Source organism: Budorcas taxicolor, chromosome X (genome assembly GCF_023091745.1).
Source record: "Budorcas taxicolor isolate Tak-1 chromosome X, Takin1.1, whole genome shotgun sequence".
In the NCBI taxonomy this organism is placed as follows: domain Eukaryota; kingdom Metazoa; phylum Chordata; class Mammalia; order Artiodactyla; family Bovidae; genus Budorcas; species Budorcas taxicolor.
In genome coordinates this window covers 81,274,094-81,345,507 of record NC_068935.1, presented here as the reverse complement: position 1 = coordinate 81,345,507, position 71,414 = coordinate 81,274,094, and the positions used below count along the sequence as shown (strand labels likewise).

Here is a 71,414-nt window from a genome sequence, read left to right as displayed (position 1 = left end):
CACCCTGGGTGTGGAGAAAGGGGTGGCTGGAGGCAATGTCACCTAGGAGACTTTTACTATGGTCTAGGGAAGGGATGGTGGTGTCAGACTAGGGCAGAGTCAGTGAGAATGGAGAGTAGGGCAAAGATGGGGAAACTATCATGGAAGTGACTGCAACCTCATTTGGCAAATGGTTGATTGAAGAGGATGAGGGGAAGGGAAAATTTCAAGGGGGTTTCCAAATTTGCTGCTGCTAAGCCCCGTCTTCCCCTTCCTAGACTTGTGCATTTGGATTGAGGGTGAGAGGTGGGGCTAAAATATTTCACCCTGTCCATTTTAACTCATCATTTCAACCTATAGAGAGCTCTTCAAAGCTTGAGTCACTGTAATCCTAAGGATCTATTAGTCTTCAGAGAAGGCAGTGGCACCCCATTCCAGCACTCTTGCCTGGAAAATCCCATGAACAGAGGAGCCTGGTGGGCTGCAGCCCATGGGGTCACTAAGAGTCGGACACGACTGAGCGACTTCACCTTCACTTTTCACTTTTATGCATTGGAGAAAGAAATGGCAACCCACTCCAGTGTTCTTGCCTGGAGAATCCCAGGGACGGGGGAGCCTGGTGAGCTGCTGTCTAAGGGGTCATACAGAGTCGGACATGACTGAAGTGACTTAGCAGCAGCAGCAGTATTAGTCCTCAGAGTTTCACATAATTTGCAAATTCTCAAGAGCTGAGTGCTTGTGCTTCATTCCATTCTTTACTAGCTGTGCGATTTGGGGCAAGCTACTTAACTTTTCTAAAGCCACAGTTTCCTTATCAGTATTGTGAAGATAATGACAGCATTTACCATATAGGGTTGATGTGAGGATTGAATGAATTAATTCATGCAAAGGGCTTACTGCCTGTCACACTGTAAACACTTGATAAATGCTATTATCATTATTGTTGAATGCTTTTTACTTAGTACTTATATTGCACCTGGCTGTGCCAGCTGCCCTACAGGAAGTAGAGAAAAATTAGGTCAGGTTTCTGGGAGAGAAATGCAGTTACTGGCCAGAATCCTAGAGCCTCAGGCATATAATAGAGAGAAGTTCAGAGTGCTGTGGGAGCAAGGGAGAGAAGAGGAAGTAATTGAATCCAGTGAGGTGGGGTAATGGTAAGCATGGTTAGTTGAATCAAGTTGTCCATCTGACCAAAGGTCAGTTGGCTTGGTGGAGCCTTGAAAGTTGTCTGGCAGGAAATTCTGTGCAGAAAGGATTCTGAACTGGAACTAGAGAAATCAAGGAGTCAAGAAGCTGACCCTGGGAGTTGAATCTGAAAAAAGGAAAAGAGAAGCTAAGAGTGAATATTTAAAATTCTGCTGCAGAGGTCTCCAGAATAGCTTAGGATCCACTTCCAACCTCCATGAGGCCAGACCATCCTAAGGTTCTATCTTTTCAAGTTCCATATTTCTTTCCTTATTGTTCTGTATGTGAAATCTCCACTAACTGAGGGCTTCCCTGGTGGCTCAGACTGTAAAGAACCCACCTGCAATGCTGGAGATCTGGGTTTGATCCCTGGGGGATCCCCAGGGGATCAGGAAGATCCTCTGGAGAAGGGAATGGTTACCCACTCCAGTATTCTTACCTGGAAAATTCCATTAACAGAGTAGCCTGGTGGGCTAAAGTCCATGGGGTTGCAAAGAGTCAGGCACAACTGAGTGACTAAGCGCACATGCACAAGTGGATCACAGCTTTTTTTGAGTTGTTGGGTATTTTTTTCGTTTTCTTTTTTTTCCTATATTTAATTTTTTATTTCAACTTTGTAATAGCAATATCTAAGAGTTTGTAATCCTTAAAACTCTTCTCTTGAGGATAAAATATTAAGAGCAAGGAGTAAACTTTAATTTTAGGAATCTCAGTAAAGAATTAATTTGTGACTTTCACCTCATCTTTTTTAAATTTTTATTTCAATATCAAACTCTCAAAAATTAATGGAATGAATATACAGGGAAGTAGAAGGATATAGTAGACCTGAAAATCACTGTGAACCAATTCAACATAATTAAGATTTATGCAATTTTCACACAACAGTAGGATACAAATTCTATTCAAGTTCCCACAGACTGTAAACTAGGAGACACTGGAACATATCCAGGGCCATAAAACAAAGTGCAAAAATTTCATGGTCTAAAAGTATTCAAATCATAGTCTGTTCTCTTATCACTGTGGAATTATGTTAGAAATCAATATTAAAAGATATATGAAAATATCCCACATATTTTCAAGTGCAATATGACATTTACCAAGAGAGATATTTGACTTAGCCATTGAGGGTCTCAATAAAATTAGAAGAATGAAAAAACACAAAGAGTAATTGCAGAGAAGAAAGCATTTAAATGAGAAATTAATATCAAAGATACTTTAAAAATATTATGTATTTGGAAATTAAATATCAACTTTTAAATGATGGATGTACCTAAGAAGCCATAACAAGGAAATAAAAATATTTATAACAGAATGAAAATCAAAAATTTTCCAAGTTTACCAAAATTTGTTGCATGCAGCTGAGGTTGCTCAATGCAACTGAGCACAATGTGGAATCTTGAATAAGATATGAAAATAAATAATGAACACTAGCATAAAACTTTGTGAAATTTGAACAAAATCTGTACTTTAGTTAATAATACTATATTACCTGTTAATTTCTTGTGTTTTTTTACAATATAATATTTCTTTATATTTTAAGAATCAAATTAAAAGTTTCAAGTCTCATTCAAATTTTTAAAAAATCACTGAGATAATAAACTTTCTAGTCTTTTAGCAGTAATATTAGAAGCCAAATTATTAGATGCCAATATTAGATGCCAGATTATTAGATGCCAATATTAGATGCCACTCAAAGTTTTGAGTGAATATAAATTTGAAATCTAGCATTCTATTCATACTAAGTCAAACAAGTGGCATCAAAATGTCATAAATTTTTTAGCTAGGCAAAAATCCATAAGTTTTCTAACATATATATTATATTATGCATACTATCTATATATGTGTGTGTACAAAGGCTTTTCTACTATGCTTGATAAAGGCTTGAGAAATAACAACAATAAAGAGATAGAGAAATTGGAAAACATAAACTAAATGAAATGGGAACACTGAATATGAAATACAAAAATTGTAACAAACTATATAAAAGTAAAAAAAATCATATACTCCAGTTGTTTTTAAACATGGATGCTCATTAGAGACACATTTGGTACTATGGAGGGAAAAAAGCAATATCTGGGCATTTGTATTTTTCAAAAGTCCAAGATAATTTTGATATATATCTGGATTGTTAAGTGATTACAGATTTTTCTATTAAGTGGTAGTTTTAGTGATATAGAATTTTATTATTTTCTGTTAACCAATCATAATCAATGGTATTAAGTGAATAATAGTTACATAATCACAATAGTAAAAGATGTTTATCAGTTTTTACAATCAGTAGACAGACAAAAAAGAAAAGATAATTACAATCACAAGCCATAATGGAAACATGATTAACCAAACAATATAAAATAATTTCATAAAATTTGGGGGTTAAGTAAAGTGTTGTAAGTGGAAGTGCATACATGAACGTGTTTTTTTAATCTGCCCAGCCAGTTGATGTCTTCTGGTTGATGCACTTAATCCATTTACATTTAAGGTAATTATCAATATGTATGATCCTATTACCATTTTCTTAATTGTTTTGGGTTTATTTTCTGTAGGTCTTTTCCTTCTCTTGTGTTTCCTGCCTAGAGAAGGTCCTTTAGCATTTGTTGTGAAGCTGGTTTGGTGGTGCTGAATTCCCTTAACTTTTGCTTGTCTTTGAAGCTTTCGATTTCTCCATCAAATTTGAATGAGAAACCTGCTGGGTAGAGTATTCCTGGTTGTAGGTTCTTCCCTTTCATTGCTTTAAATATATGGTGCTATTTCCTTCTGGCTTGTAGAGTTTCTGTTGAGAAATCAGCTGATAACATTATGAGAGTTCTCTTGTATGTTATTTGCTGCTTTTCTATTGCTGCTTTTCATATTTTGTATTTGTCTTTGGTTTTTGTTAGCTTGATTACTATGTCTCAGTGTGTTCCTCCTTGGGTTTATCCTTCCTGGGACTCTCTGCACTTCCTGGACTTGATTGACCATTTCCTTTCCCATGTTGGGGAAATTTTCAGCTACTTCTCTTCAAATATTTTCTCGAGTCCTTTCTCTCTTTCTTCTCTCTCTCTCTGCTGCTGCTGCTGCTAAGTCATATCAGTCGTGTCCAACTCTCTGTGACCCCATAGAAGGCAGCCCACCAGGCTCCTCTGACCCTGGGATTCTCCAGGCAAGAATACTGGATTGGGTTGCCATTTCCCTCTCCAATGCATGTGTGCATGCTAAGTCGCTTCAGTCGTGTCCTACTCTGTGCGACTCTATGGACAGCAGCCCACCAGGCTCCTCTGTCCACTGGATTCTCTAGGCAAGAATACTGGAGTGGGTAGCCATTTCCTTCTCCACTCCTGTCTCTCTCTGGACCCCTATAATGTGAATGTTGGTGGGTTTAATGTTGTCCCAGAGGTCTCTTAGGCAGTCTTCATTTTTTTCCCATTCTTTTTTCTATAGTCTATTCTGTGACAGTGATTTCCACCTTTTGGTCTTCTAGGTCACTTATCTGTTCTTCTGCCTCAGTTGTTCTGCTATTAATTCCTTCTAGTGTATTGTTCATCTCTGTTTGTTTGTTCTTTAGTTCTTCTAGGTCTTTGGTAAACATTTCCTGAATCTTCTCTCTTCTTTTTCAGAGATTCTGGATTATCTTCACTATCACTCTTCCAAATTCTTTTCTCTGGAAAGTTGCCTATCTACACTTCATTTAGTTGTCTTTCTGGGGTTTTATCTTGTCACTTCATCTGGGACAAAACTCTGCTTTTTCATTCTGATTAACTTTCTGTGACATGGTTTTCATTCTGGCAACTGCATGATTGTGGTTCTTGCTTCTTTTATCTGCCCTCTGGTGGATGAGGCTAAGAGGCTTGTGTAAGCTTCCTGATGGGAGGGACCAGAAGAAAAAACTGAATCTTGCCCTGGTGGGCAGAGTCACGCTCAGTAAAACTTTAACCCAATTACCTGCTTATGGGTAGGGTTGCTCTTCCTCCCTGTTAGTTATTTGGCCTGAGGTGACCCAGCCCTGGGGTCGACAGGATCTATGGTAGAGTTAATGGTGACCTCCAGGAGGGCTTACTCCACGGGACACCTTCCAGGACACTGCTGCCAGTGCCCCCGTCCCTGTGGTGAGCCACTGCTGACCCACACTTCCACAGGAGACCCTCCAACACTAGCAGGTAGGTCTGGTTCAGTAGGGTTACTGCTCCTTTCTTCTGCATCTTGGTGCACACTAGATTTTGTTTTTACCCTCCAAGAATAGAGTCTTTGTTTGCCCCAATCCTGCAGAAGTCCTGCAATCAAATACTGCTGGCCTTCAAAGTCAGATTCATTGAGGATTCCTAATCCCTTTGCTGGATTCCCAGGCTTGGAAGCCTGGTGTGGGGCTCAGAACTTTCACAAGAGTGGGAGAACTTCTTTGGTATTATTGTTCTTCAGTTTGCAGATTGCCTACCCAGCAGGTATGGGATTTGAATTGATTGTGATTGCACCCTTCTACCATCTTGTTGCAGCTTCTTCTTTGTCTTTGGACACAGGGTATCTTTTTTGGTGGGTTCTAGTGTCCTCCTGTCAATGGTTGTTCAACAGCTAGTTGCAGTTTTGGTGCTCTTGCAGGAGGAAATCACAGCTTCTTTTCTAAAAAAATATTCTAAGCGTTGATTCCTTAAAAAGAACAACTTTATTGAGATATAATTCACATATAATTTATCCATTTAAAGCATAAAATTCACTATTATTTAGTATATGTGTAACCACTATCACAGTCAACTTTTGAGCATCTCTTCACCTCAAAAAGATATCCTATACATGTTAGCAGGCATTCCCCTTCCCTGCTGTCTCCAACTCTTGGAAACCACTAATCAATTTTCTGTGTCTTTGGATTTGCCTACTGTGGACCTTTCATATAATTGGGATCATACTATACATGGCTTTGTATGACTGGCTTCTTTCACTTAATGTGATACTTTCAAGACGTATCCATGTTGTAGCATGTATTAGCACTTCATTTCGTTTTATTGTGGAATAAATTTTCACTGTACAGATATAGCACATTTAATTTATCTGTTCATCGGTTGGTAGATATTTGGGTTGTGTATACCTTTTGGCTGTTTTGATTAATGCTGCTGTGAGCATTCATGAACAAGTTTTTGTGTGTGCTGCTGCTGCTAAGTCACTTCAGTTGTGTCCGACTCTGTGAGACCCCATAGACAGCAGACCACCAGGCTCCCCCATCCCTGGAATTCTCCAGGCAAGAACACTGGAGTGGGTTGCCATTTCCTCCTCCAATGCATGAAAGAGAAAAGTGAAAGTGAAGTTGCTCAGTCGTGTCCAGCTCTTAGCGAATCCATGGGCTGCAGCCTACCAGGCAAGAGTACTGGAGTGAGGTGCCATTGCTGTCTCCGAGTTTCTCTGTGTATCTATGTTTTAACTTCTTTTGGGTATATGCCTAGAATTGGAATTGCTGGGTCATATGATGTGTGTGTGTGTGTGTGTGTGTGTGTGTGTGTGTGTGTACTCAGTCATGCCTGACTCTTTATAGCTCTATGTTTAACCATGTGAGGAACTGTCAAACTGTTTTCAAAGAGGACACACCACTCCAGTAGTGTATAAGAGTTCTGATTTCTCCACACACTTGGCAACACTTGTTATTATATAGCTTTTTGTTTATAGTGATCCTACTAGATGTGAAGCGGACATTTCATTGGTTTTGATATGCATTCCCCTGAGAACCTTTTCATGTACTTATTTGTCAGGGAACGTTTAATTTTAAGGAATCTTATATGTTGTGTTTTGTTTTTCAAGGGCCTTTTGTTTTTATCAGTTCCTGGAAAACAGGAACGAGCAGAGTTGTACCTAGTTCTCAGGACTGAGGTCATGAGATGGAATGCATATGTGGATTTTTTTCAGTAACCTTTTCAGTTCAGTTCAGTTCAGTCACTCAGTCGTGTCTGACTCTTTGCGACCCCGTGAATTGCAGCACACCAGGCCTCCCTGTCCATCACCAACTTCCAGAGTTCACCCAAACCCACGTCCATTGAGTCGATAATGCCATCCAGCCATCTCAACCTCTGTCATCCCCTTTTCCTCCTGCCCCCAATCCTTCCCAGCATCAGAGTCTTTTCCAATGAGTCAACTCTTCGCATGAGGTGGCCAAAGTACTGGAGTTTCCTTTTACTTTTTTATAAAACTACTTAGTCATGTTCTTATTTCTAATACATGGATTGTCTTCTGGCCCTGTGACAATTGTTATTCTCCTAGTTACTGTTGTTATGGCCCTATGACTATTGTTATTCCCTTAGTTACTGTTGTTATGTGTCTGGTTTTGGTGTTTTTTACTCAACTTTATTTTTCTGCCTAAAGCTTCCGTGTATAACAATATATAAGCACACACCGCCATGATTAAAGTACCCTTGTTCCATTAGAGACTTGGGTCCCCCGCGTCCTTCTTTTCTTCCCCTTCTTTTCGTCGACTCCTGTCCCCAGGTTCCAGTCTGTCAAAAAGACCATAACAAGTGGGGCCTGAACAGGAGGAGTGTAAACCTTATACATACTCTGAAAATTACAAAATTTTGTTGGAAGAGATTAAAGATCCTTTTATTAGTTATTCTTAAATATTTTATTCTTTTTGCTGCTGTTATAAATGCAATTGTTTTCTTAATTTAGTTTTTAGATTGTTCATTGCAAGTATACAGAAATACCATTTATCTTTGTATATCCATCTTATATTTTACCTTACTGAATTTGTTTATTAATTCTAACAGGTATTTAGTGGATTTATTAGGATGATCTATGTATAAGATCTTGTCATCTGTGAATAAAAATAGGTTTATTCTTCTTTCCATTTTGGATGCCTTTTATTGCTTTTTTGCTGCCCAATTACCCAGGCTGGAACCTTTAGTACCATGCTGAACAGAAGTGGTAAGAACAGATATCTTTGTCTTGTAACTGATCTTATGGATGTTAGATGTGAGTATATCTTGCTGTTGTTTAGTTGCTAAGTTGTGTTCAGCTCTTTTGTGACCCCCTGGCCTGTAGCCCACCAAGTTCCTCTGTCCATGGGATTTCCCAGGCAAGAATACTGGAGTGGGTTGCCATTTCCTTTTCCAAGGGATCTTTTCAACAGGGGGATTGAATCCATGCCTCCTGCACTGGTAGGTGGGTATATCTTATATGTCTTCTATATAGTTAAGAAATTTATTTTGTATTCCTAATTCATTGAGTTGTTGTCATGAAAGGGTGTTATATTTTGTCAAATGGTTTTTTCTGTACCCACTGAAATGACCTTGATTTTCATTTTTTATTCTATTGATGTGGTATATTAATTGTTTTTCAGATTTTAAACCATCCTTGCTTTTCTGTGATAAATCACACTTGGCCATGGAGTATAAATCATTTTATGTTGCTGAATTTGATTTGTTAGTATTTTCTTTTATGGCTTAACCTATGGTCTGTCCCGGAGAAAGTTCCATATGCTTTTGGAAAGAATGTATATTCTATTGTTGGATGGAATGTTCTATAGACGTCTGTTTTCTAATATCTTGTTGAGGATTTTTGCATCTTTATTTCTATGAGATGCTAGTCTTAAGGTTTCTTTTCCTGAGATATCTTTGTCTTATTTTAGTATCAGGGTAATACTGGCCTCAAAGAGTGAGTTGGGAAATTGGGAAATATTGCTTCCTCTTCTATTTTTTGGAAGAGTGTCTGAAGAAGTGGTATTAGTTCTGTTTTGAATGTTTGTGTGATTCACCAATGGATCCATCTGTGCTGATACTTTCTTTGTAGCATTTTTTTTCAATACCAATTCAATTCATATTATAGATACATTCTTACTATCTATTTCTTATTTAATCAGTTTTGGTGGTCTGTATCTTTCTAGGAATTTTTCCATTTCATCTGAATTATCTAATTTATTGACACAATCATTCATAGTATTCCTTTTTGTACTTCTGTAATCTCTGTATTAATGTCCTCTCTTTTAGTTTCTGATTTAGTAATTTGAGTCATCTATGTTTTTTTTTTCTTTGTGAATATAACTTTGCCAATTTTTTTAATCATTTCAAAGATTCAGCTTTTGGTTTCATTGATTTTCTGTATTTTCTACTCTATTTGATTAATTTGCACTTCATTGCTTCTTTCCTTCTGGTTGTTTTACATTTAGTTTGTTTTTTTTTCCCCCCAGAGCTTTAAGGTGGATAGTAGGTTGTTGATTTGGAATATTTCCTCTTTTATTTATAGCTATAAATTTCCCCCAAAATCACTGCTTTAGCCACTTCTTAACTTTTGCAGTGTTTTTTCTTCATCTTCAGTATTTTTTAATTTTTTCTTTGATATTTTTTCTTTGACCAAGTGGTTATTTAGGAGGTTTTATTTTTTTTTATTTCCACATATTGGTTAGTTCCCAAAATATCTTTCCATTTTGATTTCTTAATTCAGTGCATTGTGGTAAGTGAAAATAATTTCTGTGATTTCTATTCTTTAAAATGTGCTGAGGTTTGTTCTATGGCCTACTAAATAGTCTATCACAGAAACTGTTCCAGGTGCACTTGAGAAGAATATATATTTTCATAAAAAATCGTGGAAGCTTATAAATGGTAGAATGACATACTGAAAGTGTTGACAGAAAAAATGTCACCTCAAAATTCTCCAAGCCAGGCTTTAGCAATACATGAACTGTGAACTTCCAGATGTTCAAGCTGGTTTTAGAAAAGGCAGAGGAACCAGAGATCAAATTGCCAACATCTGCTGGATCATGGAAAAGGCAAGACAGTTCCAGAAAAACATCTACTTCTGATTTACTAACTATGCCACAGCCTTTGACCGTGTGGATCATGACAAACTGTGGAATATTCATTAAGAGATGGGAATACCAGACCACCTGACCTGCCTCTTGAGAAATCTGTATGCAGGTCAGGAAGCAACAGTTAGAACTGGACATGGAACAACAGACTGGTTCCAAATAGGAAAAGGAGTACGTCAAGGCTGTATATTGTCACCCTGCTTATTTAACTTATATGCAGAGTACATCAAGAGAAACGCTGGACTGGAAGAAACACAAGCTGGAATCAAGATTGCCGGGAGAAATATCAATAACCTCAGATATGCAGATGACACCACCCTTATGGCAGAAAGTGAAGAGGAACTAAAAAATCTCTTGATTAAAGTGAAAGAGGAGAGCGAAAAAGTTGGCTTAAAGCTCAACATTCAGAAAACGAAGATCATGGCATCTGGTCCCATCACTTCATGGCAAATAGATGGGGAAACAGAAACAGTGTCAGACTTTATTTTTTGGGGCTCCAAAATCACTGCAGATGGTGATTGCAGCCATGAAATTAAAAGATGCTTACTCCTTGGAAGAAAGGTTATGACCAACCCAGATAGTACATTCAAAAGCAGAGACATTACTTGGCCGACTAAGGTCCGTCTAGTCAAGGCTATGGTTTTTCCTGTGGTCATGTATGGATGTGAGAGTTGGACTGTGAAGATGGCTGAGCACTAAAGAATTGATGCTTTCGAACTGTGGTGATGGAGAAGACTCTTGAGAGTCCCTTGGACTGCAAGGAGATCCAACCAGTCCATTCGGAAGGAGATCAGCCCTGGGATTTCTTTGGAAGGAATGATGCAAAAGCTGAAGCTCCAGTACTTTGGCCACCTCATGCGAAGAGTTGACTCATTGGAAAAGACTCTGATGCTGGGAGGGATTGGGAGCAGGAGGAGAAGGGGACGACCGAGGATGAGATGGCTGGATGGCATCATGGACTCGATGGACGTGAGTCTGAGTGAACTCCGGGAGATGGTGATAGACAGGGAGGCCTGGCGTGCTGCTATTCATGGGGTCGCAAAGAGTCGGACACGACTGAGCGACTGAACTGAACTGAAGAATTTTATACTCAACAAAACTATTAAAAAATGAAGGAGAAATTAAGACATTCCCAGATAAACAAATGCTGAGGAAGTTTGTCACTGATAGACCTGTATTACGAGAAATGCTAATGGTAGTAATTCAGGCTGAAATAAAAGAACATTAGATAGTAAGTCAAAGCCATATATAGTAATAAGAACAAAGCTGCATAGGTAAACATAAAAGCCAGTGTTATTGATTTCTGGTTCATAAATCCTTTTTTTCATATACAATTTAAAAGAAAAACACATAAAACAATCATTACAAATCTGTGTTAATAGGTATACAATGTATAAACATGTTCTTTGTGAAAATAACATTATAAGCAAGACGGGCTGGATCTGCATAACAGCGATGTTTTTGTACACTAATAAGCTGGTATTACTTCAAACTAGTTGGTACAAACTTAAGATGTTAATTTATTTATTCTTTAGTCAGTTTTGGTAGTTTGCATGTATCTAAAAATTCATCTATTTCATCTAGGTTATCTAATTTGTTGGCATACAATGTTTCATAGTATTTTCCTGAAAGTTTTTTTTTTTTTTTCTGTAAGGTATAACAGCAATGTCCCCACTTTCACTTATGATTTTAGAAATCTATGTCTTCCTCTCCTTCTTTCTCTCTCCCTCTCTTTGGTAAGTATAGATAAATGTTAGTCAGTTTTCATGATTTTTAAAAAGAAACAGCTTTTGGTTTCATTGACTGTCTATTATGTTTTTGTTTTCTATTTTATTTTCCTCAGTTCTAATCTTTGTTATTTATTCCTTTCTGATAGTTTTTGTTTAATTTGCTTTTCTTTTTTTTACTTCCTTAAGGTATGACAATAAGTTGTTTATTTACAGCTATAAAATTCCATCTGAGCATGGCTTTCATTTCATCTTATAAGTTTTGGTATATTGTGTTTTCATTTTAATTTGTATCAGAGTACTTTTTTGTCAGGGAACATTTAACAGGAGGATTCCTGCATGCTGTTTTCTATTTCTCAAGGATTCTCTGTTCCTTATCAGTTCCTGTTCCAAGAATGAGTAAAGCTGCACACAGTTCTCAGGACTGAGATCATAAGATGAGACATGCAATGACTCTTTTCAGTGTCAGCGACCTTGTATGTATTAGACTATCCATATTGTGGCTATTGATAAAATTTCATCCTGTGTAATAGCTGAGTAATCATCTTACTAAATGTAAGCTTACTATAAGCCTACCTTTCTGCTAATAAAGCACCCTTACTCCATCAGAGCTTAGGTCCCCATGTCTTTCTTTCTTTCTTTCTCTCTCTCTCTCTCTTTCTCTTTTTCACTTTCTTTTGGTTGACTCCGGACTACCAGGTTCTGGTCCATTAAAGGACCCCAACACTTTATCATTTCCTTTCTGATTTTTGTCTCTTTCACTCATTGGCTATTTAATGTATGGATTTATTTCCACATATTTGGAATTTTCCAGTTCTCCTAATGTTATTGATTTCTAGTTTCATTTCTTTGTGTTCAGAGCATATCTTTTGTATGGTTTCAAACTTTTTTGTACTTATTAAGACCCGATTTGTGGCCTAACATATGTTCTATTATGGAGAATGTCCTATATGCAATTGGAAGAAAAATATGCATTCTGCTGTTGCTGAATTCTATGGAGACTTCTGCATATGTCTGTTAAGTCTGGTTGGTTTATAGTGTTATTAAATTCTCTATCTTCTTAATGATCTTCTATCTAATCTTTCTCTCCATTATTAAAAGTAAGATATTGAAATCTCCAACTATTAGTATAGAATTGTTTATTCCTCCCTTTGATTCTGTTAATTTTTGCTTCGTATCTATGGGAATCTGGTTGGGTGCATGTGTTCATAATTGTTATATCTTATTGAAAATGTGATTAGAGCAATAACAAGTAATGAGATTGTATCAGTAATTTAAAAATTTCCAGGCAAGAAAATGTCAGGATCAATTCTGCCAAACATCTAAAAATAAGTTAACACTAATTCTCAGAATCTTCCCAAAGAAGATGAGAGAACACTTTGTAAGTCATTCTGTGAGGTCACCATTACCCTGATACTAAAGGTAGACCAGTATGTCACATTAAAAGAAAGCCATAGATCAATATTATTTATGGATATATATCCCAAATTTCTCAACACAGTACCAGCACACTGAAATCAGCAGTATATTAGAAGTATTATAGACCAAGATCGAGTGATTTATGCCAAGTGTGCAAGGATGTTTCACCATATAAAAGGCAATCAATATGATAAATTATATTAATGGAACAAAGGAAAAAATCCACACGGTTATCTCAATTGGTGCTGAGAAAGAATTTGACAAAATCCAGCACCCTTTCATGACAAAGAAAAAAAAAAACCTTAACATACATACTCAGAATATCTATATATCAGGTATATATAGAATATTCCATCCAAAAGCAGCAACTACACATCAGTGAAAGTTCACATAGAACATTCTTCAAGATTTTGTCACGTTAAGCCAAAAAACAAGTCTAAGTAAATTAAAGAAGGTGAAAATCATGTCAAGCATCTATTCTCACCAGAAAACTATAAGGCTAAAAATCAACTACAAGAAAAAAGTGTATAAAACATAAAAGCAGGGAGACTAAAAAATACAATGCTAAACAATCAATGAATCACTGAAGAAATCAAAAAAGAAATTAAACAATACCTGGAGACGAAGGAAACCAAAAATACAACAATTAAAAAATCTATGGGACACAGCAAAAGTAGTTCCAAGAACAAAGTTTTTAGCAATACAAGCCTATGTCAGTAATCAAGAGAAATCACATATCAACAACCTAACTTTACACTTAAAGAAACTAAAGAAATCAAAATATGTATAGAAACAAATGAAAGTGAAAACACGACACCCCAATACCTATGGGATTCAGTAAAAGCAGTGCTAAAGGGAAGGTTCAGAGCAATACAAGCTAACCTCAAGAAACAAGAGAAAAATCAAATAAATAACCCAACTTTACACCAAAACCAACTAGAAAAGAAGAAATTAAGAACCCCAGGGTTAGTAGAAGGAAAGGAATCATAAAAAGTAGGGCAGAAATAAATGAAAAAGAAACAAAGGAAACTATAGTAAAAATCAACAAAACTAAAAGCTGGTTCTTTGAGAAGATAAATAAAATAGACAAACTATTAGCCAGACTCATCAAGAAAAAAAGGGATAAGAATCAAATCAACAAAATTAGAAATGAAAATGGAGAAATCACAACAGATAACACAAAAATACAAAGGATCATAAGAGACTACTATCAGCAACTATATGACAATAAAATGGACAAATTCTTAGAAAAGTATAACCTTCCAAAACTGAACCAGGAAGAAATAGAAAGTCTTAACAGACACATCACGAGCATGGAAATCAAAACTGTAATCAAAAATTTCCAACAAACAAAAGCCCAGGGCCAGATGGCTTCACAGGTGAGTTCTACCAAAAATTTAGAGAAGAGCTAACACCTATCCTACTCAAACTCTTCCAGAAAATTGCAGAGCAAGGTAAACTTCCAAACTCATTCTATGAGGCCACCATCACCCTAATACCAAAACCTGACAAAGATGCCACAAAAAGAAAACTACAGGCCAATATCACTGATGAACATTGATGCAAAAATCCTCAACTAAATTCTAGCAAACAGAATTTGACAGCATATTAAAAAGATCACACATCATGACCAAGTGGGCTTTATCCCAAGGATGCAAGGATTCTTCAATATTCACAGATCAATCAATATGATACACCACATTAACAAATTGAAAGATAAAAACCATATGATTATCTCAATAGATGCAGAGAAGGCCTTTGACAAAATTCAACATCCATTTATGATAAAAATCCTCCAGAAAGCAGGCATAGAAGGAACATACCTCAACATAATATAAGCCATATATGACAAACCCACAGCAAACATTGTCCTCAGTGGTGAAAAATTGAAAGCATTTCCCCTAAAGTCAGGAACAAGACAAGGGTTCCCACTCTCACCACTACTATTCAACATAGTTTTGGAAGTTTTAGCCACAGCAATCAGAGCAGAAAAAGAAATAAAAAGAATCCAGATTGGAAAAGAAGAAGTAAAACTCTCACTGTTTGCAGATGACATGATCCTCTACATAGAAAACCCTAACGACTCCACCAGAAAATTACTAGAGCTAATCAATGAATATAGTAAAGTTGCAGGATATAAAATTAACACAAAGAAATCCCTTGCGTTCCTATACACTAACAATGAGAAAACAGAAAGAGAAATTAAGGAAACAATTCCATTCACCATTGCAATGAAAAGAATAAAATACTTAGGAATATACCTACCTAAAGACACAAAAAACCTATATATAGAAAACTATAAAACACTGGTGAAAAAAATCAAAGAGGACACAAATAGATGGAGAAATACACCATGTTCATGGATCGGAAGAATCAACATAGTGAGAATGAGTATAGAAGCAATCTATAGATTCAATTCAATCCCTATCAAACTACCAACAGTATTTTCACAGAACTAGAACAAATAATTTCACAATTTGTATGGAAATACAAAAAACCTCAACTAGCCAAAGCAATCTTGAGAAAGAAGAATGGAACTGGAGAAATCAACCTGCCTGACTTCAGATTATACTACAAAGCTACAGTCATGAAGACAGTATGGTACTGGAACAAAGACAGAAATATAGATCAATGGAACAAAATAGAAAGCCTAGAGATGAATCCATGCACCTATGGACACCTTATTTTTGACAAAGGAGGCAAGAATATACAATGAAGAAAAGACCATCTCTTTAATAAGTGGTGCTGGGAAAACTGGTCAACCACTTGTAAAAGAATGAATCTAGAACACTTTGTAACACCATACACAAAAATAAACTTAAAATGGATTAAAGATCTAAATGTAAGATGAGAAACTATAAAACTCCTAGAAGAAAACAGGCAGAACACTCTCTGACATAAATCACAGCAGGATCTGCTATGACGGATCTCCCAGAGTAATGGAAATAAAAGCAAAAGTAAACAAATGGGACCTAATTAAACTTAAAAGCTTTTGCACAATGAAGGAAACTGTAAGCAAGGTGAAAAGACAGCCTTCAGAATGGGAGAAAATAATAACAAATGAAGCAACTGACAAAGAATTAATCTCAAAAATATAAAAGCAGTTCACGCAACTCAATACAAAAAAAATAAATGACCCAATCAAAAAATGGGCCAAAGAACTAAGCAGACATATCTGCAAAGAAGACATACAGATGGCTAACACATGAAACACATGAAAAGATGCTCAACATCACTCATTATCAGAGAAATGCAAATCAAAACCACAATGAGGTACCATCTCATGCTGGTCAGACTGGCTGCTATCAAAAAATCTACAAACAGTAAATGCTGGAGAGGGTGCAGAGAAAAGGGAACCCTCTTAAACTGTTGGTGGGAATGCAAACTAGTACAGCCACTCTGGAGAACACTGTTGAGATTCCTTAGAAAACTGGAAATAAGACTGCCATATGACCTAGCAATCCCACTGCTGAGCATACACACTGAGGAAACCAGAACTGAAAGAGACACGTGTACCCCAATGTTCATTGCAGCACTGCTTACAATAGCTAGGACATGGAAGCAACCTAGATGTCCATCGGCAGACTAATGGATAAGAAAGCTGTGGTACACAATGGAATATTACTCACCTATTAAAAAGAATGCATTTGAATCAGTTCTAATGAGGTGGATGAAACTGGAGCCTATTATACAGAGTGAAGTAAGTCAGAAAGAAAAACACCAATACAGTATATTAACGCATATACATGGAATTTAGAAAGATGGTAATGATGGCCCTATATGTGAGACAGCTAAAGAGACACAGATGTAAAGAACAGACTTTTGGACTCTGTGGGAGAAGGCGAGGGTGGGATGAATTGAGAGAATAGCATTGAAACATGTATATTACCATATGTGAAATAGATCACCAATCCAAGTTTGATGCATGAAACAGGGCACTCAAAGCCGGTGCACTGGGACAACCCAAAGGGATGGGATGGGGAGGGAGGTGGGAGGAGGGTTTGGGATGGGTGACACATGTAAACCCATGGCTGATTCAAGTCAATGTATAGCAAAAATCACTGCAATATTGTAAAGTAATTAGCCTTCGATTAAATAAATAAATAAAAAGAAAATTTAAAAAACAAAACCAAATTTAGTAGAAGGAAAGAAATAATAAAGATTAGAGCAAAAATAAATAAAATAGAGAATAAAAATAAAAAAGATCAATGAAACTAAGAGTCAGTTTTTTAAAAAGATTTTTAAAATTCATAAACTTTTATCCAGAAACATCAAGAAAAAAAGAGAAGGCTCAAATAAATAAAAACATAAATGAAAAAGTTATACCTGACACCACAGAAATACAAAAGATCAAAAGAGATTTCTATAAAAAATTATACACCAATAAAATGGACAGGGCTTCCCTGGTTGCTCAGACTGTAAAGAAAGCACCTGCCAATGCAGGAGATGCGAGTTCAGTCCCCGGGTTGGGAAGATCCTCTGGCAAAGGAAATGGCAACCCACTCCATTATTCTTGCCTCAGTAGACTGGTGGGCTGCAGTCCATTGGGTTGCAAAAGAGTTGGACATGACTTAGTGACTAAACAACAACAAATAGCAACAAAATGGACAACCTAGAAGAAATGGGCAAATTTCTAGAAATGTATATTCCCTCAAGACTGAGTCAAGAAGAAATATAATATATCAACAGACTGATTCCCAGGAATGAAATTGAACCATTATAAACAAACAAAACAACAGCAAAAAAAAAAAAAAAAATTACCAACAAAGAAGTCTATGAACAGATGGCTTCATAGGTGAATTCCACCAAACATTTAGAGAAGTGTTAATACCTGTCCTTCTCAAAATATTTCAAAAAATTGCAGAGGAAGGAACTCTTCTAAACTCATACTATGAGGCCAGCATCACCCTGATACCAAAACCTAACAAAGATACCACACACAAAAAGGAAAATTACAGACCACTGTTTCTGATGAAAACAGATACAAATATCCTCTACAAATTGTTACAAACCAAATTCAACAATACATTTAAATGATCATAAACCATGATCAAGTGGTATTTATCATAGGTTCAACATCCACAAATCAATCAATATGATATACCACATTAAAAATTGAAGAATAAAAATATATGATTATCTCAATAGGTGCAGAAAAAGTATTTCACAAAAGTCAACATCCATTTATGATAAAAACTCAACATAGTGGGTAAAAGAGGGAAAACACATTAATATAATGAAGGCCATATATTACAAGTCTATAGGCAACAGCATACTCAATGATAAAAAGCTGAAAGCATTTCCTCTGTGATCCAGATCAAGACAAGGATGCCCACTGTCACCACTGTTTTGTTTGTTTATGTTTTAAATAATTAAAAATTTTTTATTCTACTCTCATCACTTTTATTCAACATAGTATTGGAAGTCCTAGCCACAGAAATCAGACAACAAAAATTAATAAAAGTGATTCAAATTGAAAAGGAAGAAGTAAAACAGTCACTATTTGCAGATGACGATATTCTACATGAAAATCCTAAAGATGCCACCATAAACTACTAGAGCTCATCAATGAATTCATAAAGCTGTAGGATACAAAATTAACACATAGAATTCTGTAGCATTTCTATACACTAGCAATGAATCATCAGAAATAGAAATTGAGAAAACAATCCCATTCAAAACGAATAAAATACCTAGGAATAAATTTAACTAAAGAAGTGAAAAACCTGTACATAGAACAATATAAAACATCAATGAAAGAAACTGAAGATGACACAGACAGATAGGGAGAGATATTGAGCTCACGGATTGGGAGAATTAATATTGTTAAAACGACCATACTCCCCAAGGAAATCTATAGATTCCATGCAATCTCTATCAAAATATCAGTGGCATTTTTCAGAGAGCTAGAAGAAATAATTCTAAAATTTGCATGGAAACACAAAAAACCCTGAAATAGGCAAAATAATCCTGGGAAAGAACAGAGCTGAAAGCGTCATGCTCCCTGACTTCAGACTCTGCTACAAAGCTATAGTAATCAAAACCAATATGATGCTGGCACAGAAATAGTTACATAGATAAGTGGAATAGAATAGAATATGAACCCACATTTACAATCAATCTATGGCAAAGGAGGCAAGAATATACAATGGGGAAAGGACACCCTCTTTAATCAATGGTGCTGGGAAAACTGGACAACTACATGCAAAAGAATCAAACTGGACTACTTTTTCACACCATATACAAAAACTAACTCACAGTGGAGTCAAAGGATAAATTTAATGCTCAGCACCATGAAATTTCTAGAAGAAAACATAGGCAGTACACTCTTTGACATTGGTCTTAGCAATATTTTTTTGGATGTCTTCCCAAGCAAGGAAAATGAAAACAAAAATAAACCAATGGGACTTCATCAAACTAAAAAGCTTTTGCATGATGAAGGAAACTATCCACAAAGTGTAAAGGCCACCTACTTATACAATACTGTATGTCAGTTATATCTCAATAAAACTGGAGGAAAAAAGAAAAATAGTAGCTTACTACATAAATAGAAATAAATTCAGAAACTAATTACCAGGAGAAACCATTAAAGGAGAAGAAGGTCTGGCATGGGAAAGGATGGGGCAAGGGATGGTTGGTTATTATATTGACACTTCTGGTCTTTGATTTTTAACCATATACATGTGTAATATTTTGATTTCAAAAGTACTTTTTAATCTCTGCAATTCTAATCCTGTCCACTCCTGGCCTCAGATCCCCCTAGTGATACATGTTAAATTATAAATTCTTTACATATCATTCAAAACCTTTTAAGATCTGGCCCCAACCTACATTACCAGCATCATTACTGCTCTTGTCCTTAAAGTACCTGAGATTCTAGTCATAGCAATCTTTTTGCAGCATCTTGGGTGCCATATTCTTTCATGCTTCCATGATTTTGCATACTTTGTTGCTTCTGCTTGACTTTCCCCTCCTTCTCTTCCCTCTCTACCTTCTCCTCATCTCCCTGATGAACCCACACTCATCTTCCCAGAGTCTGAAAATGTCATATTCCCTAGGAGGCCTTCCTTACTACCCCACAGTAAGAGTTTTGTCCTCTTTCCCCTGTGCTATCTCAGCATTTAGTACATTGCCCCACTATAGCACAGATCACATGGGATTTAACTTGATGAGTCTGCTTCTCCCAGTGGATTGTGGGATGCCTGATTGCAGTGACCAGCTTTGCTTCATGTTTATAGTCCCAGGGCTTATCCCATGCTTTATTGAATTGAATGTATTTTTAAAGGGCATTTGAAAACATGCTTCACCAAGAAACTAGGGAAAATCAAAATAAGTCTCAGAAAGCTAGTACAGGTGATTGTGTTACAGCATCACCATAACTATGAAGAAAGAAACGTTGATGGTATGGTAGTTCTTCAAAATGTTAGTTACCATATGACCTAGCAGATCCACTCCTAGGTATATAACAAGAAGAATGAAAATACATATTCACAAAAAACTGGTATATGAATGTTCATAGCAACATTATTCATAATAGCCAGAAATGAAAATAACATAAGCACTTACCGACTGAAGACTGGATAAACAAAATGTAGCATATCCATATAAAGACTATTATCTGGCCATAAAAAAGAATGAAGTACTGATACATACTACAACTTGAATGAACACTGAAATCATGCTAAGCGAAGCCAGACACAAAAGGTCACAAATTGTATGACTTCATTTTTATGAAATGCTCAGAGTAGGCAAATCTATAGAGACAGAAAGTATATTAATGGCTACTTGGGCCTGGAGGTGAGTTGGAGGTGAATGGGAGTGACTGCTAATGGGTACAAAGTTTCTTTTTTGGGTGATTAAATGTTCTAAAATTAGATAGTGATGATCACACAACTTTCCGAACTATGCTAAAAAACATACTGTGAACTTTAAAAGGGTGAACTTTATGGTTTAAATGATATCTCAAAAGAGTTGTCTTTAGAAAGAAGAAATCTAGAAAAGATCCTGGAAAGAAATACACCAAAAAGTCAACAAGCTGTTAACTGAGTTGTGGGGTTTTGTAAAGGTGATTGTTATTATTTTTCTTTTCTTCTACTTTAGTGTTTTCCATACATTCTACAATGAACATGTAATTAAGATCAGACACTTCATGCTTTAAAACATAAAGGAAGAAGAGAATTAACATGTATTGAGCACATGTTATGTACTAGGTAGGGTAACCCCCACAGTATTTCTGTCAGGTTGCTATTTCTTTTTTCAACTTCACCAAGGTGACGGGGGGAAAATGAGACTTAAGGATTCACGGTCTTTCCTCATTCTCTCCCCCTTTCTAAAAAACTTCTTGGGTTTTCTGGCTTCATTTGGGGCCTTTGGTTTGTTGAACTGGCAGTAATGACTAAAGGAAAATTGAAAGAGACTTTGAAATGGTAATGGCACCCCACTCCAGTACTCTTGCCTGGAAAATTTCATGGACAGAGGAGCCTGGTGGGCTGCAGTCCATGGGGTCGCACAGAGTCGGACACGACTGAATGACTTCACTTTCACTTTTCACTTTCATGCATTGGAGAAGGAAATGGCAACCCACTCCAGTGTTCTTGCCTGGAGAATCCCAGGGACGGGAGAGCCTGTGGGCTGCCGTCTATGGGGTCTCACAGAGTTGGACACAACTGAAGTGACTTAGCAGTTGAAAGTTAGGACTGATTTATAGTAGAGTAGAGAGTGACCAGAGAAAGCAAAGAAGACTCTGGGGAAAGATCAGAGGAGAACAGAGAAAGAGAAGATGTGTCAAGGGCTGAACATAGAGGGAATTACCGTGTGTAGAAGGATGGACTAAATTCTGGGTGCTTGGATTTTTTAATCATTCTGATCTCAGCTCAGACATGGCCTCCTCAAAAGCCCCATGATGTTGTGATGCCCATGTCTGAAGGAGCCGCTCTCACCTCTATCTCCATCTTGTTCCATCCCATTACCCTGTGTCATCTTCTCCATAGTATTGACTACTATCTGAACATGTCCTGTCTTCTTCCAATGGGATGTGAGCATTGTTCCAGAAGTAGAACCTCCTCTGGCTTGTTCAGTGGTCTGTTGCTGGAGTGGGAACCAGGTCTGGTAATGTGTGGTGCTCAGAATGTGAGAACTGTACTTTCTGTAATCATTCATTGACTCCTCTCTCCTCACTTATCTCCACTTTTTCTAATGTTCATCTTTCAAAGCCCTACTCAAGATCCAGCAACTACTGAAACTCATATCTCTTGGCTAGAAGTGAGCCCTTGACCTTGACACATGAGCCCTCAACTACTCCCATACTGGTTTCATAAGCTCTTTGATGTCAGGGTTCATTTCTTATACATCACAGCAACACATTTTACTGAGCTTATTTGTGTGTGCATGCCATAAAATTAACACATGAGAAAAATAGTCATTTTAGATTGATAACTTATGAAGAAAAATTAAAAAGGTAAGATGATGACAAGGTACGATGACGAAAAGGGTTGGGGGAATGGCACTAATTTCATCTGAATGGTTGGAGAAATTTCTCTGAGGAAGTGACAACTGAGCTGAGATTTGACTTGAATCTTTCCGTATCTCCCACAATGCCCTATATATTGCATTTGCTGACTGACAGACCATGGATTGTCAGGAGTGGAAGTCTCCTAAAGGTTCTCTAGTCCAGGTCCAATCTTACCTAGGTTTCATCTTCTGATAGTAAGCTGCTGCTCCCAGGTAGGGCAACCTGCCTCAAGGTCCCCAAAGTTTCCCGCTTCAGTTGGTTCTTCAGACACCCTTATGAATAGCTATAGAACCAACATTTTCTAGGCACCTTTTGTGTGCCAGATACTTCCATACCCAGTATCTTACTTACCTAGTAGTACTATTATTCCTATGTGAAAGATGAAGCAAACTCAGAGAGTTTATGTAACTTGCCCAAGGTCACACTGCCAGCAAGTGTGTAGTGAGTGTGCCTAATGTCAAGACTGGTGCACCTTGCTATTATCTCTTGCTCTCCCATTATTCTGAAGTTTAAACTATCTTGTTCAGGCTTTGAGATTCCTATACTCTGGGATTGGCTTGATTTCATTGGAGCTATCTCACTAGAGATATCAAGTTAACATTTTCCATCAACTGACCCTTTAGAGACACCAAGGTTTACTGTCTTTCTTTTTTGTAATCATTACATGAGGAATAAGATCATGTCTGACCCCAAATGTTCCTGGCTGGACGGCCTCGTGTCTCACTCAGGCTCCTTTCTCTATATCTGGGACTCCCTCATAACCCCTCTGTGTGTGTGTGTGAGAGAGAGAGAGAGAGAGAAAGAGAGAGAGAGAGAGAGAGAGAGAGAGAGAGGAAGACAGAGAGTAACAGACTGATGCTGTTTACTTGCCTGGTGCCCAGGCTAAGAGGTCATTCTGATCCCTATATTGTGACTTCTTCTACCCGGCGCCCCCCCCCCACCTCCACCCCGCAACCCAATCCTCAAATCTGCTGAGTCTGTTCTATTTCCCCTTTGACCTTCAGGAGATCGACACTGGTATCTGCTCTTTTGTGCCTCAGAGAGGAACCTGTTAATCTCCTATATCTCCTCCCTCCCTTAGCCTTGTGTTCAGTCTCAGCTAGGACCTAGAGGTGAAAACAGGGAGCAGGAGCCCAGGATTTGGGAATCTCTAAACCACCCCCATTATGAGGGGTGCACGCCCTCGTGTGTTCGCCTTACATAAATTCAGCCTGAGATTACAACTTAAGGCCCTGCTGGCAGAGCCTTCTTTGGCTGACCAGGCCAAGGGTCCTAGCCTTTCTCTGGCCTGTCTATGCAAATGCCTCCCTGGCATTTGAATCAGTCTAGGTCTTGGGGACTTCATCTGGTCTCACTCCAAACGGAACACCTCCTGGTTGTTTTCCCCTTTCTCTCTCTCTAACAACTGTAATGTGCTGTGCTTAGTCGCTCAGTCATGTCTGACTCTTTGCCACCCCAGGCTCCTCTGTCCCTGGGGATTCTCCAGGCAAGAATACTGGAGTGGGTTGCCATGCCCTCCTCCGGGGGTCTTCCAAACCCAGAGATCCAACCGAGGTCTCCTCCAGGGGTTCTTCCCAACCCAGGGATCCAATCCAGTTCTCCCACAATGCAGGTGGATTATTTACCATCTGAGCCACCAGGGAAGCCCAAGAATACTGGAGTGGGTAGCCTATCCCTTCTCCAGGGGATCTTCCCGATCCAGGAATCAAACCAGGGTCTCCTGCATTGCAGGCAGATTCTTTACCAGCTGAGCTACCCAGGAAGCCCAACAACTGCAACTACACAATAATAATAGCCACTTTCTGGCAAGCATGTAATATGGGCCAGGGGGTTATATTCATCAGCTAGTTCAAGCTGCACAGCACCCTGATAGGTGAGTGATATTTTCTCAGTACATGATAGGCCCTTGTGAACAAATTAATGGTTTCTCCCCAATTCATCATAGGGCCAACAGAAGCTTAGGGAAGTCACAGAAGTAATGGGTCAGAAACAGAATTGAAACCCAAGCCTAACTGACCTCAAAGCCTGGCTCCCAACAGTCATACCAGGATGCTTCTAAAACAACTGCAACACCATGAATTCCAGTTCACAAGCCTGTTTGAGGGAGAAGCTGGTGGATGTGGTTAGGGATACTGTATTCAAAGTCACACAGCTAGTAAGCAAGCACCACCACTTCCTTGTTCTGTGAGTGTGGGCAAGTTGCTTGACTTCTCTGTACCGCAGCTTCCTTATTGGCAGATGGGGATAATAACAGTAACAACCAGAGGGTTGGGCCACTTTAATGAGATAATATACATAAAGGGTCTAGCATGAAGCTTGGTATATGGTAGTTACTCCAAAAATGTTTATGATGGTGCCTGAGACAAACACAACATGACAGCCCCTTCTAACACCTTCTCTCTGTCTTGTTCCTTACTGCATTCCTTCCACCCCTTTATTCACTGTACTGGGCTGAATGTGGCCACCACCATGTCCACGCCCTAACAGTTAGAACCTATAAATATTGTCTTATTTGGAAAAAAGATCTATCTATATTAAGTTTAATGATCCTGAGATGAGGAGATCGTCCTGGATTATCTGTCTAAATTCAATGACGAGTATTCTTATAAGAGGGAGGCAAAGGCAAATATGGGTATCAGTATTTAAGTATTGTTAACTTCCTATCATAGTATTCAATTTATGGGATATCAAGGAAAAGAGTAAATAGCTTTCAAGAACTTTATTTCCTCCTCTGCAGAAGGGGTCAGTGTGCTTTGGGTGGTAGGCAGGATAGTTGTATTATGTTGGCAGAAATATGACCTTGTTATTATCTTTATCTGGAGATTAAGTATGGTTTAGAGATGAATATGGGTGCCAAGTAGACAAGGGGTGTGTGGGTTGCCTTGCAAGGGCATGTCTAGAAGTGGGCCCTGGGAGGCTCTTCTGGTAGGGCTGAGATTTCCTGCAGGAAGCAGTTCTATTCTGCTCTAATGTGAGGAAAACAGGTAATCAGAGTCATAGAAGCCTGTACCTTATTGCCTGGCTCTAGTCATTTCAGTCTGGACCATTTTAAAAGCAGGTGTTGCCAATCCACTTTAGTCATAATCCCTTCATGAAGTGCCCTTGGAAGACACCAGCAAGCTCTGCACCCTGGAGAATGCGCCTGAGAAATGGAATAGGCTGTCTGCTTTCCAGAGTTGTCAACTCCAAGCCAGGGCCTTGGGAGAACCCTAGTAGTGGATGCAGGTAAGGGAGGGGGGTTGGATCACCTCAGACTTCCACAACAGGTCCTTTTCCTTTTCAGTCTGGGCAGGTATTCTTTACACCAAGGACTACTAAGACCTAAGTGACTGAAAGAGAGTCTCAGGTGAGTGGCTTACGTGGGGAAGGGAAGAGGATAGAGTACCTTGATTTCCAACTTCACCAGGCTGGAGAAAGGCAAAATGGCTCAGGGAGGCCACAGACAAGAGTAAGGTTCAGGTTGATGGGCCCTCTACTCAATGGTGCATGTTGACCTGGGATGGTTTGCTATCAGATTCTAGCACCTTGTAGGCTCCCAGGGGAGGCCTAGCAGTGTGTGAACTGACTGACCCATGTTTGTTCCTGAGAAGGTCTATTTTACAGATAGCAACCTCTGATGGACCCTCCTTCTGTGGGCCTGGATTCTTAACTTTTTCAGGTGTCCATCATCTATAGGACTCTCCTAGTTGGCTCTAGCCTCCTTAGGTGACAGTAGCTGAGAGGCTGCCCATCTTGGCTGAGCTGTCTGTCCTTCTGCCAAATGAGCAAACTGGAGAAGTGCCCCAAAACAAGAGAAAGAACAAGGAGGATAGATGCAAAGCCAGTTTCTCCATGCTCCACAAAGTTACAATCTTTGCTCTGCCCACACCATGCCATGTTGTCAGGGACTGCATCATAGTCATCCCTGTGTCCCTTACAGGAGTAAAGGCAGTGTCTAGTGTGTAGGAGACGGAGGCACCTGTAGCTTTGAGCCAGAGAGATCTGCATCAAATTTCAGGGCCTGTCAAATAGTAGACATAAGATGCTGTTTGGGTCACTTAACTTCTGAGAATGCCAGTTTTCTCATTGGAACATAAAATGACTTTGAATGAGAGAATAGATACAAAGTACCTGGAATGTAGTAGGTGCTCAGTAGATGGTACCTGTCACCACCATCCCCACCACTGTCATCACCAATACCATCAGCATTTATTGTGCGCCGACTGCATGGCAGTCCTGATGCTTGGCTTTGATGCAGAAGATAAAGGAAAAGCAGTCAGTGATTTCTGCCCCAGGTTAGAATATAGTGGGAGAGCTCAGATACACAGTAATATTGGAAATCCAAGTGCTGATCAGAGGCACACAATCAGGATATGGAGATCAAAGAAGTGAACAGATCTGCGGGTTTGGGGCTTCTAGGAAGGCTGCCCAGAGGGGGCGAGTGCTATGATAGGCCTGGATAGAGATTGAATCTCTAGTACTTAGAGGAGGAGGGGGAAGAGAATAAAGGGGTTCCCGGCTTAGCTCAGCCCAGGCCAGCACCTGAAGCTGGCAGTATCTTCCATCTTCCTTCAGGCTGTTGGGGGCCAGGCCCAGTACTGCAAATACTGGGCTGGCCACTGGGGGTCGACAGAGATTGAGGAATAGGGAGACTACTAGGGAGAGATTTCCTTGGAGACTACCTCTGTGATTGAACAACCTGCCTAACGTCTCATTTCCCCTCCTCTGAAATTCCCTCCTCCTTCCTCCGCTGTCTATAGAGCCCTAATCCCCCCGAGACACTCAGTTCAGAAGCCCCAGAGCTTCCTGACTTCCCCACCCCTGCCCAGAACACCAACCTAAGGAGGAAAATTCCCTCCCTCTCCACATCTCCACCCCCATCTCCAGTTCTGGCTAAAGCCTGGGGCTGCCATAGTCTCTGCTTTGTGTCCAGGAGAGCAGCTGTGAAAGAAAAACAAGCCAGGCCAGGGAGATTTATGTTCCTCTGAGGAGGGGGTGGCTTCATTGTGAGGAAGATTCTGGGTGGTTTGTCAACTGAGGCCTCACCCAGCCCCAACTTGGTCAGCACTTGGGAGGTGGAGGTATGGCAGGGGTGGGGTGAGGGAGGTTGGTTGGGAGACTAAAGGCATAGAAAGAAATTGGACCTTCCGTGGGAGGTACATTGAGCCTGGACACTGGGGTCCTGATGATTAAAGATGAGAAGGAAGGTCTCTAAACCAAGCTGGACTAAGTAGAGAGTGGGGAGCAGAGGTTTCAATGTCAGAGATCCTGGTTTGGTTGGCTCAGGGGCAGCTGGAGGGTAGTGGGCCTGGGTGCCATATATTTGCCTTTGGTTATCTGGCCAGTTGTGTCCAGTCCCTTATCTCGCCTCAGGATGGCCCATGGGCTCATGACCTTTCTACCAGTAGGCTTGGGTTTATCAGTTGAGAAAGCCCAGACCTGACCCTTTAACCATTTTTTTTTTACTTCACTGAAAAACTATAATTACATATTGCTGACCCTTTAACCCTTATGGTAGGTTGGGAGATAGGAAGTTAGTTCATAGGCTAGTGAGGGGTAAGAATTAGGAGGGCTGGAGAGAGGAGGAAGCACTGCCTCTTCCCTTGGTTCCTCAGGTTGTTCAAATATTTGCTCTGCTTTGGGTGTTCCTCCAAGGGAATTGTATTCCCTGTGTTTATGGGGCCACACAAGTCCAGTGTGTTCTCTAAGGAGCCAGGAGCAGGATTGGGCAAAGATGCCATTTCTGCAGCCAGCATTGTCCTCTTCTGGGCTTACTAGTTCTCTGAGATGGGGAGCTAAGCTGGGGTTAGCAACAGATGGGGACAATGGCTGCTCCCCACCCGGAATTCCTGAGCCCCTGACTGTGATGAATGGCCCAGGCCCTCTTTGCACATTCCCCAGGTAACTGGAGTGAGGGAGTGATAGGTGGGCCAGGCTGGAATGCTGCAGAGTTTCCCCCATAGCTGCCCTCCCTGGGGCCAGAAAGCAAGGACAGGAGAGACTGTTAGAGTAAGCTGAACCCAGATCAGTGACACACAGGAGTTCAGGGATATCCAAAGATGAGGCCTTCAAGGAGCCAAGGGTTCCAGCTGCAGTCCAGAGCCTGTGCTACCTGCCATGCCACCCGTAGCCATGCGCTGGCCTTCAAAGCCCCTGTTCTAGGGTCTTTTCAGGCACAGGGGAAGGTCATTTTCCTGTGTGGGCCCAAGGGCTTTGGACAGATTTCTAGGAGTTCAAGGTAGGGTAATGAGGTGCAAGGAGGGGATAAAGAGAGAGGGAGGGAGAGGGCAGGCCCATCTCAGGAAGAAAAGGTCTCTTATCTGTGGTGTCATCCTGCCAACAGCATGATCTGGAGCCAGGCTGACACCTGGAGGATCAAGGTAATCTCAGTGCACACACCCATAAACCAGGCTTGAAGCTGGGGCAGGGACCAGGGACTGAAAGTCTGGCTGAACTCTTGGCTTTTGGGACTACCTTCTCTTTCCCCAGCCACTGGGAATTGCCATGGCTACAGTGAAACTAGACTAGCAGGGCTCACCGACCTGGGGCTTGGTCTGGCGTGTGGTGCAGCCAGGAGAGGGGTGGGAGGAAGAGTAGGAAGGCTCCCACCCTGGGCTTGCCCTGAGCCTGACCCAGAGATAGAGTGATTTGGGAAAAGCAAGGTGTTCACTGGGGAGGGAGGACAGCCTGAGCTCAACACAGACCCCAGGTGGTCTCTGCTAGAGGGCAGTGAAGGCAGAGGAAGACCAGGAGAGAAGCGGCTAGTGGCACAAAGAAGTTGGCTGGATAAGAGAGGGCTCTGCAGGCTGAGGGTGGTAGGGGCAGGGTGTGCAGCCTGATTGAGCCTGGAGCCTCAGTTTTCTCTTCTCTAAAATAGGCCTATCAATGTCAATCTCAGGGATGTTGTGAGAATTAAACAAAGATAGCATAGCATCAAGGGTGAGAGTGCCCAGCTACAGTGACTGGCATACAGATGGGGTTCAAAAAACACAACTATCCCTCTCCCTGTAGGGATCAGTTGTGTATATCTGTGAAGACGATGCAGGCAGAGGCTGTGGGTCTTCAAGGGGACGACAGGAGGATTAGGATAGGCCAGAGATGACCATAGACAGGAGAAAGGGCTGCTAGCCTCATGGCGTAGTCCCAGCTGGCATCACCCCAGGCCTCAGGGCAGGCTTCCTGTCCTCTGACCCTTCACTGTACAAGGTCCACACTTTGACACATATTCCTTTCCAGGGCCCTGGAGTATTCGAGTAGAGTCATGTGTCTAAGCTCAAGTTATGCAGCTCTATGGCCCAGGTTTGAATCCTGACTCTTCTTCTCCCTGGCTGTGTGGCTTTAGGTGGGGAAGGTCACTTCTCTTGTCTCAGAGTACAAAGACAAGGAAAGGTCAAGGACAAGGGCCACAGGAATAAGAGAGGGGGTGTGAGTGTTCATGCACATGGACAGGACAGTCCCATGAGAAAATGTGGAGGCTAGACTATGTTCCGTAGGGTTAGGAACCAGGCCTGACAGCTGGTGCTGTGTGAATTTATAGGCAAGGAAGACAGTGAGTTCATATATGAATATGTACATGTGTGAGAATATGAGAAGAGCTAAAAAAATGTGCATGTGGCACATAAAGCATGTGTGAACGGGTGAGAACATGTGTGACTGGGAATGAGGGTGTCTCTGTGGAAGGCTCTGTGGAGGAATAATAGTTTCCATTTAGTAAGCACCATGGTGGGCTGGCTGTGATGCTGAGACCTTTCTGTGCATTATCTCACTCCCCGCTCAGCACAGTTCCATGAATGAGAGATGATCTCCAGGTTACAGAAGAGTTAACTGAAGCACACAGGGGAAGCGACTTGACCAAGGAGATACAATTGATGAGCAGTGAACTCTATGGCTCTGAAGTCCATAACTCCATGCCTCCCGTGGGTGTGAGAAGCTGAGTTATGTAGCTCTCTGGGGGGCTGTTATGACACCTGAGGCCTCCTGCAGCTGCCAGATGTTTTTTGGCACCCCTGGGTTCAGAAGGCCCCTACATACAGATTTCCATCTGCCTGGAGATTCTTGAAGGCAGGGCTTGGTGGGATTCCTCTTTGGATCTCAGCTCAGAGGCAATCACAGGATCAGTGCTCAGGAAACCCTGGTGGACTTTAACCCTGAGGGGTGTGTGTGTTGAGTGACACTGATCTGGGAGGCTTGGGAACGTGTGTGACTGCCACTAGGATAGTGAGCTTGGATAAGAGAGGGCCCACATCCCCAACAGATCCTGACTTCCTTTTCAGCTTCCCTGGGGAGTAATTTTCCCTACCTTAGGGGGCATGAATCACTACATAAGAGGCCCTGCTAGGGTGGAGCAGGAGGTGGGATCCTGGAGTCATTGGCCCTGGCTGCAGCATGGAATAGGCCCAGCCCTGCTACAGAGGCTCCAGTAGGCAGGTTGAGGCAGAAAGGCTGCACCATGACCAGCGGTGACCAGTGTGTGAAGCAGGCCTAGACACAGAGTCCTCTCTTCTTTCCTCTGTGCCCTCCCCACCCAGGATGAAGTGTTGGCACACTCAGGAGCTGCTGCTGTCTTCCCAGGCTTCCCAAGTCTGGCAGCATAGCTTCATCTGCCCCATCCGCCACCTGATCAGCCCCCCACCTAGGCTCACCTCCCGAGGGGCACTGGGCATGTTAGCAGTGGAATCTGAGACTGGTTCTGGGATTGATGGTGGGTGACTTTAGCTAAGAACTTGGGGATATGGCCAGGGACATAGATGAACTTCCCCAGGCCTAGAAACCCCTCAGAGGACTGTGAGTGAAGAGTAAAGTCCTGGCCATCCTGAAGGCTGCTGCTTTCCAGGCATTAACCAGCTTCTAACCAGGAATGAAGTAAGTAAGCAAGTAAGCAAGAAGAGGGGCTGGAAATGTAGTGACTCAGTATGGTATAGAAAACTGGGCACAGGCTTAGGAGACAGAGAAGTCTGGGGCCAAATTCTGCTTCTACCATCAATCAGCTCCAGGACCTCAAATGAGTCACTTCCCCTTGAGCCTTAGTTTTCCCTCTTACATAAAATAGGGATCGTGGAACTCATCTCAAAGGATTGTGAAGGGAAATGCCTCTACCATGGTTCCTGGAACAGAGTAGGCACTCAGTAAGTGGCAGGTTGTTTTCCATCCTCACGTTTTGCTGTCTTTCCATGCCCTTTGGACAATCTTAGTCTCCAACTTGGTCTATCGGTGAGCCCCTGCACCTTGTTCTTGTCTCTCCTTGCTCACACCCTAATAAGGAGTCCAGCTGGGAGGTGAGAGACCCTAAACAGCTCCTCCTCTTCTATTTCTACCCATATCCTCCTCTTCCTCTAGGCCCTGTTCCTGAAAGTGACAGTAACCCATTTCCTCTCCTGGAAGTGAGAATAACCCACTTCCCTCTCTTTGTTTCCCCCAAATATAGGTCCACTTTATGAACCAAAGAGGTCATCAGAGGATCCAGTGAGAAAGTCGGTAACTCAGCCTCCTCTTTAAGTGAGAGGACAGGAAACTGTGTAAATGGCAGAGCACTTCAGGACTGTCTCTGATTATCTCCCTAAAACAGCAGCAAAGAGACTTTAAGTCTTCACCAATCCCTGAGCCAACTCCAAACTCAGATCTTCCTCCTAGTGCTCTCTCTTCCTCCCCATAGGGGACCGCGGTTCTAGCCAAGGCCACTACCCCTGTCCTGGGTCTTGCGCTCGAGCGCGTGTGCCAGGCTCGTGTGTGCCACGCTCCTGTTGGAGTGGGCGACTCTCAGTCGGTCCCAGGCGCCGGCAGTGTTATAAAAGTCCAGTAGAGGGAGACATTAGCATGTGGGTACATCTGTCGAGGTCCGACGAGGGAGAGTGGGTCGGACCTGGAGGGTCTGAGCTATGGGATTGAGCCAAAGTTATAAGCAAAGAAGCGAGGAGGGGCGGGGAGAACAGGCCAGGGCTGGGAGACAAAGACCCAGATGGCGAGGCCGGGAGGCGCTGGAGTCTGGTGTGCTGGGGCCAGGGCATCTGCTTTTGCATTTTCTAAAGGTGCCTCTGTCCTATAACCTTTCCTCTTTGCGTCATTCTTTATCGAGGTGCCCTCTCATTCCCTCTGGCCTATCTCGGGGCCTTGCCTATACCTTCAGACAGGACAAGATTCGAAATCTGGGCCCCTGGTGTCCCACAAGGCTCTTCTGCAAAGTTAAGATTTCCAAGGCCTAGTCCCCAGGGGCGAAGAAATTCTCCTCCACCCTCCTCTTTCCCCCTACTTGACCCCTCTGAGATTCCACCACCCACCGATATGCATTTGTCTGTTCAGGACTCTGGGTCCATGTGCAAGCGGACACTGCACTGTGAAGGTGAAAGGAGCAAAGCCTACCAGAGTCCTGCGAGAGAAGGGACAGGCAGTAAACAAGTTATCTTTGCCACAGTGGTGGGCATGGAGCAAAAACTTCAGGGCTCGCGTGTGTAACAAGAATGGCAGTACTTTCCCGGGATACTCGTGACAGGACCTGTCTGGCCCAGGGCAGTGGGCCGGAGTGTTGAACAGGCGCGCAGGGAGCAGAGCAGGCCAACAACTCTAGAGGAGCGCCAACTTCCCACGGGCAGAGCGCTCTGAGAACAGCACTAGGCGGAACCCATCCCTAACCGCACGAGCCGCACACTCAGATTGGTGCCATCGAGAGTGCGGCGTCCTTAAGAGTTCCCGAAAGCCCGCCCCCTTCCTCTGCTAGAGGCGTGGTGCGGGGCAAGGACCCCGTGACGGAGCTTGCTATTGGCTAAAACGAGTAGGGTTGGCCCTGCGTACGCCTGAGCAGGGGAGTAGACAGCTCCGCGGCAGCGGAGGGAGTCTATGCGTGCTGGACAGCAGTGGGAGGTGTGTGAGCCTCGCACTGAACGCAGACTCTCGGGCGCAGTCGCCGGGAAGCTAGGACTCGGCGACTGGGCTGCCAGGCCAAACGCCTAGGCTTCAGAGGCGCAAACTGATGGGACTGGCTTGCTCGGCAGCGTCTCCCCGCTCTTCTAAATACACTAAGCGGGGCCCGCGCTGAAGTCGAAGCTGTCGGGGGGCGCCCAGCCCGGAGTTCCAGTGTGGCCTGGAGGAACGGAGCCCGTGCAAGGGCGGCCCGGTCGGGAGCCCCCGGACCGAGCTTGTGTGGTGGGGAGACTCCCACTTCTTCCCAGGGGTGCCGATTCCAGGACGGTTGAGGCGTCGGGGCGGCCACCAAGTCCCCAGCGGGGAGACCCCGTCGGGGAGAGGGCACGCAGTCCCAAACAGTCTTGGGGAGCCGAGCGGAATCGGAAGGGATCCTCCGGTGGGGGGCAGAGCCCCCGTCGCGCTTCGTGTGGCAGAGAGGCCAGGGGAACGAGCCCTCGGAGGCCGCAGCTCATGCCGGAGTTGCGGGCGGCTGCCCAGTGAGTCCTCCTGGCCGGCGGGGCGGAGAAGAGCGACACCAAAGCCGGCGGGAGGGGAGCACTTCAAGGCCGGCGGCTGCGGAGGATGGGCGCCTGAGCGGTTCAGAGAGCAGCGCGGCACGGGAAGGCGAGGCCAGCTTTGCTGAGGAGGTGCCAGGGGATCCCGAAGTGCAGCCTGCCCCCGGGAAGATGGCCCGTCCTGGCCAGCGTTGGCTCGGCAAGTGGCTTGTCGCGATGGTCGTGTTGGCGCTATGCCGGCTCGCCACGCCGCTGGCCAAGAATCTGGAGCCCGTGTCCTGGAGCTCTCTCAACCCCAAGTGAGTAACTTATCTCTTCTGGTCCCTGAGGGTGGGAGGCACTCCTTCGGGGTGAGGCCGCGCGCCCCCGAGCGCCTGTGGGAAGGTGTTCAGAGGCGGAGCGGCGCCCTATTTTGTCTCTGGCTTTTTCGAGTGTGTTTCCCTGCGGACGGGCGGGGAAGGGTGCGGCGGGGTTGGGTGGGGGCACTCGGCTGTATTGTGACCCCTCGGCTTCTCGGCTGTCTCCTCCGCACGTCCCAAATCAAGTCGAGATTGTCGCGCCGGGCAGAGCTGGGAGTCGGAGCGCTCTAGAGCGCACCAAAGAGCTGGGTAGGGGAGAGAAAGCAGCCCCCTTTAGGGCCCCTGGGAACGTGGCGGTTTTCGCGGAGAGCCGCTGGCGGAGTTGGGGAGTGGGGGCGAGCTTGACCTGGGCAGGGGAAGAGGCCAGAACACGGGTTCCCCGTTTGTTTAGCAGTGAAGGGACCGCGGCGCGGGACTTCGCGCTTGGGGCGGGTGGCAGTGCCTGTATCCTGATTCGGGCTTCTCCCATTTTCATTTCTTTCTTCCCATTTCGCCTCCCTAGCTTTTCGTTTTGCTGCTTCTTCCAGCCCTCGCGCCCCCCCCCACCCCCGCCACCTTTCTCCCTGCTGGGGCCGTGGAAGGGCGGGCGCCGCTCCCAGGCTCACAAAGGCGGCGGGTGGAGAGAGGCGGAGTGGGAAAGGGGTTTTGTTGGAGGGGGGGTGGGTTCGATCCATCGCCCGTCGGGGGTCCAATGGAGCCGACAGCAGAGCTTCCAGGGCTGGCCGGGGTGGAGTGTGGCGGCCGAGCTGGCGAGGGAGGTGGGTGGCAAATGAAAGATTCCTGCCCAGGCTGGTCCCATTGCTCCTCCTCGTCTTCCCCGTCCCTCAGATTGGGGAGTTGTGCTTAGCTTTCCCAAAGGGGTTGGGGAGGCAGTTATGTAGAGGAGATCCTTTCTTTTCTCTATTCTCCTTCCCCTTCACAATCCTCGCTCAACCTCCCCCCCCCCACCCCAACCACACACCTTTCAGGGCGGTGGCTCAATGGTTTCTGGGCTGTTAGTGGGGAGTCGCTGGGTTGTGTAGTGACCTCTGGACCTTTTCCTCTTTTGGCATCCAGGACTTAGGTTGGAACCCAGGGTCAAAATTGCTTTTCCTTCCTGTTTTCTGGAGGGCCCAGCAGTGTGCGGACACCTCAGTGGGAAACGGGGCCCTAGGCCTGCGCTATATGTATGATTCCTATATCTGGAATCTCTTTCTGTCCACTCTCCTGGGCTCCCGGCTAACTTCCCGAGCTCCTGCCTGCCTTGGCCTCTTAGGTTCTAGGGGCGGTGCATCTCTCAGCCCTGGAGTGGAAGAGGGCAGCTTCTTTAGTTCTCTTCTCCTTGAGTTAAGGCAGGGTCCTATTTATCGGTTAGTGGGATGTCTAAACCAGGGTCAGGGTACAAGGAAAGGCATTGACAAGAATTTCTTCTTTACTCAGAAGCCAAACTGGGCACAGTGCTCTGCTAACAGCAGGGACTCAAAATGGTCTTGGGGCCTGGGGCTGCTCAGCCCAAGGAGAAAGATTGTGAAGCTCCCAGTTCTCTCCTGTGAAGGTGGAGGCTGGAAATGCTCTCTCGAGTATGGAGAGCTGAAATCCGCCTGGGGTAGCCCATCATAGGGGCTCATGGGAGTGACCTAATTGCTCTCTCGGGTCTCTAACCAGAGATAGCATGCTGCTCCACAGCTGGAAGGAAGCCCTCCTGCAGAGTGTGGGGGGTGGGAACTGGGAGAAACAAGATCTCCCTGAGCTTCACCCTTTTTGTGTTTTGAGCCTTGAGTGCTCTGGACCAGTTTACAGGTTTTTGAGATCTGCCCCCCTCCCAGATCCACTTCAGGCTGAGGGCAGGCATCCTGGGGGTGGTGGAGGTGGTGGCTGGGGCCTCAGTAGGACCTGCACGAATTCCATCCTGTAATTGAGCAGATTCTAGGAACAGTGGGGGACTGATCCTGGTGCCCCTATGGTCCCCCAATCCGTGTTCCGTCTATACTCCGGGGTCTGGAATGCAGCCTGTCTGTGTGTGTTGGCACGGGTTGCGGGGGGCGGGGTGCAGGAGGACAAGAGGAAGGCACTGCCCTCAGCTTCACTCTGAGCTCTGGGGGCTGCCTCTGCCACCGCGCCCAAGCCTTGAGCTCCCACAGTCTTTCAAATCAAGTCTCTTTCTGTCCGTGTCTCCCTCTTTGCCTCCTGCCTGACTTCTCCCTCTCAGGCTCTTGTTGGTTCGCCCTCTCACACCCTGTGTGAGTCGCGTTCACCTCCCCTCTCCAGCTCGACTTGCCCGGCTCTCCCTCTTTCTCACACTCCCTCTCACTCTTAGTCACTCTCTGCCTCTTTTTCTCAAGTCCTTTTGTTTCTCGCACATGCCCGTGCTCTCCCTCACAGGCTCATTTTCTCTTCCCTCCCCTCTTCCTCCCGGCTTTTGGTTTCTCTCCTCAGTCCTGTCAGGAGCTGGCAACCCCCCTCCCCCCCAAAAAATCTCCCAGTGCCTATAAACCCTGCTTAATTGCTTCCTCCTTGGGACAAAAAAAAAAATCAAAATAAAGAAGTGGTGGGGCTGGGGGTATGTTTCCAGGTTCCAGGGTACAGGGAGCCCCAGCTCTGACCAGGAGAAGGGAGCTGGAAGGGCTGACTGCAGACTCTCAGCGTCTCACCCCAGTTGGTGCTGGGGCTTTCCAGGGTGATAGTCTCTGGTGGCAAGAGCATCTGTCTCCTTGGCCCCCCTTGTCAGATTTGCCCAGTGAGCGCAGTGTGAGAAGATGGGTCTGGGCCCGCTAGAGGTTGGAAGGAACCAGAGTGCGTGAGCGTGCTTGGATTGGTGGGGGTGGGGGGCTGTGATGGAAGGTCCCAGGGCAGCCCCCTCCTCCAGCCTCCTCCCCTGAGAGCTTGGGGCAGCCGGCAGGCCTCATACTTGAGTCCTCAGCCAAGTCCAGCTGCTGCAATTCAGTCTCTCAGTCCCGTTCTGACCCTTTCCTGCCCCCCACTCAGGTTCCCCCACCTCCAGGGAGTGGGAATGTGCCTGAGATCATATTACACCTTCCCTGCAAGGGGTGGGGGTGGGGGTTTCAGCTTGGCATCCAGGACCCTTGACTCCATCCAGCATGGGTGGGGGCAGCTGCAGACCCCAACCCAGGCTTGCCTGCTGTAAGCCAAAGTGTTGGTCCCAGCCCCCTCACAGCTGTTCCAGCTCACAGTCCTGGGGAGGCCAGCTCAGGGGGCCCCCTTTCCGGGGCGGCTAGGGACCTGACCTCTTTTACTCTGTGGCTGATTGGCCACAGGTGGGGGCCTGAAAGCGATGGGAACCCAGCAGCTCCTAAAGTTCCCTGTTCCCTTCCCTCCCTCCCCCAGCCCCAGGCATTCAGTCCAGGGCAAGAAGGGCCTGGTGAGGCTGGGTCAGGAGCTGAATCTAGGGTTCCCTTTCTCCTCTCAGGCTCTCCAGTGCCTCAGCAACTGTGGTGGGTGGGGATGGGTGGGCCCTGGATACTACCGTGCATCACTGTTTTTTGATGTTGGGGTTATGGAGCAGGTAGGCCAGCCAGGAGGCTGCTGGTTGCCATGGGAACAGTAGGTTTAGGGGGAGGATCCACCCTATGATTATTAGGGGAGCTGAGGTAGGGCGATGCTCACCAGCCATATTGGGGGTTAATTGCCCTGGGCGCTGTGGCAGCCCCTCCTGGGTGGATTTTCATGGTAGTCATTTGGGGTAGGGGCGCTGGCAGCCAGGAGTGTAGTAAGGTTCTTCAGCTTCTTCTAAATGGTATTTGGTGTGCTAACTAACAGTTGGGCAGTACCTTGCTACTTCCAAAGCATCTTCATATGTGAACTCATTGGCTGTTCCCAACAGCCCTGGGAAGTTAGAATTGCCCCTGTTTTGCAGATGAGGAGGCATTTGCCCAGAAAAGGAAAGTGACTTGTTTCAAGTCAGTCAGCTCCTAGCGGGGAGAGCTGCCTTGTGCTGTTCTTTCCACACCATCCTGCTGCCTTGGGATATGGGAGAGACAGGGTTTGGGAGGAGGCGCTGGCTCTAGCCGCCGGCTTCCCCTCTCACTTCACAGGTGTATGTGCATCTGTCCTTGTGACTCAGGCCCTGCCCACGTGGGATGAGCAGTGCTCCAGCTTCCTCATTTGACTTTCCTAGGCCACCATCTGAGGGCAGGCGGCTCGGGATGATCTAGAGGCAGCCAGCTCCATGCCTGGCACACTTCCTCCTGAGCTCTAAACAGCAGCCTTGGTTCCTCTCTGGGCCAGGAGTCTCACTGCCTTTTAGGGACCCCACAGAAAGCAGACAACAAGGAAGGGGCTGTTGAGCCCCCAGTGGGCCCTAGTGTTGGCCAGGTGGGGCAGAGGGGAGGCATGGTTTAGTGTAGGTGTGTGTGTGAGGGGCGGCTTCCTCTGGGGCTCTCCTGGCTTCTCTGCCTCTGACAGCACCGTGTGTGTGCCAGGACCCAGCTGCTGTTCCTGCCCACCCACGCCTGGGCGGGCACTGCTGGGACACGCCAGGCCTGCTCCTGCTGCCTCGGGGGCTGGGTGGAGCTGGGGGAGTGAAAGAGGAGCCTTTAATTTGGGGACTCTCCACCCTTGCTGGAATGAGTGTAGACTTGAGCTCTGGCTTGGGGTCTGTCCTCCACTGGTCCTGCCACCCTTGGGGGTGCTGAAGTCACTGAATCAAAGCTGTGGCTGGAGTCTTCTACCAAACCTGTGGTGGCGTGGCCTAGGACCGGACTTGTCCTTTTGGGCAGTCTCTGACCACAAGTTCCTAGGGCCTGAGGGAAGGGTGAGAGGGACAGAAATGTAGAGCTGGTGGAATGTGGGCAGGTTTCTAGACACAACCTCCGCAGATCCAAAACTCTCCCTGCTGTCGATTGTTGGTTTTTGGGTGAATAGGGGCTTAGCTGGACAAAGAAGCAGGGGGGTAGTTGGCCTCTGACCAGTACTGGCTACTGTGCCAGACCCTCAGGCTTCTCCCCTTCTAGAATTCTTTAAGCTCAGTAGGCAGCCTGGGGAAGAGACTTGGGTTAAGGTGGAGGGGAAGAGGCAGGCCACAGATAGGAGCCTGAATGCTCAGGCCACCTCCCGAAAGTCCTTATAGTCCCTGGGGTGGCTCTCTGGGGTCCCAGGGGCTATCAGAGGCTAAGGAGGGAAAGCCTCAGGGGTTACCATGGTGACCTGCTACAGGCTTCCTGCTGGGCCATGTCAATCCCCTTATTTTCCAGAAAAGGGCTTTGTCTGGGGGTGGCCCCAGACAGAAAAGCTTGGTTTGATGATGGAAGGAGAGCTAGTTTTTGAAAACTGGGGCGTAAACAGTTTAACTAGGCACTCTCATCCTCTTCTTCTCAGCCCCTACTCCTGGTGGATATAAAGGGAGACCTGCAGGGTCCCTGCTGTAGAGGATGACTAGCATATTACCTGACCTCAGGCTTAACTTCTCACAGGCTGCATACCCACCCCTCATGGCCCCCCGCCACTTTCTGGGGCTTCTTACAGGCCCAGGTGCACTTTTCTCAGTGGTGGGGAAGACAGAGGCTGAGAAGGCACCATCATGGTGCACCAGGGTCAGGGAAGGCAGGTCTCATCAGGCTCCACTCCCTTCTGCATTTTAGGGGAAGGTGAGTTTCCCTCTGCCAGCTGCTATGCAAATAAGCTCATGCATATTTATGAATCCTGTTCGCTGAGGTTGATGAGAGTCTGAGGGGTACTGGGGGCAATAGTCCTCTCTCTTTCCCATTCCCCCACCCACTATGTAGACATCTGTTTCCTTGGTTGTGTCCAGGTTCCAGGGCTCCAGAACCCAAGTGGTGGTGGGAGACTGCTCAGAGTTGACAAAACTCCCTGATGGGTAAGGCGGGCCAAGTGGTTAGAAAAGAGAGCTGGCCTGTACCCCTATGCGTGCTCTCTGTCTACGTGCTGTCATCTCCAGGTAGGGTCTTGTGGAGGAGAAGCTGTACAAGGATTCAGCCAATGTTTCAGGTACTCTTAGACCTCTGGGGGATAACATCCTGGGTGAGTTTAGGCTCCCTGGCTTGGCTTTGGTAGCACCCCTCAATAGGAACATTCATCTGGTTGCTCATTCCCTCACATGAGGAGCTTGGACTCAGTGGCTCTCAAAGGTTCCTTCTAGTTGTTAGAAGTTGTCTAATCCTACTGCCTGGCTGGAACCAGTATGAGGATTAGAAAGTGAAAAATGCCTTGGCAATTATGAAGGCTTTGGTGAAACTTCTTGGCTTTTTGTGGTGTGTGGAGTTGGAGGTATTTTCTCTTAAATGTTTGTGTGGGCCTCCATCCCATGCCTGCTTCCTTGCTTGCCCTCTGGAGTTTGGTAAAGCCAGGTACTAAGTGGGGAGACCTTCTCGTTGTGACTTTTACCCTCCTGCACAGCAGGATGGAAGATTCCAGCTTAGTGGAGCCTCCCTGGACATGGAGAGAGGGCTGCTGTTCTTCATCTACTTGGTCTAGTTCCTTTACCTCCTTGGATATCATTTCCCTCCATCAGGTGAGGATACTGAGCTCCCTTGTAGTCCCTGCTGTGGAATGGGTCCTTGGGGAGTGGAACCATGTTTTTCCATTATCAACTTCATTCCGTTGAAGCACTACTTTCAGCTCTTCATTGCCCTTCCTGCTGGAGAGTCTGTCCCCAACTGGATGAAACCCACACTGACTGTTGTAACCCTTGCCTTTCAGTCTGACCCCAGCTGAGCTTTTCCGCCTCTTCTGCTCTTCTCTACCCATCACTGGGACAATCCCTGGCCTAGATTTTGTGTCCCAGCCACTGCTGTCTATTCTTGCTGGGTGTTGACTTCTTATTCCTCCCCTGGGACCTGCTTTCATCCTACTCTTTCTGTGGGACCATTTCTACACTTCATCTCAGCCAAAAGGCCAAGAAGCGATCTATGGGACCATTTCTGACTGTCCTGTCGGATGAGCTGTCTCCTTCCTCTCTCTGCTTCCAGCCCTTGCCTTTTGAGCCACCATCCTTGCATATAGCCTCCAGATAGCCTGGTGCTATCCATTGCTGCCACATGAACCATTTATTTTTCCAACCCACACTAGACAGTAAAGTCCTTATGGATAGAGCTGTATCATCTTTTCCTCTCTCCCACCCAAGAAACAAGACTGGGCTCATAGGTCCTTGGTGTTAGTGTCTGGTTTCCTACCTCTTGGCAGACCAGACTATTTCTAAGCAGGAGTCAAATGGTTGAGTGCCAACCGTGTGCTCTGTGCATGCCATCATGTCTCCCCTCCACCATCCTTAGAGGTGGGACTATTACCACTCTCAGTTTATAAGTGAGGACACAGAAGCTTAGGGAGATCAGGCAGCTCATGCAAGGTTGCAGAGCTTGTAAGGGCCACTGTCTGTCTGATTCCAAAGCATGTCTTCTTTCTCCTATATTTCCCAGGCTCAGAAATGGCTGAGAGAACTTACTGTGTGCTTAGGCAAGGACAGGATGATATGAATCAGTGGCCCCAGGCAGCTGCCATCCCCTCGCTATTTCCCAGTGCCTGGCCTTCTGGATCAGAAGATGAACCTGGCTCAGGAGGCATTTATCCATTTTCTCTCAGGATTGGGAGCAGAGTCAGTGTGTGTGTGTGTGTGTATGGTAAATAAAAGGTGGGTGAGCAAGGTTCTTGGGGCCCTGTCCTATATGATCTATCATTCCTGCTTGGGCCTCTTCTTCCCTTTCTCTGTTCTTCTTAGCAGTGAGACTGGTCAGATCTGGGCATTTGGGCTCTTGCATTATGGGAGTGGGATGAGTCCTGGTAGGATGCCAGGCAGTGGGAGTGGGGAGTGGAGAGAGCTGTGTGGAGCTTTACCTAGCTAGAGACTATGCCCATTATCCCTTGGCTCTAGGCAAGGTCTGTTCCTATCTCCTTATCATACCCAAGATTAGCACGAATGGGAGAGAAGACATGGGTCTCAGATAGGTTGTACACCCCCAGCCATTGACTGGGAGTTGTGGGGGTGGTTTCTAGGGCGTGTGTGGGCTTGTTCTGTGTGTGTTTCTGTGTTCTGTGCACATAAGTGCATACACATGTGTGTGTGCTGAGGAGCTGGTAGCAGTGGCTATGAAAAATGTGAATGTGTTGGGGGTGAGAGGAGGACAGGGCCACCACCTCCAGGCAGCCCAAACCCGACACCTTGGTGCCCAGCCCATCTGCCACGTCAGCCCCCTGCGGAAATACCACATTAGGACAAAGGGCTCTCCCAGCTAGGTAGTGCCCTGCCCTGCCGAACAGTCAAAGCCTGGCAGCCTTGCCCATGGGCCACCCCTTCCACGCCCTGCTGGCAGTGTGGTTCTCTTTCCCCACCCGCAGCATAAGGTTGAAGGTACAGAGTGTCTGTCCTCTCCATCTCTACCCAGTGGGCCTAGCCTGGTCCTCATTGTCTGCTCTCCAGGTTCTGGGAATGGCCGGAGACCCCCAACCCTGAGGCTAACCATCTGTCTTTCTTTTTGGGCAGGTTCCTGAGCGGGAAGGGGCTGGTGATTTACCCAAAGATTGGAGACAAGCTGGACATCATCTGCCCCCGAGCAGAAGCTGGGCGGCCCTATGAGTACTACAAGCTGTATCTGGTGCGGCCTGAGCAGGCAGCGGCCTGTAGCACCGTGCTTGACCCCAATGTGCTAGTCACATGCAATAGGCCAGAGCAGGAAATCCGCTTCACCATCAAGTTCCAGGAGTTCAGCCCCAACTACATGGGCCTGGAGTTCAAGAAGCACCATGATTACTATATTACCTGTGAGTCCCTACCCACCATGTGGTTCTGTCTTGTCCTGTAGTGGTGGGAACTTCTGAGTAGTACAAGGAGACTACACACATTTCAGGCCCAGCCTGATCCAGTCCCCTTGAGGATTGGCATGCTCTCCTCCTAGCCTGGTATTGGAATTCTGGCCCCAACAATTACCATGGGGTCTGCTGCCAGCTCGCTCTGGCTCTTAAGAGTTGGGAGAGGACTCCAATCCATGGTGCTCTCTCTCTTATTTTCTTTGCCCACCTAAGATCTAATCTTGAGAATGGCAGAATTGGCAGACCTTCAGCCTTTCTCTTTATGGGAAACTGAGGCCCCAGGAGGTGAAGGGGCTTCTTGCGCTAGATCACACAGGGAGAGAGAGGATTGGGTCTCCAATCTAGTTCTCCTGACCTCCAATCTAGGATTCTTTCCAGTCTGTAGAGAATCCTCCCTCACCTTGCGAGTTCTAATTGCTTGGCCTCTGAGCCACATTACCCAATGAGGAGACGCATTTAGTTCAACTAAGAAAGAAGGGCCAAGGCCTGGTCATGATAGAGGAGCAGCATCTTTCTGGGAGGGGCTAGGTCCCGGACTCTTCCTAGTGGGAGGGAAGGAGAAAGGTTCACAGGTGGGTGGGACTGCTTGTAACTCCCAAGTTCCCAGTTCTATTCTTATGGACTCAGGCATCTCTAGGGCTTCTAGGTAATGCTGGCAGACCCCTCCTCCCCCTGACTGCTCTGGCCTCTCGCTGCAGCTACATCCAATGGGAGCCTGGAGGGACTGGAGAACCGGGAGGGAGGTGTGTGCCGCACACGCACCATGAAGATCGTCATGAAGGTTGGGCAAGGTGAGCATCCAGGCCAAGGGCTCCCCAGCTGGGCTTTTGCAACAGATGCTCCTGATTGAGAGTGGGGGCGTGGAGAGTAGTGGCAGGGGGGGCAGCAGGGATAGAGTATCTGAGGTCCAGCATCTGGACCATTCTCGGTTGGGAGGTACTACATAACCAAGGCACCTATGCTTCCAGAGTTTCCCTGGCTAACTTGCCCTCTCCTCATCTCCAGACCCCAATGCTGTGACACCCGAGCAGCTGACTACCAGCCGGCCCAGCAAGGAGGCAGACAACACTATCAAGATGGCCACGCAGGCCCCTGGTGGTCGGAGTTCCATGGGTGACTCTGATGGCAAGCATGGTGAGCATATGGGAGTTTCCCAGAGGGCAGAAGCCATTGCTTGGCTGCCCATTCAGGCGCTAGCTCTGAAGGAAGGCAGGGCATAGCCCAGGATCTGCCATGTATCCCTGGGACCCCTGGCTGACCTTTCTCCCCTCCCTCCCCCATCCACAGAGACTGTGAACCAGGATGAGAAAAGTGGCTCTGGTGGGAATGGAGGCAGTAGCGGGGACCCCGACAGCTTCTTCAACTCCAAGGTGGCGTTGTTTGCAGCTGTGGGCGCCGGCTGCGTCATCTTCCTACTCATCATCATCTTCCTGACCATCCTGCTACTGAAGCTGCGCAAGCGGCACCGCAAGCACACACAGCAGCGGGCGCCCGCCCTCTCACTCAGCACCCTGGCCAGTCCCAAGGGGGGCAGTGGCACTGCGGGCACTGAGCCCAGCGACATCATCATCCCCTTACGGACTACAGAGAACAACTACTGCCCCCACTATGAGAAGGTGAGTGGGGACTACGGGCACCCCGTCTACATCGTCCAGGAGATGCCGCCCCAGAGCCCAGCGAACATCTACTACAAGGTCTGAGGGCCTGAGCAGCCTCGGTCCCGAGGGACACTCAGCCGGGACTGCACCTCTCGTTCCTCACCTACATCCCTCCCTTTGCCAGCTGTGCCCACCTTTGTATTTAGTTTTGTAGTTTCTTGGCTTTTATAATCCCCCTTTTGCTGCACCCTCTGGGCTTTGGAGGGGGGTGCTTGTGCCCCCAGCCCCCATGCTCTTGTGCCTTCCCCCTCTGGCCAGGCCTCTGGGCTCTGCGGGGGTGCCCCTTCTTGGAGGGCAGGGTCGGACACTGATGGACAGCAGGCAGGGAGATGCCCCCCTGGCCCTGCCCCACTTCGCCCCCTTTCTCCCTTCCCAGGACTGCTTGTCCGCTATCATCACTGTTTTTAATGTTTTGTGTTCATTTTTTAGCTGTCAACTCATTTTCATCTGTTTGGTTTTTTTTTTTTAAGAAAAATGGAAAAAGCAGCCCCTCCCCAGGTTTTCTGAGCCTGGCCTACCCCAGTATCAGGGGCCTGGGGCAGGTTGTGACCAGCCAGGAAGCATAAGATGGCACTTCTTTTGTAAACTCCTTGACATTTTTTTTTTTTTTTATTGCAGGGGGGCAGGGGAGAGGCAGGCCAGGGCTGTTCTTGCCCATGAGGGAAGACAAGAGTGTCACTGGGCAAGGTGTCTCACCCTCCCCCACTGACCCTGCTTCTACATTGCTGATCTTGGCAATGGTGTAGTGGCTGCCACCCTTCCACCAAAAAAAAAATCCCTTCCTTGTGGGATTCTTGGGCATCTCCTGCCTCCCTCACTCTCACGGTAATTAACGTCTTAATTGGCTGTTGCCTGGGGAACAGGAGAGCTGCTGCAGGCAGATGACCTCATGGGGGGTGGAGGGAGGTGAGGTGCCCAGGTGGCTATTTGCCCTGCAGAGCTGGGAGTTCCCCCCTCTCCCCTCTGCCCTGTTCTCCCCTCACCTTTGGCATCCTTGGCCTGGTGGGGAAACAGAAGCCCAGGGTGGAGAACTAAGCGGGTATAAGGCCAGGTGGCCTGCTTCTTTTCTGGGCTCTGTCACAGGTGGGTGTCCCCCTATCCCAGCTCCCACTAGCCCCCCAATCTTGGTCTGGGGCTTGGAAAGAGGAAGAGGCTTGCCCAGGGCTTGGCCAGCACGCCGTGCACTTTGACCCCGGCTCCTTGCCAGCACGGCTGCTAACAGACTGCCACTTGCAAGCGCCTTGCAGGCGCTCCCAGAGCGGCCATGGAAGGAGCTGGGCCTTCCACCATCCACCTCCACACTGCCTCCTGGCCAGCTGCCCACTCCAGAGCCAGGTGGGAGAGGGAGCAGAACAGCCAGCCCCTTCCAGGTGGCAGTCAAAAGGGTTTTTTTGTTTTTGTTTCTATTGCCATTTGTGTAAATACTAGTCTTTTTGGAAAAAAAAATAATGTAAAGATGTTTTGTATAAACTCTGAATTATTTTCTTGTTGCTTTTTTCTTAGAAAAAAATGAGAACTAAAAAAAAAAAAACACATGGAGAAATGGGTGTGAAATGATGTCGTGATGTTTGGGGAATGAAGTGTGAGTGTATGAGTGAATATATGAATGAGACACAGAGAGAGATTGAGGTGTGTGTGTGTGTGTGTGTGTGTGTGTGTGTGTGTATGATTTTCACCTGACCAAAACGCTGGTGATCTGGGCAGGTGTGGGAAGATGGTGACTATCCTAGTGGAGCAAGATGCTGCAAGTGTTCTGTGCCCTTCCTCATCACAAATTCCTCTGCCCTCTTGTTCTGCTAGATACTGTGACCATATCCCCCTCTCCATCCTGTCACCACTGTGGCATAGGCCACGGGCATCTGCCCAGTCTGGCATTAGGCTCACCTAGAAAGAGTAGATGGGGGAGGGGCTGTTCCCATGGGGACCTGGGTGTGTCCACAAGTACTGCCACCAACTGGCTGGGGCTAGATCTGGAACCTGCTGACAGGCCCAGCCCTGCCCTGCCTCAAGACACCTGGAGGTGGATGGAAATAACTTCCCAAGAGCTGGGCCTCAGCTTTGGCCCACTGGGTAACCAGGCTGCTTTAGGCGTCCCAGTTCGCTACTTAGCCAGAAGAGCCTTCTCTCTCCTGCACACCAGAGTTCTCAGCATGGCATACTCGGGGGCTTCTGGCTGACAGTTAAAGCCCTGAGTACCCAGTCTCCCTCCCACAGGCTGAGGGTCTGAGAGTGAAGTGAGTACCCTGAATAGGGTTTGGCCACAGTCCCACAGCAGAGACTCAGGTTGGCAGGGCCTGGAGCAGCCCACAGTCTTCTTGGTAGGGGATTAGCTATCGAGGTGGCTGAGACAGATATCAGGAGAGGAGAACAAGTGGGATCCCAGCAGCTAAAAATGGGTAAGAAGGAACTAGAGGAAAGGAGGAGGAGGAAGGAAGGGGAGGGTTAGTTAGTGATCCAGAGCAGGAAGCCCCAGCACACCAGCCAAGGAGTAGGCAGGGCTGTGAGGGAAGTGGGAAGCAGCGCACAGAGAAGGCTAGGGGAGGAGAATCACGGGACCTGCACGGTGAAGGGGAGGGAGGCTGGCTGGAGCAGGCAGGGCTGGGCCCGGCTGGGGTGCTCCTGAAGCCAGCTGGGGCAGAGGCTGTTTATTTGGTTTCTCATTAACCAAAGGAAGTGCCTGGATCAGATGGGGCCTCTGCTGCTTGACTGCTCTGCCCAGAGCAGGGCCCCTGCCTGGGCCAGGGGTCTCTACCCAAGGCTGGTTTAGGCCGGATTGATTTCTCTAACTGAAGGGGATCTGGATTGGGTAGAGCCCTTCCCACACGTCACCAACTGAGTGTCCTTGGGTGGCTCACTACCCAGCCTGGGACACCGGCTGCCCCCGCCGTCTCAGTGGGGAATCGAGTTTCTGGGGGCCTGTTGGAAGTAGCTGTGGGAATGTGAAGTAAAATCTCTGGGAGAGGGCAAAGCAAAGTATGGGGCAACTTCTCCAACAGCCTAGAAGATTTGTGACCTCTGTTGTCACTTGCTCTGGCCTGGGAGCCAAGGCTGCTGTTGGTCTGAACTCCATGTCTGTGCTTTGCCGGCCACACAGCACCACTCAGTAGCCCTTTGTGGCAGAGTGTCCTTCACCTGGACAATGCCTGCCACTGAAAAAAAATGCACTTTTAGACGTGTTATCTCATTGAATTTCATAAACTTCCCTGTGAGGGTAGGAGGTGAAGAATTCTTGGCCTCATATTTGAGATGAGGAAACAGACCTATTGCAGGAACACACATCAAATGAATGCAAGTCCGAGGCTTCAAGCCCAGGTCTTTTACTATACTGTGAGCAAACAGAAGTTGCTAGAGAGTGATTCTCCTCCACCCCACCCTTACACACACACACATACTCCTTGCCCGCCTTGGGTGAGACTGAGGAAGTGTGCTTCCTTGTGGCTCTTGAAGAAGGGGAGCCATTCCCTCCGCATTCCCTTACTGCCTGTGTGGGTCATGGAGGGACCAAGCCTAGCTAGCTGGAGGCAGGGGGTGTGAGCTTTCTGTGGTAGGGCCCCAGACCGGCCCCACCCTCAGCTCTCCTTCCTGTTCCAGCTGGGCCTAAACTCCCTCCCGGTGAGTCAGGGATAGAGGATGCTTCCCAGGTGAGGGTGGGGCTGCTTGGCTTCCTCCACACGCTGAGTCTAGATCACCAATGAAGCCAAGCTGAGCAGGTGCTAATCAGGCCTCAGTTTCCCTGAATGGCTAGGCCTTGTGGGGCTGAAAGGCAAGAGCTCTTGGGACTTACTGCACTGATCAATTTTAAGCTCCCAGCCTCCCTGAGGCACCAGGGATGTGGATGGCCTGACACCCTCTAGTCAGGGACATGAGCATGAACTGAAGGATCCAAGAAAAGACCTGGCCCTACTGGGACCATCCTAGGTTGGGCCCTGCTGAGAAAGCGGCCCTTTGGCCACCTGGCATCAATCACTCTCGGAAATCCGGCCTGCCTGCTTGCCTGCCTGCTTGCCTGGTCTCCTGTCCTGCCCAGGCACGTCACAGTCCCACTGACACCCTAGCTGAGTCAGCCCCAGCCTGCTGGGGGACCCTCCTCGCCCATCTGCTGCCAGCCTCCTGCACAGCTGGCCATCAGATCTGGGGAGTGAGGGCCTCAGCTGGTGCTTGTTAGGTTGGCTCCCCCTTTGGGAGGCTGCTGAGGGGGAGACCAACCCCCATCCAGGACAGGGGTCATAGAACCCAAACTGAAGGCAATTTAAGGGCATGGGGGAGACGGTAATTATAGGTTCTGTTTCCAATGGTTAATTATCTAGCTGGCAAAGAGAAAGGAAAGAGGGAAAGCTGGGCGGGGGTGGGGGGAAGGGGGGGTGGAGAGAGTGGATAAGGAATGTGTGAATGGGTAGGGAAGGGCAGGGAAAGTTTGCCATGGGGCCTTTTGAAAGAGCCCTGAGCTGAGAGGCTGGAGCCCAGGGCCTGTCCTGATCTTCCATGACTCTCTGACTAGGGGCAAGCAGGTCCCTGCCTCTTTGGGCCTCAACTTCCCTGTCTGGGTAATGAGGAGTGGGATTACATTTCTTCAGTTATTCAGAGAATATTTAGTGAGCACCTACTGTATGCCAGTCAGCAATCTGGGCACTAGGGTAGGGTGATGAACAGGATAGTCATGGTCTCTGCCCCCAAGGACCTCACATTCTAGAATGACCTTTAAGTGCCTGATTAGCTCTTAAAGTGCTTCTCTGGTGATGTGAGAGGCAGAATGGAGGATACAGAGATTAAAAGCGTGGGTACTAAAGTTAGCCTTCCATGTGTTCATTCATCCATTTTTTAACAAGTGTTGAATGCCTGGCACCAATAAAGGGTAGCTGTTGCTTCTCCCACGAGGTGTGAAGTGGCCAGTTAAGCTCCGGGACTGCGCTTCCGAGGGATCATTCTTGCTTTGAGAGTGGCCCCCAAGCTCTGGCTAGTCCCATCTTCATTGACCAAAGCTGGCCTTTTGCAAAGTTCCTAAACATCATCATCAGAAGTTATCTTGAGGTCTCACTCCCAATCTGCATCCCCAAACTCACCTGGGCTGGGGGCTGAGCAAAATATACCCATGATAAAAACGTACCAAAGCCAAAGTAGAAAAGATGTGTGCCCTCAGCCCTTATCTACTGCTGTGGCTCCATGGGCTAGTCTCTACCAGCCTTTCCCAGGAGCAGTAGATAAATACCTGGATTCTGGCCAGGGCCCTAGGGAGAAGCTCCAGGTGGCTCCTTTGCTCCCAGGGTACCAGGAGCAGCCAAGGAGACTGGGAGCCACCCTGCACTGGGGTCTGTCTGCCGGCTGGATTCTGATGGACAGAGCCCTTGTTCTTGGGGGGACCAGTGGGTTGCCTCCCTCACTGCCCTCATGCTTGTTCAGTAGAATCTGAGAGGTCAGAGGCCAGGAAATGGTAGAGCTAGGACTTTCCTGAGAGTCCTTTCTAGATCAAATGTGTCATGGGGAAACTGAGACCCAAATACCAGAAGGGACTCACTGAGAGGCCTATGAAGAGTGCTGATAGGGCCACCGCTTTTCCCTCACAGGTCACAGCTGTGGGCCCTCTTTGCACACAGCTGTTTTGTTCTCCCAGAATCCCCAGAAGCCCATTTGAGTGAACCAAACAAACCTGTATATACACAGTATTTATAGTGACAAACAATGTAAGTTTATACAAGGCAATTACCAAAAGGACACATAATCCTGAGGAAAATATGGTCCTGAGAGGTTTGTGCCTGGTCAAAGCAGATCTGGAAAAGCAAATGCACTAAACAGTTTGCCCCCTCCCTGGGGCCCCTCTCTTGTGGCACCTCACGCAGTTCTGAAGTCACTCTTTGACAAGGACAGCCTGACAGCCTGGAGGTCTCTGTAGTGGCCAGACCGAGGATTGGGCATCTCGAGGCTGGGTGGGGCCCTAAAGGTCTCGGGATTCATCCTTCCCTGGGAACCCAAGGCAGTGGTCCAACCTCCCTTGCACACCTCCAGGACCTCCCTCCCTCCCTCCCCCACCTGGGCAGCCGGCCTTTCTGGGCAGCCTGACTGTTAGCTGTCCTTGCCCTGTCTTCAGGCCCCCTGCACACGCTAATAGCCATGGCAGTAACATGCTTTCACATGCAAATTGCTATGGAATTCTCAGCCCCTGCCTGTGCCCCAGCCCCCAAGGCCTCCCCCTGGGCAGATTCAGAGAAGAGAATGGAATCTTTCAAGCTGTTTGGGCGTTTAGAGACCCACTAGTCCAGCCCCCTAGTTGGATGGATGGGAAAACTGAGGTCCAGAGAAGGGAAGAAGGAACTGCCCAGAGTCACACAGAGAGTTTACCAGGACTGGCCCTCACCCAGGTCTTGTGACTTTCAGCCCATTGCCCCTTCACATCACTGCACAGCTTCCCAATCCCTCTTCTCCCACCCCACCCCCATCCAAGGCTGTTAACTGTGGGCTCTGGGATCCCTCCCTTTAGCACAGCCACTCATCCCCAGGGCACTCTCAGTGGAGCCTAGGAGCGTAGAATCTAGAAAAGAAAAGGCCAGAGGTGCCCATGACTTAAGGGCACTGCCAAAGAAAGGGAGCCTTTCTCCTTTCAAACAGGCAACAGGCAGGATTTGCTCACTTCTCTCTCTGTGTACGCCCCACCTCCAGTACCCTGATCCTGGCCAAACTGCTCTTGTCCCCCACAGCAGGCCTGCCAAGCCATGCCAAGCCTTTTCCTGGGCTCTAGCCCCACAGATCTCCCAAGCTTTGTGTATCATCACGCTGCTGGAGTTGCCATCAGCAAAGCCTGGACCCTGGAAGACCCTGGGAGGCCCTGGGAACCCAGATCCCAGCTAGGGTATGGAAAAATCTCCTTTCTCTTCTGTTCAGCTGAAACAAGATTGGAATTTTCTGAATCGAACTTTACAAGGAAATGAAAATAAACACCAAAGAGGGGGAAGAGACCAGTTTACAAGAGCACAGGTGACTGTTCCCAGCTCAGCTGAGGTCTTGCCACAGATGGGTCTGAGCTAGAAACTTCTGGGTTATCCTTTAGTTCTGCCTCTTCAGCATCTCTTAACTCTGCTCACTTCTTATCACCCCCAGTGCTGCCACACTTGTTCTCCTGCCTGGATTATGGCAATCACCTTGCAACTACAGTCCCTGCCTCCATCCATCCCTCTCTCTTGCAAACAGCAGCCAAAGTGTTTTTTCCCAAACTCTATCCTGTCTTGTCAACCAACTTTAGTTTCCATTTCAGCATTTCACGTTTGTCAATCACCCCTTAACTCCATAGCACGGCGGTTGTGGCCCTGGGTGATCTGGCTCCTGCCTGCCTCTTGTTTCTCACCTCAACCCCTCCGCACTGCATTCACCTCACATTCCAATAACACAAATCTATTCACAGGTCCCTGAGCAGAACAGGGACCCTTAAGCCTTTGAGTCTTTCCATGTGTACTGCCATCAGCTAGAAATGCCCATCCCCTTGCTCCTGGCCTGCAACGCCTATGCATCCTTTATGTACACTTCCAACCCTCAAATCCAGGCAAAGTTGGTACTCTCTTCTCAGCGTTTGTGGTGCTTCTGCTTACACTATGTGGCCTGTGTCTGTTTCCCCAATATGTTTTGAGTTTCTGGAGAGCAGGAACTGTGGCTCATTTGTCTCTGTGTCTCATTTAGAGTGGGACCCAGAACAGAGCTGAGGGCAGAGCAATATCAGTGAAACTTTGAAACATTTGTCCAATTGAATGGGCTTGGCTGGGCTGTCTCTGCCCTCTCTATCTGCTCACATTACTGTCCAGCCAATCTGAAGCGTCAGTGCCTTATTATATTACCCTACAATAAAAGCAAACATTTATTGAGTACTTACTATGGGCCAGACACCATGCTCAGCAGTTAGTCACATGCATTGTTCCATGGACACCTTATGTTTCAGTGAGGTCTCAGGGAGGTCCCTATCCGAGGTAGAAACACAATTAGCCCTGTCTTACAGATAAGAAGTGGAGGCTCAGACAGGGAAAGTACCTTGCTCGGGGGCACACAGCTAGGAAGTTGTAGAGCAGGGTTTGAAATCAAGAAGCCAGAATCCAGAGTCCACACGCTTAGGTATTTTGCCACTTGAGAGGAGTGAGGTGGCAGTGCCAGCATAGGGAGAGAGTGAGCTGGAGTCCTGTAGCCCACAGCCTTGATGTCAGCCATGTGGCTTCAGAGGCCTCCTAGTACGGGGCTCCAGATCACACTCTGGGATCAGGCTGCCAGGATTACGTCCCAGCTTTGCCACTTTCTAGCTATTAATTCTTGAACAAGTTACTTAACCCTCTCTGTGTTCCTGGTTTTTTCTTCCATAAGGTGGGGCTGAGAGTAGCAGTCATCTCATGAGACTGCAGTGAAGATAGAGTGAATGTGCACGCAGGAAGCCTCGAGAACAGGGTCCTGGTGACTGCTCAGTACATGGATCTTCAGAGCCATGACAGTTGTGCTACCCCTCCTCTCCGTTCATGCCCTCATCAACTCCCTCTCAAGCTCAAGGCCCCGGGGCTTGGTTGGCCTGACCTTGACTCCTGAAAGCCCAAGGGGAGGAACACCCAGTTTGCTGTGCCCCCAGAGGGATTTGCAGTCAGAGTTGGGATGCCTGCATTTGAGACCTGACTCTGGCGCTGATACTTGAATAAGTCATCTCTTCTCTTGAGGCCTGGGTTTCTTCTTCATTTGTTGGGAATGGAGTGATGTCAGCAAAACTGCCTTGTAAAAAGTAGCAAGTATACCTCGATGCAAGGAGCTATCACTTCCCATCAGAATGTGTGTTCCTTTAGGGCAGTGAACCTGGTGCTCAGTTAAAAGCTGATGAACCCATGAATCAGTGAGTATCTCCCAACAGAATCCATGCTCATCCTCAGCCAGGCTCCAGCAGCTAGAGGCCCAGATCTGAAGCAGAGACACCAGAGCTTCCAGGTACAGTTGGAAAGAAAGATGCACTAATAAATGGCTTTCTTTCTACACTCATTAAGCTGGTGATGTTTAAGCTAGTACAGCCTTTCTGGAAGGCCACTTAGGTAATAATATATATGTATATATGTAAATTATATATAATATTTTATCATTTATATGACATATATGTGATATTCGTCAAAGTTGCTCAGTCGTGTCCGACTCTTTGTGACCCCACGGACTATATAGTCCATGGAATTCTCCAGGCCAGAATACCGGAGTGGGCAGCCTTTCACTTCTCCAGGGGATCTTCCCAACCCAAGGATTGAACCCAGGTCTCACATACTGTAGGTGGATTCTTTACCAGCTGAACCACAAGGGAAGCCCAAGAATACTGGAGTGGGTAGCCTATCCCTTCTCCAGAGTGTCTTCCTGACCCAGGAATCGAACAGGGGTCTCCTCCATTGCAGGTGGATTCTTTACCAACTGAGCTATCAGGGAAGCCCAAATATATGATATATATCATACATAAAAATTCTGTGTGTGTCTCAGTCGGTAAAGAATCTGCCTGCAGTGCAGGAGACCCAGGTTCAATTCCTGGGTTGGGAAAATCCCCTGGAGAAGGAAATGGCAACCTACTCTATCCTTGCCTGGAAAATCTCATGGACAGAGGAGCCTGGTGGGCTGCAGTCCATGGGGTCTCAAAAAGTTGGGCATGACTGAGCGACTAACATTTACTTACTTACATATATATATATATATATATATATATATATATCTCAAAAGTCTAAAACATTATCCTTGTACTTACATTTATATATGTCTAAAATGTTATCCTTTTACTGGGTTCGTCACCTCTTAGTAACTCAGTTTCCTCATCTATAAAATAGGGCTGCTGATGCTACCAATGGGTAATTGAGAAGATGAAGACATGGAAAAGACATTGAGAAGACAAGACATGGAGAGCGCTTAGCACAGGGCCAAGCACATCATGACCACACAGTCAACACTATTATTTTCTTTCTGAATCTCCAGGGCCCAGTATAGAGCTTGGCACATAGTAGATGCTGAGTTTGGTACAAAGAACAAAGCCCTCAACATGAAGAAGAGGCGCCTGAGGCCCAGAAGAGGGCAAGTCAAGAGTTGGGCCTAGAATTCAGGTCTTCTGTCTTCAAATTGTAGTGTCTTGGGGACTTGGGGGTACAGGTGAGGATTGGGGAACCACTCAGATTCCTTGAGCTGAACTGCCTGGGTTTTTTTTCGGTACTTTGGGTCTGGGGTCCCTATGGTCAGAGGATCTCCAGGGCTGGAGCAGTTGTGCAGCCCCTCCTCCCCATTCTTGCCCGCATTTCCTGCATCTCAGGCTCTAGCCTGGCCCAGTCAAACAGGAAGATTCATTAACCGTCTAAATATACAGAACCCAGGGGCCATGTGCAGCCTGCAACAGAGCTGGGGTCCCAGCAGGGCCAGAGCCTGAGGCAGTGGTGCTGGCTGAGGGCTGACTAGGAGGGGGTCTGGGAAGGGGGAATCCCCAGGAACAGCTAATGTGATGATTGATGGGAAGGTGAGTGAAGCCAGGCCAGTGCCAGGCCCCAGATCTCTCAGTCTCTATTCCCCTTTGTAGCCACCTATCCTTGCATACTCTCTCTCCACCTGGCAGGTTCAATCCTGGTCCTCACAACCAGTTTTAGTACCTGGTACCCCTCCCTGTGCTCCCCAACCCTTCAGTGCTGGTCCCTGAGCCTCTGAAGTATGGAGCCTAAGAGGTAGGCGACCAGGAGTGGGGGTGGGTTCCCCTAGGCTTCTGCCTGCTTATTATTGTAAGGGCTATTTCTCTAATCAAAACTTCCCAATTACCCAAGGGCCCCTCTGATTAATATTCCATGATAACAGGAACAGGTCACATCTGGCTGCAGGAGCTGGAATTCGACACTCCAGGAGTTCCGTGATTGGTCTGCAGGAAGAATAATAAACTCTTTCTCCTGCCCCACTTTTCCCTTCCTTCTCGTTCAGAGGCTCCCCTTTTCCTCTACCTCCCATTCCCCAGGCCCTGTCTGCCCCTCTGGATCCCCATCTAAGCTCTGTGCTTTGCCCTCTGCCCACCTCCCCAGTCTTGGGTAGCCTCCTAGCCATTACCAGCTTCTGCTTTGCTAGCTTGGCTCTTTGGCCCAGGAGTGTTTTACACTGAGATGTGGCAGGCTGAGCAGGTAGGGTCATTGCTGAGGGATTATGGGTTCTCCGAGTGCATCGTCTCATCAAGTCCTCATTACTATTGTCCTACAAGGAGGCGGTGTTATTCCTGTTTATTGATGGGGTGTGGTACATCTGAGAAGCCATAGCACCTGTCCAGTGTCACAGACTTTAAGTGACAGCACTGGGGTTTCAAACTCAGGGCTTTCTGCTTCCAAGGGTCCTCTTCTCTCCACCCCTCCCCCTGATCTTCTGAGAACAGTGTCCGTCCCTGGATGTCTGGATGGAGATGTGACCAACCAATAGGACATAGTCAGTGTGATGGATTTTTAGGCAAAAATGAGCTGAGAATTTTTAGTTGAATTTCAGAGTCCAGAGAGGAGAAAAGACTTGCCCACATCCATGTGGGAAGGTAGCACTGAATATGGGACATGACCCCAAGTTTTCTAAACCTCAGATGAAAACCCCTTCCATTTGTCATTTTGCAGACAGCTTTCACACCACAGGACAGAAAAGATTTGCCCTGAGCCAGCCCTACCTTGGGCTTTCCAGGTAGCTCAGATGGTAAAGTGTCCGCCTGCAATGTGGGAGACCTGGGTTTGATCCCTGGGTCAGGAAGATCCCCTGGAGAATGAAATGGCACCCCACTCCAGTTATCTTGCCTGGAGAATCCCATGGATGGAGGAGCCTGGTAGGCTACAGTCCATGGGGTCGCAAAGAGTAGGACACGACTGAGTGAATTCAGCCCTACCTTAGGGAAAGTTGTGTGGCCCTCTGGTCGCTGCTTCCTCCTCCTCCTTAGCCACCATGATTCTCAGTAGCCGGGAGGAGGGGCAGTCCCGTGGGTGTCTGGGACACCCATTTTCTGTTCCCCTTCCCAGTGGCGGGACGCAGGCTTGATCATGCCTTACAGCAGTTTGACTTTGTTGAGGAGGGGCAGGCCAGTGAAGTATGTCCCCTTCCCTTTACTCCCCAACCTGGCCCATTCCTCTGCCTCTTTCCTCTCTTTTAGCTCCCCTGGCATACACCTTCATTCATTGCTGTTCAGAAACACCCTGGAGCCACCTTTCCAGTTCATCACTGGGTAAACCGAGGGCCCTGGATAAGGCGACTAACTAAGGCTTTGACTCAGTCATTGTCCCCAGGCTCCAAGAACTCTTTCCATCGCCTCCATGTCCCAGCTGGACAGTCCTGGCCAGAGGGCTAACACATGGGGTGGGTCCATCCTCACATCCCGCCCCATGTTGGGGTCTGAGACCCACTGTATTTTGTAGTGAGTGGTGAGGCTTCTGGGACACAACTACTCAAGATTAATAGAGGCCCAGATGGGACTTGAGAGATCTTGAGCCCTCCCTGTGCGGTAGGGGCCCATGTCATCTCTCCGCGTCTGCTATCTCCCTGCCTCTGCTCTTAGTGCCCTAGCGCCCCAGCCTCTCAACTCAGACTCCTGCCGCTGCCTCCTCCATGGTCTGACATTACGTTTGTCCTCTACACTGAGGGAAGCCTGACCTTCAGTTCCAGGGTAGTAACAGAGCTTCTCTATGCCTCAGCTTTTTCCTCTTGAGGTGGGAATAAAAATCAGGTCTATCTCATAGGGCTGTGAGGACAAGCTGAGAGCATGCACATAAACACGTAGGATCATTCCTGGAGTGGAGGAAGGCCCTGTCATCATCCAATCTGGTAATAATGATAAAAGCTAACGCCAAGTGAGGGGTTGCTCTGTGCCAGGCACTGTTCTAAGCATTTCACGTATGAGAGTTTATTTAATCTCCAGTGCAGTTTTCCACGCTAAGTGCTATCATTCCCATTTCAAAGATGGATATGCTAAGGTACACAGGTGTTATACAATGTGCCAAAGCTCACATTTGCTAGTACTCTGTCAAGCAAGCATTTGAACCCATGTAGTCTGAATCCAGAGTTTGACCTCACCCACTGAGCCATTTTTGCCTCCTAAGAAACAGTCCATGCCTCTGCAGTACTTACAGGATAAAGTCTAAATTCTTTAAGCTGACACTCAAGGCTCTCTTCCCGACACACACACTATAAATCACCTTGAGAACTGAACACCAAGGGTACTCACTTGCTTCCAAGCCCTGGTTTAGGCAGTTTCCCCCACTTGGAATGGCCTCTTCCCACCAGCACCACACACACACACACACACACACACACACACACACAAACACACACACACTCACAGCATCCCTGTATGTCACATGTGTGTGCATGCTTAGTTGCTTCGGTTGTGTCTGACTCTGTGCGACCCTATGGACTGTAGCCTACCAGGCTGCTCTGTCCATGGCATTCTCTGGGCAAGAATACTGGAGTGGGTTGCCATACCATCCTCCAAGAGATCTTGCCAACCCAGGGATTGAACCCTGGTCTTTTATGTCTCCTGCACTGGCAGGCAGGTTCTTTACCACTAGCGTCATCTGGGAAGTCATGGATGTCCACACAGACACAAATCCAGTCTCTCCAGGTGTTTAACTCATCTCCAAAGCCAATGGGTTCAAAGTAAACACCTGGAACAGTGGGGTTTGTGTATGTTTGTGTGGGGTGAGGGTGGAGGTGGGGGGTGGTTTGAGGGAGAGGAGAAGTTTAGAGGGACATTTCAAGTCTGACCACCCTCATGAGGCTATATGGGACCTTAGAGGTTCCATGAGCCACTGGTCCTTAACCATTTTACCACCTAGGACTGTCCTTTTTAATTATTCCTCCCCATTCTTCTCTTCCCCTTGTGTTCAATCCAAAGGCTTTAAAGATCTTGTCTACCAAAAACTGCATTTGAAAAATATAAAGCAGAACCAGCAGGGAAGGCTGGTCTCCTGGCAAATCAGATACCACATTTGAGAGGTGTATGGATTTTACCTTCTCTCCCTACCCTGCTTCTTCTGAACTTGAGTTTGAATGACTTGATGCAACTTCTGGGCAAACCAGACACTGGGGCTGGGCCCCCTGCAAATGAGAACAGAAAGATCAGTCTTTTTCTCTCTGCTGTTGGTGTGATTCTATTGTCATGGTCTAGGACTAACTGCAACAGACAATTGATCCTACTGCCCAATTATTGTCAGAAAGCAGTCCTTGAGATCAACTACCTGAAAACCCAGATCATCAGCATTGGCAGACAACCCCCAGCATTCCATTGGTTTCTCTCCAACAATTTAATACAACAGGTCAAATCATTCAGTTACCTGGGGGTGCAATTTGCAACCAATTCATCTTGGAGGGTTCACCAGGAAGCTATATTGCCTAAATTAGATGTTCTTGGGGCATTTTATTGAGAGTTTTTGAGAGTTTTTAAAAGGCCACAGTGGCAATTGGTAACGCCTGCTTTGAAAATGTTCCAGACAGAGATGGCTGCAGGCCTGACTCCATGGCGGAGAACTTTGTATGTTGGAGGGAATTCAGAACTGTTTTCAGGGGAATGGTGTCCTCATCCATGGGAACCTTCTGGGTCTTTCTGTGAGAATCTCTCTTAGGCCCTCTTGACCCATCAAAGCCCTCCCCTCTGCCAGGCTCTCCAGTCAAGCACAGGGCTCTGCCCAGCATCAGTGACTTACCACAGTGACACTCTGGGGTCCCTCTGGATAACGTAACCTTGAAGCCCCTGATGCCCCAGCCTTATCAAGAGCTCATTCCAAAGAATTAATATTTATGGTAGGCTGTCTGCAAAGCAGACTCCCCACCTATCTCCTAGAGTCTTTTATTATCCTTAGTTTAAGGCAGTTCATCAGTGAGCTGGGTATTTGGAGTGCAACACTGTGGTCTTGCCAGAGGCAGAAAAATGATTATTAGTTTGATTCTGGTAACAGAGAGACCTGGGTTTGCATCTAGCCCTACCACTTTTGGCCTGTGTGTCCTTGGGCAAATGATTTCACCTGATGCTTAGTTTCCTCATCTATAAAGAGGGAAATAGCTGTTAATAACAATAATAAAAACAATAAGAATAATATTAATAATAATTAATAACAACAATAAAAAATAATGCTCACCTCCTGAGTTGATTTGGGGGTATCTATGCCTGGCACATAGTAAATGGTGGCTATTATTGTTTATTTTTATTCTTGGAGAATTGCCCTGGGTCCTTGTAGCAGGTAGCTGGAGGGAATATTGTGAGAAAGTCAACCTGGTCATTGCTAGCTGCAGGGATGTTATTGAAGACACTGCGTGGTAGCTTCTCTCACGGTCCTCTTTGTGAAGGGTTAAGGGAAAGATGTGATTTCCTTTCTGACCAGGGGAAGCCATGCTTCCTTGGAACACTTGGTTTATTTTTATGTTACAGATGCTGTGAAGCTTATAATTGATGATGTTTGCCTCTTTAATGTGGCTACCAGGAGAGCTGAGAGCCAAATGCAGACTCTAGTAACTATAGAACTTTAGAGAAGGCATTTTGTGTGTGTGTCAATTTTACTTCCAGCTTTAGTATTTTCCTACATCATTTTTCTTTCTCTTGATTTCTCTCGAGTACATATTTTATCATTTTCTATTTTATGGCATTTGTTTAGCTGTCCCAAATCTTTTGATGAACAACTTGTGATATAAATTAATGTTCTAAAAGGCACCATCATATGCTGAATGTTTTCTTTTACCAGTGCTTACCAAGAATTAAATTATTTAGTCTCACAATCACCCTATCAGAAAGGTACAATTATTATCATCTCTCTTTCATAGAACTGAGGTTCAGAAGGCCAAGTTGCTCACTCTAGGTCACATAGCTTGGTAGACCCGGGAAACAATTTCTACTCTCTGAGTCCAGAGCTATACCATCACTCTGCTGTGTGCCTCTGATAAGTAGGCAGATTTCTACGGGATGTATGTGTATAGAAGATAGGTTAGATAAATAGGTATAGGCAGGTAAGATAGGCATAGGTGGCAGACAGTGAGATGAAAGATATTAGTTTTTCCATAAGATAACTAGGGTTGCCTTATGGAGGTGATATAATTCTAGCCCAATGCAAAAAGAACCTGATGTCTTAGCCTAAACAATCCTACCACAAGGAAATGTTCATTTTCTCTTAGAGCTTTCAAAAATTGAGATACTTGTGGCTGTTCATTAACACCTTCACGGACCCCACTTCATTCATGCGTGTATCCATTGTGCAGCTACTCTGTGGCTGGGCACTGGGGACACAGACATAAGTAAGACACGATGGGTCCCCATCCTCAAGGGGCTCCTGACTCATTGAGATAGACATACATGACGACTAGAAATCATGGTACAATTGCTGAAACCCAGGCCTCTCCAGAGTGTTTAGGAAGTACAAAGGTAGCCAGGGATGGGGAGCAGGAGGTCAGTGAGAGTCAGGAAATGATTTAAGTCATCATCTCATTGAGAAATGCTTCCAAGATGAGGAGTTGAGCTAAGGGTAGATGATGATTAAGAGTTTGCTAAGCTACAGAAGTGCCAGAGGGCAGACAGAATCACATGGGAAAGGCGCAAAGGTGGGTGAGACCAGGGCACTTTGGAGAAGCTGCAAATAATCTATTCTGGTTGGAAGGCAGAGGGTATTTCAAGTGGCCTAAGAGATGAAGCTAGAGGAGTCAGGAGGCCAAATTATGAAGGGTCAAGGCATTTGAAGTTCACCTCAGGACTGATGAGGAGTCCTGGAAAGGTTAGAGTCTGGGAAGGGACCTGATCAGCTTGTTGTTTTAGAAAGTCATCCACATCCTCAGGGCAGAGGAGGAAGGGGTCAAGGCAAGGAGAACAGCTAAGATGTAGTTTCCACTGTCCCATCCTGAGCCACTATTAGATGTGCCGCTCTCTCAGCCAATATTTATTGAGTACCTATTAAGTGCCAAGCACCATTGTGGGCACTGGAGAGATCTCAGTAAACAACATAGACAAATGTTGTCTGTGCCCTCGGAGACACACAATAAGCACTAGACATAATAAATAAGTAATCTATATATTATATTAGATGGTGATTTGAGTTACAGGAAAAGAGAAAATAGAGCACAATTAGGAGGTTCAAGATTGTCATGGTGGGGCTGGCTTCAGGCCTTATCGAGAATGTGATATTTCACTAAAAACGTGGAGACAGAAAGCAGAGGTCACCTGTGTCTGATTCCCACAGGTGTTCACAGCTCAGGCCAGTGGACTTGGGCTTTAGCAGTCCTGGGTTCAAGTCCTGTTATGCTGGGCAGGAAACCGCCTTTTGGAACTTGCATTTTCTCCTGTGCTCCTTGCCTTGTGTGGCCATGGTGACATGATGGGCACAACAGTGCTTTGTAGTCTGACACAGGCAGGGCCCAGAAGTAAAGTGCTTATCATGAATCTTCTCTCCAGCGAGAGAAGGCCTTCCCAGGCCTCTGGCGACCCCAAGGCTCTTTGCACCTGAGGAGCCAGTGGAAGAGACAGCCGTGGGAGAGTTGCTGACTGTCTCTTGCTCCAGGGAGGGTGAGCAGCTTCTCTCAGCTCCAGAAAGGCTGAAACGGGGCCATGGGCTGGGCCTGTGGCATTGCGGCTATTGCCTCTACCATGCACCACTGGGCATGAACCCACCATGTGGCAGAGCTGGAAGAAAGCCCTGACAAATGATCCAGCTCAGCCCCTATGGGACAGATGGGAAAGCTGAGGCCAGGGAGGGCAAGAGACTGACTCACAGGCACACAGCGAGTGGTTTAGAAACACCTGGCCTTGGGGTCTAGGTCTAGCTCCCACGTGGACTGAGGTAGAGCCAGGAGCCTGCTTTGACCCAAGTGAGTTTGTTCATGGTTATGGACTACCCTGGATTTTTTCTCCTACCGAGGCTTCCTTTGGGGGCTTGGCACCCACTGCTAAAAATAGCTAACATTTAACATTCTTCCAAGAAAGTTTCACTCATTACCTCATTGAGTCTCTCAACAACCCTATGAAGCACTCTTCTTACCTCTCTTCTTATTGGTGAGGAGACTAAAGCATAGGCAGGTTAAGTGACTTGTCCAAGGTCACACATTAGGAAGCAAGGGAGCTGGCTGATTTGGGCAGTTCTGCTCAGAGTCTTTCTTATTTAGCCATTAGGTTATGCAGGTGTGAGATGAGTGTGTGTGTACATGATGGTCGTGTGTGTGAAGATGTTTGAATATGTGTTAGGAGGAGTTCCTGGCTCTTGATTGCTCACTCATGCTCTGCACAGGGGTTGCCTGGGGGACAGGGCAAGCTAGCTAAGAGATATTTCCTTGGCAGGCGCCTGTGGGAGCTGGATGGGGGTGCCTGTGGTTCACACGAACCATGACTTAGAACAACACACACAGTGAGAATATGCACAGTTAGCATTTAAAGAAGACACCGTTTGCACGTGGTTCTCCAACTGTGATCTCAGGACCAGCAGCCTCGGCATTACCTGGGAACTTGTCAGAAATGCAAATTCCTGGGCCCCACCCCAGTTATACTGAATCAGACAGTCAGGGTGGGGCCCAGCCATCTGTGTTTTAACAAGCCCTCCAGGTTATTCTGATGCATGCTCAAGCGTGAGCTTTAGGACAGATGAGAGGGGCCGAAAGCATGTTGGGGTGCCTGCTTCCATGTACATGTATGCATGTGCTCAGGGCACAGCAATTTACAGTCTGCAAAGGGCTTTCTCAGCCATAACTTCTTCTGATCCTCTCAAGAATGGGGATCCCGCCCACTTCCCAGATGAGTAAACTGACATCCAGGGAAATGAGGTCATACAGCAGCTGGTCACTGACAGACACCAAGCCTGGCAGTCTTCTGCCCTGCACTCAATGCTGATCTTAGATCTTCCCACCCCTGCCCCTATGCTGGTCTAGGGCTCCCCCTGCCCATCAAGGCCTCTCAGAGAAAAGAGACAATAGAGTGATAGCCGTTCTTGGCTTCTTGCCCATTCTGCTCCACTCCCCCCTCCCTCCAGTCCGCAGCACCTGTAGAATGAGTTCCTTCCCCAGGTGAGTTCACCTGGCAAGGCAGTAGAGAGGCATCCATGGAAGGAGAAGAAGCTCCAGGGACCCAACAGCTGTTTTCTAGCAGATACCTAGAAGTGGATCTGGGGCAGCAGAAGTTTGGGGCTTAGAGTCCCCTGTCCATTTCCTCTGCTGGATATGGGAGCTCCACTGGGGCTGGCCAGTCCCAGGGCAGGGTGAAAGCCAACTCCTGCCAGGCCTGTCTTCCTCTCCTGCCACACAGCTGTTCTGGGGGCCCTGGCAGGGAAGTGAGGGGCCTATCTAGCTTGCCAGAAGAGTTGGGAGTGATAGGAAGGGATGGAGAGAGAGGGGATGCCTGCGTCCAAGGAATTAAGGTGTATACACAATCAGTTCAGTTCAGTTCAGTCACTCAGTCATGTCCATCTCTTTGTGACCCCATGAACTGCAGCATGCCAGGCCTCCCTGTCCATCACCAACTCCAGGAGTTTACTCAAACTCATGTTCTTTGAGTTGGTGATGCCATCCAACCATCTCATCCTCTGTCATCCCCTTCTCCTCCTGCTTTCAGTCTTTCCCAGCATCAGGGTCTTTTCCAATGAGTCAGTTCTTCTCATCAGGTGGCCAAAGTATTGGAGTTTCAGCTTCAGCATCAGTCCTTCCAATGAATACTTAGGGTTGATTTCCTTTAGGATGGACTTGTTGGATCTCCTTGCAGTCCAAGGGACTGTCAAGAGTCTTCTCCAACACCACGGTTCAAAAGCATCAATTGTTTGGTGCTCAGCTTTCTTTATGGTCTAACTCTTACATCCATACATGACTACTGGAAAAACCATAGCTTTGACTAGACAGACCTTTGTTGGCAAAGTAATGTCTCTTCTTTTTAATATGCTGTCTACGTTAGTCATAACTTTTCTTCCAAGGAGCAAGCGTCTTTTAATTTCATGGCTGCAGTCACCATCTGCAGTGATTTTGGAGCCCAAAAAAATAAAGTCTCTCACTGTTTCTCTATTTGCCAGGAAGTGATGGGACCAGATGTCATGATCTTAGTTTCCTGAATGTTGAGCTTTAAGCCAACTTTTCCACTTTCCTCTTTCACTTTCATCAAGAGGCTCTTTAGTTCTTCTTTGCTTTTTGTCATAAGGGTGGTGTCATCTGCATATCTGAGGTTATTGATATTTCTGTCAGCAATCTTGATTCCAGCTTGTGCTTCATTCAGTCCAGCGTTTCTTGATGTACTCTGCATGTAAGTTAAATAAGCAGGGTGACAATATACAGCCTTGACATACTCCTTTCCCTATTTGGAACCAGTCTGTTGTTCCAAGTCCAGCTCTAACTGTTGCTTCTTGACCTGCATACAGATTTCTTAGGAGGTAGGTCAGGTGGTCTGGTATTCCCATCTCTTTAAGAATTTTCCACAGTTTGTTGTGATCCACACAGTCAAGGGCTTTGGCATAGTCAATAAAGCAGAAGTAGATGTTTTTCTGGAGCTCTCTTGCTTTTTCAATGATCCTGTGGATGTTGGCAATTTGATCTCTAGTTCCTCTGCCTTTTCTAAATCCAGCTTGAATATTTGGAAGTTCATGGTTCATGTACTGTTGAAGCCTGGCTTGGAGAATTTTGCGCATTACTTTGCCAGCGTGTGAGATGAGTGCAATTGTGTGGTAGTTTGAGCATTCTTTGGCATTGCCTTTCTTAGGGATTGGAATGAAAACTGACCTTTTCCAGTCCTGTGGCCACTGCTGAGTTTTCCAAGTTTGCTGGCATAGGGAGTGTAGCACTTTCACAGCATCATCTTTTAGGATTTAGAATAGCTCAACTGGAATTCCATCACTTCCACTAGCTTTGTTCGTAGCGATGCTTCCTAGGGCCCACTTCACTTCGCATTCCAGGATGTCTGGCTCTAGGTGAGTGATCACACCATCGTGATTATCTTGGTCATGAAGATCTTTTTGTAGAGTTCTTCTGTATATTCTTGCCACCTCTTCTTAATCTCTTCTACCTCTGTTAGGTCCATGCCATTTCTGTCGTTTATTGTGCCCATCTTTGCATGAAAATTTCCCCTGGTATCTCTAATTTTCTTGAAGAGATCTCTAGTCTTTCCCATTCTATTGTTTTCCTCTATTTCTTTGCATTGATCACTGAGAAAAGCTTTCTTCTCTCTCCTTGCTATTCTTTGGAACTCTGCATTCAAATGGGATACAATCAGGAGACCATAAAAGTAGGCATAGGCCCAGAGGGTGTGGGCAAACATCTGTCCCAGGGCTTCTCAGCCTGGGCTTTGTGCAATGCTGGGGTGATCTACTGATATATTTTCAGGGGTCATGAGTTCTTTGAGAATTGAAATTTTATGTTCTTATTTTGATGGTAAGCTAAACACAATTTTTCTTACACTTACAAAGACAGCTATAATTCACAACTGGAAGACATTTTCATAGCCTATCTTCAGTTCTGAAGGCATTTCTCAAGTGGGGGCCATGCAGATCCGGGAGTGGGAGTTGTAGTTGTCCAAAGATTTCTTCTCAGGGGCTGTTTCAACGGAAACTTTTATCCTACCTATAAAGGGAAGACACATGGATTCCATTCCAAGGCTGAGCGGCACTGATCTAGTCCAGCCACTTCATGTTTTAGTAAAGGGCACTAAGGTCCAGAGAGGGCCTGGCACTTGCTCCAAGACTTCCAGCAAGTCATGAGCAGAGCTGGGACTGGAGGTCTGGGCTCCCATACCCTGTCATTCTCTACAGGGGTTGTAGCACACACCAACTCAAGGGAAGTCAGGGTGGCAGGAGAGTGGGCCTCAGATATCTCCATCATGGATTTGTCTCTCCTCTTTCTATTCATCAGAAATATATGGACTCATTTGGGTCTTTTTAAGAGACCCATTCAGCCAGATGGTGTATGGAGGAAAAGGACTCAAAGCTTCATGCCGTGGTGACTACTGTGTCTCTATTTGGTGAGAGATACATAGATAGGTGAAGTCCAATCCCTGCATCCCCCCAGCTCCTGCACTGAGTGGGAAAACAGATATAAAAGTGACAATGCCTCACAAGTCTTCGAAGTGGACTTTTCCATTCATAGTGATAACAGACAGCTATTGAACATTTACTCTATGCCAGTAAACACCAGTATTTATACTTTACATGTAAGATGGCAAGATGTCATCGAGGAAGGTAAGGTATGGCCCCATTCTGTAGATGGGAAAAATGAGGCCCAGGAAGCTTAAGTAAAATGCTTCTAGGTAGCAGAGCAAGGCAGACTGATTCCTGAGCACACTTTTCTTAACACTGCCCTGTCTTGTGTGATCCTTGTAATAAGCCTGGAAATAAATCGGGAAGGGCCATTTCTCCCCATTTCACAGAAGAGGAAACTGGCTCAGAGAGGGGGAGTGGTTGGCTCACAGAGTTTGAAGCTTGGAAGTGTCCTGTCTGATTCCTCATCGCAGACCTGAGACCAGGAGGAGACCTTCGAGGATTTGCTAGCATGTCAAACTTGTCAAACAAGCTTGCAGTGACAATAGTAAATTGGTTGAAAAGAAATATTTCCAGTCACCGGTTTTCCATGTAATAGTAATTTTCAGACACTATGAGAAGTTTTGTTTTGTTTTGTTTGCCACCTTTGAGCATGTTTGCTTCTTTTCTGGAATTTTCCATTTTTATATCTTTGAGGAGAATAATTTGGGAATTAATTTTCAACTCACTCATCCTGCTCTGGTTGTTCAGCAATGTTTCCCTGAACTTTGAAATCTTACCTCTGATTCTAAGTAAATTGCCCCCAAAAGCAAACAAGTTGAAGCTGAAATGTTTCCATTGCTGCTTTCAACTTCTCTAACTTTGTGCAACCGAGGATAAATATATAACCTTTAAATGCAATATAATCTGCTTTTCAACTGATTTGCCTTTAAGGTTTTCAAATAAGTGTTTTGGCCAGCGATGCCAACTGTATCTGTAGCTCATGTTCTCACCGATTTCAATACCCATCCCTTTTCAATGTAAGCAGCTTTTGCTTAGTATCTTTTTGACTGTGCCATGGTAATCATTTGCTCCCATTGGGAATGCTGCTCACTGTCAGAACTGAAGTGCTGTGTGGTTTCCGGGACAGGGACAGGCTTAGGCTGAGCTTTGTTTGTGTAATGGTGCTTGAAAATATTGGCAAGAAAAATGCCAGTGGGCCTAATGTCTACACACACTTGGCACATCAGGTGGGGTGGGAGGTGAAGGAGGCATCTGAGGCTCTTGGAAGGAATCAGGGCATATCGTTCATTGCAGCCCATGTGCTGCTGCCTCGGTGCCAGTCTATGTTGTCCAAGCCACTTGGTGCTTCCAACATTGGCCTTCCCTCAAAAACTGGTTTGGGCCCCTCTCCTCGATGGCAGTGGTGTAGATTCCAGGCTTGGAGTAGTTGCTCCAGTGGCCTTGCACACACTGACCCTTCCACCAAAAGAGATAACACCCCCAATGCAGCTGGTCAGGAAGAATAGGAGTTTAAATGAATCAGAGATGACACCCCACAAATAAAAACCAAACCCCTCCCCTCGGCATGGACAATGAAGTAAAAATGCTTTAAGTTGTCAAAAAGTTTGTTAAAACATCTCCTTGTAAGTCAAAAGGATCAACGCGTAGAAAAGCAGTGCCTAGGAGTAGGAATTTTTCTCTAGTTTATCATTTACAGCCAACTTTTTTTCATCGTTTCACTTGGAGCCAGACCAGATGGGTTGGAAAAAAGGTCCTCATCTTCTCCCTGGAGTTGCCCAGAGTGCTGCTGGGTCCATGGTTGGATTGAATTCAGCTGGGCCTCGTGCCGCTTTTGTCCACACACATGCACCACAGTATCCATATTGAACTAGATCCTCTGGCTTTAGAATTCAGAGAAGAGATGCATGTGGATCAATTGAGGTCAAATCAACCCTATAGCCATTATGGATTCAAAGTAGATTTCTTCTTTTTTCCAAAATTGTCCAGGTTTTCCAGATTTCCTACAATGACCATGCATTACTTTTGTGATCCCACAATAAAAAGTATCAAAGTACATACTCTAAATGCAGAATCAAACTTACATGCTTGACACCATGATAGGCATTTTGTGGTTGGGTCTGTGGGTCGCTGTCCTGGGCTGTCTCATCTGACTGGGAGCTTACTCTCCCAGCTAGTAACTGAGCTCCTCTCTTCCCTCCCCTTTCCACACTGGCTACATCTGCCAAGAGAGCCAGGGAAGAAGGTGGGGGGACTTGGGTCTCCATCACTGGAAGGGTAAAGTGATTAGTCTAAGGGGACACATAGTAAATTGAGGCTAGGTTGGGACAAGACAGCAAAATTGAAGATGGCAGGAGTTAACTATTCAGCACATGTTTTCTGACTGCCAACTGTGTGCCAGCTATGGGGAGTGTTCAAGAAGGCAGAATTCTACCCTTTGAGAGGCAGTATGATGTATGGCTCCACCATTTAGTGGCCTTGCAACTTTGAAGGTCAACCCTTAAGCTCGTACAGAATCAGCCTCATCATCCGTGAGATGTAGACATTGATTGTCACACTATTACCGTAAGTATGCATCCAGGGCTTACTAAGTGTTATGTATGTACACTTGACATGCGTGATCTCATTGCATCTTCATAGCAAACCTACAAGGAATGTACTTCTTCTTCCATTTGACTTGTGGGAAAACTGAGGCTCAGAGAGATGAAATGATTGGCTGAGCATCACACAGCAAGCAAACAATGAGGACAGAATGTGCAGCCAGGCAGGCTGACTCTGGAGTCTTTGCTCTTTATCACTCTGTTTTACTGCCTCCCATCACTGAGCTGGTGTCATGAGTCAACGGGGCATCTGTACATCAAATGTGCCCAAAGGTCCCAGGGTAGAACAAAGGGGTGATTATAGCACCCCATTTCACTGCCCTGGAACATAGTAGGTGTTCAACACAAGCTGGTCCACTTCCCTTGAAGATCTCCCAACTCAACATGAGGAGCAGAGGGAAAAGGGCAGAGTTGTGTCCCACTCAGGAAAGCATTTCCATTGCAAAGACAAATCTCTTCTGCTTCCTGCTTCCCTGACCCTCAGGCAGACCTAGAGCCTCCCTCCTCCCTCCTCCTACCTACATTTCAGGGCAGACCTCTTCTGCCCCTCCCCATGGTCTGTCTGGGCCAGTCTGTCTCCCCGACCCCGGCAAAGCATTAAAAATTGAAAACTCCTTTGAAGAGAAAACAGTTTAATAAAAGCTCCATCCATTTTTCATGAGAGGATCAGGAGAAAGATGGTGAAGAGAGAAGGCAGGGTGGAAGAGATGGGATTGGGGAGAAGGGAGAGCAGTGAGGGGCTTAGGGAATCCCTGGTGGGGGCTCAGCAGAGCAGGGGTGAGGAAGTAGAGCCTACCCTTTCCCTGAGCTAGGCTGGCCCCAATGCCCTCCTTTCTACTTCCTCTTATCAGGATCCATCCTGGACCTGTTGATACTGGGAACTATAGCTTCTTCCTTGAGGGAACCCCCTGCCTTCCTTTTGGGGAAGGTTTCTGGGCTGTACTCTCTCAGGAAGGGGAGAGAAGATGACCTCTGGCCTGGAGGGGTCTTTCTCCACAACTGAGCAGCCTCCCAGGTTGTGCACCATAAGATTGGTTTCTTGTGCCCTGGCCACATGTTTGGGCCCCAGAGGACTGGGCAGGGCAGGGCCAGGCCAGAACACTAGGCTGAGAACTGGGCAGGGAGCTGAGTTTCAGTAAGAAATCCAACAGAGAGGTCAGAGCATGAGGGGTTGGAGGGAGTTAGGGCCAAACACTGGCTCGTTTTCTTTGGACCCTAGAACATTTTCCAACCACAGGAGACACAATTATACCCACTCTTACATCCAGTCTCTATGTTTTCTTATCTCTTCCACCTCAACAAAGATGGGTCCACCCAGGAAAGAAACTTCACAGAATGGCCTTGGCAGGAGAGGTATATACCTAGGTGTGGATAAATGTGTGTCTATTTTTGGCGCAAGCCTATGTGTGTGCATGTGATCTACAAGTTCCAGTATGTGTGTATAGTGGCGTGAGTGTGAGTGTGGATAACCAGGGGAGTGTCTGTGCCTTTGTGTGTGTATGCATGTATGTACAAGGATGTGGGCTGGTGCCCATGTGTGAGGACTTGATCCTACTGCTCTCTACTTCTGAGCACAAATATACCCTCCCAGAGCACATACCAGAGAGCAGGTGGGACAGGCAATGTAGATGAGAGGGTGATGGGACAAGCGGAAAAGAGGTTGGGCCCCAGAGAATTGAGCAGGCCTGGGGTCTTGATAGACAGGCAGACCAGATGTGCCGGCCCCAGCCACAAAGGTTCCTTGTGTGCCCTGGGAACTGAGAAGGGGTTTGCTTTATTAGCACCCCAATCAGGAGGGTAGTGGGCTGTGTGTGTTTGTATAGGGGCAGGGGCTTCTGTTTTATCAGCAGGATCAAGGAGGGCTTCGAAGAATGTTCCTGAGTGATGGTGGGAAAGGAGGCTGAGGGATGCATTGATGGTGACTCTAGGTTTTTCAATCAAAGCTCCAGGCCAGTTTTGGCAGAGCTTCCTCTCCACCCCTCTCCAGCTTAGGAGGAGTCAGAGTCTTGGGTTCTGGCCTCCAAATAGCAGAGTGGGGAGTGAGGTCCTGGTTCCAGGAGGGGATTCTGGGCCAGTGTGGAGTATCGTAGCTGGGCCTTCTTCTGGGTTTGTTCCAGATGTGTTCCCCTTGCTGTTCTTCCATCCGCCCACCTC

The 71,414-nt window shown here is 46.6% G+C and overlaps 1 protein-coding gene across 2 annotated transcripts; it reads left to right on the top strand.

Moving 5' to 3' along the window:
* The first annotated feature begins 33,405 nt into the window (after positions 1–33,405).
* EFNB1 (ephrin B1) lies at positions 33,406–46,142 on the top strand. Of its 2 annotated transcripts, none has more exons than XM_052663196.1 (5): positions 33,406–34,262; positions 42,754–43,031; positions 43,778–43,870; positions 44,085–44,213; positions 44,466–46,142. In XM_052663196.1, the coding sequence occupies exons 1-5, from the start codon at positions 34,135–34,137 to the stop codon at positions 44,777–44,779; spliced, it is 942 nt and encodes a 313-aa protein (XP_052519156.1). In that variant the 5' UTR covers positions 33,406–34,134; the 3' UTR covers positions 44,780–46,142. The 2 variants fall into 2 exon arrangements, with proteins under 2 accessions (XP_052519156.1, XP_052519155.1); XM_052663195.1 differs by having other exon boundaries at positions 44,367–46,142.
* Positions 46,143–71,414: the final 25,272 nt, after the last annotated feature.

Coding starts and splice junctions, on each gene's coding strand:
- EFNB1 (XM_052663195.1), top strand. CDS start 34,135: ATGGCCCGTCCTGGCCAGCGTTGGCTCGGCAAGTGGCTTGTCGCGATG. Junction 34,263..42,753: donor TGGAGCTCTCTCAACCCCAA/GTGAGTAACTTA, acceptor CTTTTTGGGCAG/GTTCCTGAGCGGGAAGGGGC. Junction 43,032..43,777: donor CCATGATTACTATATTACCT/GTGAGTCCCTAC, acceptor CTCTCGCTGCAG/CTACATCCAATGGGAGCCTG.